The 69,170-nt window shown below is 49.9% G+C and overlaps 5 protein-coding genes across 5 annotated transcripts in view; 4 read left to right on the top strand and 1 right to left on the bottom strand.

The window, feature by feature from the left end:
• The window catches only part of PTGES3L (prostaglandin E synthase 3 like), an 8,284-nt gene extending 209 nt beyond the window's left edge, over positions 1-8,075 (bottom strand). The window contains exons 1-6 of the mRNA XM_056864718.1: positions 8,068-8,075; positions 7,812-7,925; positions 7,563-7,629; positions 5,717-5,815; positions 5,032-5,121; positions 1,955-2,012 (exon numbers count right to left, since the gene is read on the bottom strand). Of these exons, the coding sequence (XP_056720696.1) occupies positions 1,955-2,012; positions 5,032-5,121; positions 5,717-5,815; positions 7,563-7,629; positions 7,812-7,925; positions 8,068-8,075 (436 nt within the window). The remainder of the gene's footprint in view (positions 1-1,954; positions 2,013-5,031; positions 5,122-5,716; positions 5,816-7,562; positions 7,630-7,811; positions 7,926-8,067) is intronic.
• Positions 8,074-8,646, top strand: LOC130490914 (translation initiation factor IF-2-like). The gene has a single exon (XM_056864716.1). It carries the CDS (start codon positions 8,074-8,076, stop codon positions 8,644-8,646), a length of 573 nt encoding a protein of 190 aa, XP_056720694.1.
• Positions 8,647-16,675: 8,029 nt separating this feature from the next.
• Positions 16,676-25,423, top strand: RUNDC1 (RUN domain containing 1). The gene is given in 8 exon segments (XM_056864715.1): positions 16,676-16,930; positions 17,023-17,313; positions 17,316-17,556; positions 19,620-19,648; positions 21,633-21,791; positions 21,906-22,104; positions 23,267-23,380; positions 24,537-25,423. Coding segments are annotated over 8 exon segments (2,154 nt in total). The 3' UTR covers positions 25,403-25,423.
• Positions 25,424-37,232: 11,809 nt separating this feature from the next.
• RPL27 (ribosomal protein L27) lies at positions 37,233-42,922 on the top strand. Its single transcript, XM_056863387.1, has 4 exons — positions 37,233-37,319; positions 40,138-40,307; positions 42,043-42,153; positions 42,848-42,922. The coding sequence occupies exons 1-4, from the start codon at positions 37,239-37,241 to the stop codon at positions 42,894-42,896; spliced, it is 411 nt and encodes a 136-aa protein (XP_056719365.1). The 5' UTR covers positions 37,233-37,238; the 3' UTR covers positions 42,897-42,922.
• A 9,444-nt stretch (positions 42,923-52,366) lies between these two features.
• IFI35 (interferon induced protein 35) lies at positions 52,367-62,624 on the top strand. The gene is made up of 8 exons (XM_056864714.1): positions 52,367-52,413; positions 52,637-52,789; positions 54,287-54,388; positions 54,865-55,018; positions 55,464-55,573; positions 56,413-56,602; positions 58,158-58,264; positions 62,397-62,624. The coding sequence occupies exons 1-8, from the start codon at positions 52,372-52,374 to the stop codon at positions 62,622-62,624; spliced, it is 1,086 nt and encodes a 361-aa protein (XP_056720692.1). The 5' UTR covers positions 52,367-52,371.
• Positions 62,625-69,170: the final 6,546 nt, after the last annotated feature.

Below are 69,170 nucleotides of genomic sequence, written 5' to 3'. Positions count from 1 at the left end.
GGCTACTACTCTGGCTTCTGGAGAAGCCTGGAAGTCACTTCTAAGCTAGAGAACATACCCCTTTGCACTGAACTGCTCTCTTTAGTCAGTGAGCACAGCACAGTCAAGCAATGAAAGCCAGTGTGCGGGATAGACAGGCAGAGTCGCCTGGTGTAGTAGTTAAGAGCGGTGGTTTGGAGCAGTGGACTCTAATCTAGAGAAACAGATTCGATTCCCCACTCCTCCACATGAGCGGTGGACGCTAATCTGGTGAACCGGGTTGGTTTCCCCATTCCTCCACATGAAGCCAGCTGGGTGACCTTGGGCCAGTCACACTCTGTCAGCCCCACCTACCTCACAGGGTGTCTGTTGTTGGGAGGGGGAGGGAAGGTGATTGTAAACTGGTTTGATTCTTCTTTAAGTGGAAGAGGAAGTCGGTATATAAAAAACCAACTCTTCTTCTTTCCCTCCCACCTTCCAATGGGCTCCATTTTCTATATTTCCCGAGCCCTTCCCTGCCTCCTCCTCCCCAGTGCTGCTTCTACTCACCCATAGCAATCATCTCCTCTGTCCTGCCCCAAACTTTCTCCCACTCCCAGCTGTGGCTCCAGCAATCTCTTCTCCCACCACATTTTTCTTTTCCTCCACTCCTGCCCTTCTCGTTTGTAGTGTGTCGCTTTAGTGATCCCTTGTTTTCTGCCTCCTTAATCTACCCACCTCCATATATTTGGGGTGCCCTTTGCATGGGGGCTGTCCAGAGCCTTTTCATCTGAATGGAGAGAGGTGTCCAGTGGGGTGCTACAGGGTTCGGTACTTTTCAATATTTTTATAAATGTTCTGGATTAGGGTATGGAGGGACTACTCAGTAAATCTGCAGATGACACCAAATTGGGAGGAGCAGCAAACACACCAGAAGACAGAGATAGAATTCAATGAGATCTGGACACACTGGAAAAGTGGGTGGATGAGCACAAGATGCAATTCAACAAGGATAAGTGCCGAGTTGTACATCTGGGTAACAAAAATGAGGGACTTGCATACTGGATGGGGGATACACTTCTGGGTAGCTGTGTGTGTGAACAAGATCTTGGTGTGTGGGTGGACTGCAAGTTAAATATGAGCAGCCAGTGTGATGCAGTGACAAAAAGGCTAATGCGATCTTGGGGTGCATCAACAGAGGCATAACATCCAAATCACAAGATGTCATAGTTCTGCTGTACACTGCATTCATCAGGCCGCACCTGGAGTATTATGTGCAATTCTGGAGGCCTCAATTCAAAAAAGATGTGGACAGAATCAAGTGGTTGCAGAGGAGAGGGACGAGGATGATCAGGGGCCTGGAGACCAAGCCCTGTGAGGAAAGGCTGAGGGAGTTGGGAATGTTTAGTATGGAGAAGAGGAGGCTGAGGGGGGACATGATTGCTCTTTTTAAGTAGCTGAAGGGCTGTCACTTAGATGAGGGCAGGGAGCTATTCCTGTTGACAGCAGAGGACTGGACTCGCAATAATGGGTTTAAATTGAGGGCGGAAAGGTACCAGCTGGATACTAAAACAATTTTTTTTTACAGTAAGAGTTGTTCGACAGTGGAGTCAGCTACCTAGAGAGGTGGTGAGCTCCCCCTCACTGGCAGTCCTTAAGCAGAGGCTGGACAGACACTTGTCAGGAATGCTCTAGATTGATCCTGCATTGAGGAAGGGGTTGGACTAGATGGCCTGTATGGCCCCTTCCAACTCTATGATTCTAGAACAGCAAGCACCTGCTGGGCTGGTTCCACTTTGGTATTTTTGCAGGGAACAATTTTTTGCTTGTGCCGCATTTATTTATGCCTTCGTAGCCCATATAATGGAATATCTGGAATTGCCTCCTCTCTGCTTTTTTGTGATTTTACTTCATGCTTGTGTGTAGCCGAGTTAGTCATGCACTTGCAAAGGCCACGCATGTGTGTCCCTCATTATCCCATGAAAAAAGGTGGTACTTACATCAAGGTCATCCATGGCCGGGGGCGCTGTCTTTGTGCTGACTTTCTGCATGAGCTAGAGGGGGACAGAAAGACTCTCGGTGAGGATTCCAGCATGGCTTCTCAGAAGAAGGCCCTCTTCCCCTTCCTCTAGATGGGAGGGGGCTAGCTTGGCATTCTGCTTCTGGCTTGCTGCCTTTGTGCACTGGAACAGACACCATGGGGCTGGTGGGCACACTCATGCTCTGCCCTGGCCCTCTCCTTTTTGGCATCTCCTGCCCTGTCTCAGACCTTGAGCTAGAGGAAGAAATCCACATTTTGCAGTCTAGTACGATTGTCACAGCCTGGGGGAGCAACCTCAGTCATGCTCACCACTTCCTGCTTCCTGCTTCCCATGCATAGCTTCAGCGCCACAGACTGATTTGCCATTATCAGATCGTCATCCACACCTGGCAACATGAGCGGGGGGGGGGGTTGCCTCTGCTTCCCCTCCCTCCTGTGTAACGGACTGGGCCAGGGAAGGAAGGCTGACCCCAAGCAGCTGCTGCTCCAGCTGCAGAGGCGGCCAAGGGCAACTGTGTGTGTGTGTGTGTGTGTGTGTACGCGCACACACTGAAGCATGTGGATAATGGAGATCTCAACTCCCCGCCTTTCCTGGCATGATGCTGTATAAGGCCAGGTCAGTTACTGGAAATTATTTCTGTCTATGACCTCCTCCTAGAAATGGCTGCAGAGCTGGCAGGATGAGTGGCTGTTATTGTGTGAAGTGGAATTTTGGGGAGAGGGTGGGGGTTGCCAAAATGCTCCATGAGTCTTTCTATTTTCCCAGGCTCCCAGTACCACCAAGAACCAGTTCTGATGGTACGAACCTGGCGCTTCTCATCAAGGACAGGCTGGGGGTCCCTGCCGGTTACGCATTGCTTGGTCCAGCTGGCCTTGGGCTGGCTGGGCCGATCTTGTGCCTGGGGTGGGGGACTCTGCCAGGGTGTTGGTCGTGGGGCAGCCATGTCCAGCCAAGCGGGGAACTTCCCAGCTGCTAGGGCACCTGCAAAGACTGACCCAGGCTATCGTAGGCCCCTTGGTTTGCTAGTGGAGTTGAATATCAAAAGGACTTGTGGACTGGGGGCACTCATGCCAAGGAGGACAAAGGGTGCCAACAAGGTGATGGCGAAAGTGGCACAGAAGGCTCTCCAGCACTACGATTATCTCAGCTGATTCACACTATTTATGATGACTGGGGATTTCAGTGTCTTTCAGGTGCCCGGCAGACCATTCTGTCTTATTAAGGCACCTAGACTGCGCCTGGGCATGGCCACTGAGTGGTTTCAGTCTCTCAGCAGACTGCACACAGGTGACTATATTAGCCACTCTGAATCTGCAATATAGGGCTTCTTTTGTAGGGTCCCACAAGGATTGGTGTTATCCTGCAATACTTATGTCCAGCCACAAAAGGGGATCTGTTCCAGCAAGCCCACAGAGGCCACCCTCTCTGTCCTGGGCCATCACCTGGAGGTTGTGATTAAGGGGCAACCAGCCAACAGACAAGACAGAAGCCCCGTGCAGGCAGGCCACACATTTGTGCCATGCAGATGATTTGACGGTGGTGTGGAGGCAGGAGGGGAGGGCCAGCATGCTTGTGCCAACTCTCCTTCCCCGTGCAATGAGTAATCAGCATGGGGCTAGAGGTGACGCTGGTTGGGAACGTTGGCTATTTTAAGTGAAGTCAGTCAGGCATTGCTTGACTTGGTTAAGAGCCCTTGGGTGCTTCTTGATCCCACATTACTGCTGGAGAAACAGGTTAGTACAACAGCAGAAAGTGCCTTTTTTCAACTGTATGAGGCATGAAAATTATCTTTCTTTCTAGACTCAGCTGACTAACCACTCAGCTGACTTAGTGGTTGTGCTCAACAATTGGCGCAAAAAAGGGCAGCTTATCCTTTGCCAAGATCTTGCCATTTTGAACCCAAAACATCTGTTTGCATCCCATTTCTTTCCACAGGAAGGTGCCAGAGCTTCATTTTAAAGCTCTTCACAGCCTGAGGCTTGCAGACTTGAACGACCCACCCATGCCCGTATCAGCCTCCAGGATCACAAGATTCTGGCCAACAGTCCCTGAATGCAGGGCAGCGACGGGCATCTTGGCTAGGTCTTGGCCGCGCTCTGTCCTGGCCCCTTCCCCGTGGAACAGCCTCCCAAAAAAGGTCAGAAGATCCACCTCCCTTCTGAATTTCAGGAGAAAGTGAGAGATGGAGCTTTTTAGGTAGGGTTTTGATGTAGTTACTAGACTTTTCAATGATCTTACACTTTGTACCGCTGGATCTTGTGAGCTGCCTCAAGCCCCCTTGTGGGGATAAGTGTGGGATGTGAATACTTAAATACATAAAACAAAATCATGCAACGTAGCTCACACTCTGTGGGCTAGTTAATAAGGGGCTGAGTTTCACTATGGGAAATTCAGGCTCAGACTGTGCACTTAGCTATAAAGACTACTGGACGGCCTTGGATTTCTGGCAGGGTTATGTACACAGAAGAGGAGCCTTGCGAACCAGCGCAGAATTTAGCCTTCGGACTCTGTGGTCATCACAAAATGCGCAGCCCCCATGACAAAATACGTAGGTGCATATTTGCATAATACGCACTAGTCACAGAAAATCAGCTTTTCTTGCCACAGATTATAGATTTAATTTTTGACAAGCCTTTTTAAATTCTAGTTTGCCTCAAGGGGATTAATGCAAGTGTAAATGAATGTTGCTAAGCACTTTGCACACTGAAAAGAATATATAAATCAGGCAATTGCAAGCAAGCATAATCCCCAGACAATCTTGCCTTCTGGCAGAAGAGGTATAATTCTCTAACTATTGCTTCAGCTTAACGCAATTGCCCGTCACATGAACTGGGCTTTGCCAACCACGCACCGGCCTGGAGGAGAGCCTCGCTATTCCCACTGCCTCTAAAGAATTGCTCAAGGAAGCTGGAGATGCTGTCATCTAGAGGCACGGCAGGGACCAAGGCTGCTCCCCAAGAACGTGGGCAGTGCGGATTCTGACAGGAAGGGAGCTCAGAGGCTTGGCCTAGCCTGGCTCTGTAGGACTCACCTCTGCGTACTGCTCAACCATGGCAGCCTCCACCTCCTCGTCTCCTTCCCAGTCCCTCCAGTTATCAAAGTCCACAGAGAGCCAAGCCGGCTGCAAGGAAGACCAACCGTTACACCACCACACGGCTCCCTCTGCACTGGCAAAGCCCAGCTGCCAAACATGAATGGGCCATCCTGATTGCCCACACACACAGGAGGACAGCGCTGACCTCTGCAGGAGTCAACTTTGCCCTTCCCCCCCACCAGATTTCCTCCCACCCCCCCCAAGCAAGCATTCTGGTCTATTTGGCCCCTTCCCATCAGCACCACTGCCTAGAGCTCCTTGAGGGCTCACTGCAGCCAAATGGCAACCTCCCCTTGGACCAGTGTGGCCTAGTGGTTAGAGGATCAGACTAGGACCAGAGAGAGCCAGGCTCACATCTCTCCTCTGCCATGAAGCTCACTGGGTGACCTGGGGCCAGTCACTCTCTCTCTCCCAGCCTAATCTATCTCACAGGGTTGTTGTGAGGATAAAATGGAGATTGGGAGAATGAGGTGCATCACCCAGTCCCAGTCTTCTTTTTGGTTTGGCATTCAAGTCCAACTCAGCACAACGGATTCCCCCTTTCCCCCAGCATTTCTGTCAACCAAAGCTCCGTTGCACAGGTGCAGCGGGAGGGACAGAGGCGGGAGCCCCCCCCCCCCACCTTCGACTCTTCCTTGGTGAGCCGGGGCCAGGCAACTTTGTCCTTCCACTTGCGCACAAAGAGAGTGATCGATCGGCCCGAGCGCTTGTTCTGGGAATCCTGCAAGAGAGTGTTTTGGAGAGAAAGAGCAGGCTGACGGCAATCACAACAAACAGCTCCTTCAAGGCCCTCGTTTTTGATAAGGTGTGGTGGCTCAAGCTACTTCACAATGAAAAGCTGCATCAGGGGAAAGGTGGGCTATAGAAATACCCTAAGTAAGTAAATTGTGTTGCCTTGTTTCTAATCACGTTTATTTAAGAAATGCACATCCCATTCTTTGAAATACTTTCATGGCATCTGGCAGCCAAAATAAGCAACACAAATGAATCACAATCTACTGAAAGCCAAACAATCATCATTCTGACATGCAAGAACCAAGAGGGAGGCGCCTGTGAATTCAGTTCCAAACACAGGACCTGGCAGCACACATCTGACTGCCAAGACCTGGATAGGAGTGTAGATATGTGTAGTTAGGCTCTAAGAAAGAATCTGGGGGAGGGGATGTTTTAGGATGGGCATTTTCAAACTGTTGCCCCTGCCCCAGTTCTTTGCAGGCTCCCAGATGGTATGCTTTGACAGTAAAGTGCCTGAACCCCATGTGGTGAAAGGGAAAAGCCAGAAACCAGGAATGCAATCCATGTAACACCTTCTGTTCACCAGGGGGCATCTTCCCCACTGCCTGGTCCATAGAAACAGATTACCTTTGCCACTGACCCTTCCAAGAGTCATCCCCAAACTCAGGAGAAAGAGGACAGAGTGCAGAGAGCGCCCTCCTGCTGCCCCGGAATGGGCGACAGGAGAGAAATACCCAGGGCTTTCTCTTACACTGAAGGGAGGCAAGCAGCCAGTTTTCTCTCAGCTGAAGAGGGGAACCGCCTGGGCTCCTCAGCCACATGTGGAGGTGGATCTCCTGGGTCCAGGGCTGAGCCCTGGCATCCCCACCTCCCACTTGCCCTCCTCCACCCCAGGTATTCTCAAATGGAAAATCTCTTCTGGCCCAGAGGAAGCAGGGCACAGACTCCTGCACGGATCGGTGTTCAAGCCAGCAGTCGCAGCAGCGGCAGCCCCAGCCTGTCTCTTTCCAAACAGAAGCCATTTCTGTCCTCCTGTCACCCTCCAGGTGGACCAACACATGGAGTGCAAGACCAGGTGCCATCCTCAGTGATCGGGGACACAAAAATCCCTACAGGGGTTCAATTAACGATGGCCATTTTGCTAGCTGAAACAACTTTTATTGCCCCCCCCATTCCCAATGTGGCGCCTGTGGGTGCCATGGCATGCGCTAACACCTTTTCTGGCGCCCACCAAGTATTTGTAGGGCTTGCCCAGCAAGGCTTCCGACTGGCCTTTGGAGGGGCCGTGGCTCAGCGGCAGAGCCTCTGCTGGGCACGCAGAAGGTCCCCGGTTCAATCCCCGGTGGCATCTCCAGTTAAGGGACTAGGCTGGCAGGGGATGGGAAAGACCCCAGCCGGAGACCCCGGAGAGCCGCTGCCGTCTGAGTAGACGAGGCTCGCTGGGACGGAGCGATGTCTGGATTCCGGAGGAGGCAGCTTCGCGCGGTCATGCGAGATTGCATTGGCTGGGCAGTTCTGCAAATGTTGCTTCGGCGGCAGCTGCCCCAAGTGACCAAGGCGAAGCTGTGGCTGGCGCCCCCCCTCCCCCCGCTCCCAAAGGCCGGGGACCCCCGGACGGCACCGGGCCGCAACTGGGCGGGCTCCCCGTGCGCCGAGCGGGGAGGGGAAAGGGCGCCCGAGGAAAGAGGCGTCGGGGCAGAAGCGGGAGAGGCCCTTGGCTCGCCGCCGCTCACCTTGGCGATCACCCGCGCGTAGAACTCGAGGTCGTTGCACAGCTCCAGCCCGTCGGCGTTCTTGCAGCTGCGGAGAGACGGACGGACGGGCAGGCGGGCAGGCGGGCGGGCGGGCTGCAGCCGGGGCGCCGCGCCAGCAGCCCGCCGCTCCCCGAGGAGGGAGGGCTGCCGGCGGCACGGGGGGAGGGGGCCCCGCCGCCCGCCCGCCCCCCACCACCCACCCGCCCCGTCCCGAGCCGCGGGCCCCACCTGAAGCGCAGGCGGTGGTCGCCGAGGTCGACGCGCACGTCGCTGCTGTCCTCCACGCAGAACTCCACGAAGACGTAGCGCGGCCGGTCGTACCAGACGGCCTTGGCGGCCGGGCTGCGGCGGGGCGAGAGCGGGCGGGCGGGCGGGCGGGCCGGTCAGGGCAGCGCAGGGCAGGGCAGGGCGGTCCCCCCCCCCGCCGATGGCCCGACGCCCCCTCCCCTCAGGCGGGCAGACCCTCGACCCCCGCGGCGCTCACCGGGCCATGGCCCCTCCGTCCCGTCCCGTCGCGTCGCGTCCCCTCCGACCGACCGACCGGGCGGCGCCCAGCCCAGAGCCCCCTGCCTCCGTCCCCTCCCTCCCTCCGTCCCTCCCTCGGCCGGCTGCCGCTGCCAGTCACTGCCCGGCCGGCCGTCGAGACCCCCCGGGGAGGGGGGGAGAGGAGGGGCTGTCGGTGGCCCCGCGCCCGCCTTCTGGGTGGGGGCCGAGGGCGGCTCAGCTCCAGGGCGGGCGGGGGGCCCGTCGGAGCCGGAGGGCTTTCCGCGGAGCGACTGTTCACGTTGCAGCAAAGGACCGGCCCCGCGGGGCTGCGCGCCCATCCGGCCCCTTCGCCTGCGGGCAGCGCCACCGAAGCCCCCCCGGCCAGCGCTTCGTGGCGCGGAACCCGGACCGGTCCGAAGCGCCGCGCCTCCGGCAAAAGCGCCTCTCGGGTCCAGAGCCACGGATTCCACCACAAGCGGCACAGGTCCACTGCTCTGTGGCCAACACCACGGCGCAAAAAGGGAGGACAAATCCTCATGGATTTCATGGATGTGTTATTTCATTGCAGAGATTGTAATGAGACGGACCCAGCAGTTTCTTTGGAAAGAAGAATGCTGAAATTGCTGCCCCCAAAAGACCGTTTAGACCCTGCCATAGCAAAGAGGCTGAAGAACTATTTGCCCGCCTGACCAAGGGGTGGGGAATCTGCAGTTCAGTTCATCCATTTTAATTATTTACATTTTCGGAAGTGAAGGACCAGAAAATGGGTTGGGGACTGACAAACACAAGGAAGAAAATTGAACAATCTCTCCTGTTTTGTTAATATTTATGTCTATTATCTAAAGTTTTATTATTTATAGTGAGCATTATTAAAAACCATATCTGAAATACAACCTTCTTTTTGTTATCCTTCGAAGTAGTGTCTAGTAGATGGTACCTTCCATCAAACTCAGGTGTCAAAAATTGCAGGGCCCTTCCCCCCCAGAGCCCCTCCCCCTCGAGTGTGTGTGTGTGTGTGTATGTGTGTGCAGTGTGACTATGAGTAGGTGGGACCACGTGTTCCAGCTGTTGGCAGGCAGTGTGTGTGTGTGTGGCCAAGCCCTTACCTTTATGAACCAGAGGACGAGTTCATTCTAGCGTTTTTGTCTGAGGGGTGCATTACCGAGTCTGGCCTGCGAGGTCAGCGTGCTAGAGAAGAGGCTGCCCCCCCCCCCCCCGTTTGAGAGCAAGGCTCTAAGGAGCCATTAAAAAAAAAAACCTATTTAATATAGAGTGGAACAGAAGACAGTGTTTTTCCTATTCCCCCTTTGATTGTGAGGTGGTAATCAGAGGTCAGCGGGGTAGAGAAGGAGACATCCTTATAGTGTGTGTGGAGGCTTTAAAAGAGCCCTTTTTCCTGGTAACCACCTCCAGCCAGGAGATTCCCAAACAAGTGGGTTTTTTTATGACTAGGAGTGAGCCAGGAGTTTTTTGGGTTTTTTTGGCCTGAGGGTGCTTATGCAGACGTCTTTTTATGAGGGGTGAAAGCTATTCCCCCTCCCCACATCAGAAAAAAAGAACTGTTTTTTAGCCCAGGAGAGAAGCCCCACCACTTTAGATTTTTAAAAAGCAGACTGCCTTCCATGCAAAAGAGGGTTGCTATTTCCAGGCAAGACAGAGAAAGAGGTCTTGAGAGAGGCAGGCAGGCAGGCTGGCAGGCCAAAACCCAAACGTTTTCCCCCTCCTCACGTAAGCTCCTACAGCTCCCCCCTCCCCCCCAGCTGTAAATCCTTCAGCCGAAAAAGAGCTGCTTATCTCAAAGACAGACGAGTTACTTTTAATGAGCGCCTTCCTGTTTTTAGCAGCAAGCTGGGCAAAACTATACCAGCTGTCAGTTCCCCCCTCCCTTCCCCCCCCAAACAAGCCCTGCTCTTTTTAAAGTTGTTTTTTCTTCCCCGCTTTTACAGCCAAGACGGCTCAAAATATGCAGCCCCTCCTTGCAAAAAACAAAACTGAAGCGATAGGCAGAGGGTGGGGGCTGGCTGCAAAAGGTTTTTTTTAAAAAAAAAAAAAAAAGAAGGGAGGTGATTCCTAGTCCCACTCATCCCGTTCCTCAACAGACAGAAGAAAACAGTCTAAATCAGCCCTCCAAACGCAAGTTCCTTTCAGGGAACGTTTTGAGAAAAGCAGATTTTTAGCCCCCACTAACTTCTACACCTCCAAAAGCCAGCTAGCTGTTTTATCAGGCTGACCCCCCCCCCAGTTGATTAGTGCTCTTGTGTTCAACACACATCTTACCCCCAGCAGAGACGTCCAGTGAAAAGAAAAGAAAGGCTGAGTTGGGTCTTTGGAAAAGGCTCCGTTTTTCCCTGTCAGCTGATTCGGCTGTAAGAATTTTGATAGTGTAAGGCTTTCCAGCCTCCCTGGGCAGTTTCCATAAAATCACTTGCTCAGACGACCATTCAGAAACAGGTAAGTTTATTGGAAAGGGTAAGATTACAAACAATTCTATACAGCAGATGTCAGTTACATGTTTTGAGAACAATGAGATAACAGTGTCAGACTATGCCTCCCACATGAACATCAAAAGTTCCCAAGAAGCTCGTTAATGCAATCTACCGAAGCCAAGGTCAGGGGAAGCAGGAGGAATAGGAGGTGGGGAGGGAATGGGAGTCAGCGTGACATTCCAGCTTGGGGCCTGCTTAGGGTTTACAACACCAACAGCCTGAACCAAAGTTAGCAAAGGTCTGCTTTGCTGCTTATACGAGCAAAAACAGAAACACACAGAAATGGAGCATTACAGTTCCTCACAGATAGGCTACTTCCAGGGGAAAGGGAGGGGGTGGGCTTCTCTCCTTATCTTTTTTACCAGCGAAAGAAGAACAGGGCTATGGAACTTCTCTAGCCAGCGTGCAAGGGGTGTGTGTGTGTGTGTGTGTGAAATCTTTGGCTCAGGGACAGCAACGGGGCCCCACAGGACAGAGACTTTATTTCATTCTGCCGACTCACAGTGAGAGTGACAAGCCCCCCCCCTATCAACGCAAGCCACGCTGTCCTTGCAGAGTGGTTTTAGGGGGGACAGCCCCTGACTGGCAGATGCCTTAGCTTTTTTTCTAAACGCCTCTGTGCTTGTGTGTGTGTGTGAAAACTTTGCCTCAGAGACAGCAACAGGGCCCCACAGGACAGAGAGTTTGATTTCTCTCAAGCCACCCAGCCCCTGAGAGAGACTGTTTTTTTAGCCCCTTAATGCCAAGCCTGCGGGGCTGACTTTCTAGATCAACACACAGTGTTAAAATCAGGACATTTCCTAAAGGAGAAAACTTCCAGTTTCTAAATGGCTGAACAAGGCCAGCCTCGCAAGGAGGTCTAAAGGGGCTGAATGAGGAGGGCTCGGGGCTCAGACTCCTGCTTGCTTAGCTGCCCCCCCCCCCCGGAAAATAAAACACAAAGGAAAGTTTTCCTTTTTCTTAAACTCTTCTGTGGAAAAGAGAGGCAGGATGGCTCCTACACGTGAACAAAACACACAGCTGCAACCCCCCATTTTTGCCTGCACGGGTGGTTTTATAAAACACAACGACAGCCCTGTCAGACGGGCCACCCCCAACAGCTCGCGGAGAGAGCGGGCCAGAACGCCGATCTTCGCCACACAGGTCAGGGCCGGCGAGCCTGGGCCCCCCACCGATTTTCGTGACGTTCCAAGCTGGTTTACCCAACGACCACTGGGGGCGCTCTTCCCGCACATGTGTCAGCGTGACCTCTCCCCGCGTGCGTCCGGGCGAGGGGATGAAGGGACCGCGATCCCCACGGGTCTGCGGGGTGGCAGGGAGGAAGTGGCGATCAAAAACAAAACACATGAGATTCTGACACGGGGTGGGAGGCGCGCCTCAAGGACAGAGGGCCTCCGAAGCTCGCTGGGGGCAGAGCCGGGTGCGGCCCGAGCCGCGGAGGGGGGCCCCAGGGGGGAAAAAGCCAGAGGCGGGGTGGGAGGCCCCGGCGAGCGGGCTTAAAAAGGACGGTTCGGGTGGCCTTCTTTCCACGGCATGCTTCTTCTCCCATTCGGCCTGAGCCTTGGCCACCGCCACGTCCACTGCTCGCAACTGTTCCTCAGCCTTCTTTTGGTCGGTGAGTGCCTGGGCAGTTTCGAGCTTCAAGGCGGCGGCCGTGGTGACGATCGGAAGGGCTTCTTGCTCTAGAAGAGCGAGGAGTGGGGCAGAGTCCCCACCAAGCAGAGGTTGCACTTGGACAGCTAGTGCGGCTGCACCATCCCCAAACGTCGGGGTTAACAGTTGTGTTAGATCGGCCACCGTGGTTGTGGTCGGGGGCAGTCCCACAAATAATAACGCCGTTTGGACAGCGACCTGTCGTGTCTCCGCTTGACACACAGCAGGATCAGGTACTAGTGACAGTGGGGATCCCCCCGCCGGTGTTCCCGCCATGGCCCGGGGCTAGTCGGGGCAGATAGGGGCCGCTGTCGAGGTCTGTTGAGTCTCTTGCAAAGTCAATCTCGCCAACAAGCGAGTTAAGGTTACTAAGTCCTCCTGTGTGGCACGCACTTCATCCAATAGTTCGTCCAGGACCAAGAGTTCGTGATAGGCGTCCCGATCCAAGTCCTCGGACGTCCAAGGCTTCGCGTCGGCAAAGCAGCGCCACTGAACCCGAACAAGTTCCACTAGGCAGTTGATTTCCACATCAGTTTGTACAGCTTCAAGGAGCACATCACGCAGCAGAGTAGGGTCATCAGGGCAGGCCGACGTTCCCAACAGCAGGGCCCAGTGGTCCAAGTCCTCCAGGATTCCACACAAGGAACTTGAAGCTGAGACGTAGGCAAACCCCCCAGGGCTCTAGCCAGGCAGGTAAAAGAAGAGAGTGATTCCTGCCTTAATGTAAGCATTTGTTCCCGATGCACTCCCACAAGCAACACTCGCAGACCGGTAATCCAAATAAGAGTTGACTTTAATGGAGATCATACAGGTATTCAGAGCTTGCAAAAGTAAAAAGGCAGGAATGGGGCAAAAGGGACATACAGCAGACTAAATGGAGAAACAGGTCATATCAAGATAGCACAGGTTCGCATGGTAACCCCTCAGTCCAACGGGCCGGGCTCTCACGAGCTTCAAAGCCAGAGAGGAATGCAGTCGTTAGGAAAACAGTCCTTGAGCAAAGCAGAGTATCTGTGAGAAACCAACACTATCCCTAAACGCAGAGAGCAGGCCTGACATTGCCAAAAAAACAAACAAATCAGTGGGTTATAGATCAAATCAAGCCTGCACTGACCCTAGAAGCTAAAATGACTAAACTGAGGCTGTCGTATTTTGGTCATGTCATGAGACAACAAGAGTCACTGGAAAAGACAGTCATGCTAGGAAAAGTTGAGGGCAGCAGGAAAAGAGGAAGACCAAACAAGAGATGAAGTGACTCAATAAAGGAAGCCACAGCCTTCAATTTGCAAGATCTGAGCAAGGCTGTCAAAGATAGGACATTTTGGAGGACTTTCATTCATAGGGTCGCCATGAGTCGGAAGCGACTTGACGGCACTTAACACACACAAATTAGTGAACCACTAGGGCAGCTTTCTGTTGCAGCAGCTGGCTTCTTTCTTTCCTTCCCCACTCTAGCTCTTCCTGTGGAGAAAGAGAAGGTGTGAAAAGAGATGGGGGGCTGCTGGAGCAGACAGCTAGCAGACCCTCCTTCTCACAGGTCCCAGGAGTCTCTTCACTGATGTGCCACAGTCAAGCTACAGGCAGACCTCCCCTGCCCCCCCCCCCCGCTATCCTAACAGGCGAGTCACTGCTAGAGGTCCTCTATGCTCTGCCCGAGCATGCCAACCGCCCCAGGGCCCATCCAGGAAACCTAAGAAGGAACAAAAAAGAAAGAAAGATGAGCAGATTTGGGAAGCAGGGCCCCAAAAAATCCTTGTTGGACTGGCTTATAAATTTCAACTGCTAAGCAATCAAAGGGGCTCTTCATGGCCTGAGTTCTCCCATTGCTGAGCCTTGCTTACATTTGCCAAAAAATCTGCTGCTCAGCAGGGGAGCGCGCATTCTCCAATTTCGCAGTACGGTACTCAGTGGTGCAAATGTTTTTATTTTTAAAGTTTCTAGCCTTTGAGATGCAAAGAGAAATGCACAGGCAATGCTTGAGGCAATCTCCTGGTATACCCCCCAAAGAGCATTATGATCATTCAACAATAATCTGCTGGTGGTCCCCAGCCCTAAGAGTGTGCGGCCATCCTCGACGAGAGCCAGGGCTTTTTCGACCCTGGCCCCAGCCTGGTGGAATGCTCTGTCTGGTGCCATCAGGGCCCTGCGAGACCTCAAAGAGTTCTGCAGTGCCTGCAAGACAGAGCTTTTCAGCCAGGCCTATAGTTGAGGGCAGGCCTCCCTCCCCTCTTCCTTGCCTATGCATATATGGTATCAGTCTGAAGGAGTAATCTGCCTGTTTTGTTGTGGTTAATACAATTAGAATCTGAGTGTTATCTTGGGATTTTATGTGGTTTTAATAAGGTTCCGCAGCAGGAAAAGAGGGAGACCCAACAAGAGATGGATGGACTCAATAAAGGAAGCCACAGCCTTCAATTTGCAAGATCTGAGCAAGGCTGTCAAAGATAGGACATTTTGGAGGACTTTCATTCGTAGGGTCACCATGAGTCGGAAGCGACTTGACGGCACTTAACACACACAAATTAGTGAACCACACAGTTGAAGGGGCCCACCTCTAGCACCCCCCCTGCTGCCCCCTTGCCTCTTACTGCCCCCTAGGTAATCCCACTGCCCCGCAGGGGGTGGTAATGCCCACTTTGGGAACCACTGATCTATAGTAAAGTTTTTGTGTTGTTTCTATTAAATACACTGCAATTAAAAACACACCCTGACTTGGATGGCCCAGGCTAGCCTGATCTCGTCAGACCTCAGAAGCTAAGCAGGGTCAGCCCTGCTTAGTATTTGGATGAGAGACCACCAAGGAATACCAGGGTTGCTGTGCAGAGGAAGGCACTGGCAAACCACCTCTGTTAGTCTCTTGCCATGAAAACCCCAAAAAGGGGTCGCCATAAGTCAGCTGCGACTTGAAGGCACTTCACACACACAATTAAAAACACACCTCTGAAATATAAAAACCTTAACAGAATGGATGAGAGCCAGTGTGATGTAATGGTTAAGAATGGTGTTCTCTAATCTGGAGAACCAGTTTTGATTCCCCTGTCCTCCACATGAGTGATGGACTCTGATCTGGAGAACAGAATTCGATTCCTCACTCCTCCACATGAAGCCTGCTGGGTGACCTTGGGCCAGTCACAGTTCTCTCCGAACTCTCTCAGTCCACATGGAGGCAGGCAACGGCACCTCCAAATGTCTCTTGCCTTGAAAACTCTATTGGGTTGCCATAAATCAGCTGTGACTTTACAGCACTTTCCACCACCAACAGAATGGAAGCTCAGCTTGGGTTTGATCAAAAATCTGCGATCATGTTTCTGTCTGTGGAAGGAACAGTAATTGTCTAATAAAAATGTTCCTGACTACTAATCAACAGTAGTACTCCCTTCGTATCTGACAAAGGGAGATTTTATTCTCCAAAGCTCATACCCCCCCAAATTTTGTTGTGTTGTAGACCAACACGGCTGACCTCTAAAACTACAGTAGCATATGGAAGGACATAATTTCAAAAGCTAGCCATGTTAAGTCTATTGAAACAGACATTTATTTATTTGAAATGCTGAAAAGTTTCCATGCCTCCCAATGGCTTGGACTGAATGGAGCATTTCTGTAGCAGAACAATTTCTGCATGTGAAGTGAGATTTTCTGGCCTCCTGCCACCTTCTCCAGCTCAAAATGCCCCCTGAAAGGCCACTTTGGAGGGCCAAGGACATGTAAGCAGATAAGAGAAGCATGTGAAGCTGCTCTAAAAGCCAGTTCTGGCCAAATGCTCCCTCTCTCATACATCATTTATGCATTAAAATTAGGGTTCCCAGATCCCCCACCCCGAGACTCATGGGGCAAGGTCCAGTACTTCATATACCACAAGGAACTGTACCACACAATATCAGAGTGTGCATAGTTGCAGTCATGTAGCTTTGAAGAAGGGGGCTGTGCACCAGTTTTTTTATTTGAAGATGGAAATCAGCTACATGTTAAAAATAAAAGGTGAAAGGTTTAATGATCTAAAGAAACTGCAGAGTTTATATATTAAAAATAAAACATTAGTACCAAATTATCCGATCCAATTTAGATGTGTTGTAATAGTCATTGTTGCTGTTGTTAGTATAGCTCACCTACTGCAGGAGCCTTCCTTACCTAACTCTGGCAGGACTTTCCACAAGGTGGGGGCCATCACATCGAGAATGTCTGCGAGCGGGCAGATGCCATTCTTACCCGTGTAAAGGGAGGAACCTTGTCCGCCCGTGCTCTTTAACCTCTACATGAAACCACTGGGCGAGGTCATCCAGGGATTTGGGCTGGGTTGTCCCCAATATGTGGATGATATATCCCCTTATATCATCTCCCTTGCACGTCCAACTGATCCCAGCGAGGCTGTAGAAATCATGAAGTGGTGCCTGGAAACAGTTTTGGAGTGGATGTGGGCTAATAAAGCTTAATCCCAACAACAAGAGCAAAGTGCTACTGGTGGGCGGAATGTCTGGCCCAGGATTGAAGCCGCCGCCGCATGTTTGGGGTGAGGCTGCACTCCCCTCGGAGGAAGAGATCCACAGTCTGGGGGTGCTCCTGGAGCGCTACTGGATGAACAAATGGCAGCTGCAGCCAGGCGTGTCTGAACACCTGCGACTGGCCAGACAAGGTCTGGCAACTGTGAGGCGTGCCCTGGTGACATCTGGACTGCTGCAGTGCGCTCCGCATGGGACTGCCCTTGAGAAGCGTTCAGGGGCCTCTGTCGGTGGCGGATGCTGCAGCCGGGATGCTGGGGGGGTTGGGGGGCCCGGGCCACTCCCCCCCAGCGTGGGCCCCTCCACACGGGCTCCCAGCCGGTTCCCAGGCTCAATGCAGGCGCTGGCCGCGACCTTCCGAGCCCCACGTGGTTTGGGACCAACCCACCGGAAGGACCGCCTCGGTCCCCTAGGAACCCCTATTCCCAACCGGGGCAGTCGTCTTCAGAGGGGCCGGAAGTGACGTCCCAGCGTCGCGACTCTCTTCCGCCGCGTCCTGGCGGCGACTTCCGGCCGCGGTGGCGATGGAGACGGCGGCGGCGGCGGCGTCGGGGGAGCCGGGCGAGCGGTGGGCGCCGGTGGGGGCGGTGGCGGAGGAGGAGGAGGGGGCGGCGGCGGCGGGGGCGGCCTGCTCCTCCTCGTCCTCCCCGCCGCCCTCGTCGCCGTCCTCCCCGCGGTGGCTGCGGGCGGAGCGGCGGCGTCTGCACGCGGCGCTGCTGGCCCTGGCCTCGCACTTCGCGCAGGTGCAGTTCCGGCTGCGGCAGGTGTCCCGCGCGGGGCCGGCCCAGCAGCAGCGCCTCCTGCGCGAGCTCGAGGAGTTCGCCTTCCGCGGCTGCCCCGGCTCCGGCCTGGGCTGCGGCCTCTCGGCGGGCGGCCCCGAGGTGAGAGTCGGCCGGCAGCGCCGACCCACCTGGCAGGGCTGGCGGGCGGGGCGCAGTGGGACCCTTTGGACTCCTCGAAGCGCCGGCGAATGCCGCGGGGGGCGGGGAGGAGATGGGGGGGCGTTGCCAGTCACGCCCGGTGGGCGCCCTTGCTGTGGCACGAGGCGGTGTCCTGCCGGAAGGGTTCCAAGAGGCCTTTGGAAGGACACCGCGGATGCTTTTAGATTAGGCCTTGCATTCGTCAGAGCACAGGAGACACGTGTGTGTGTGTGTGCGCGTGCAAAGTGCCCTCAAGTTGCAGCCGACTTATGGAAACCCCGGAGGGTTTTCAAGGCAAGTGGCGCTCCGAGGTGGCTGGGCCATCGCCTGCCTCTGCACAGGGACCCTGGGCTTCCTTAGGGGTCTCCCGTCCAAGCACCAGCCAGGGCCATAAGAACATGCAAAAAGCACTGCTGGGTCAGGTGGGCGTGGTTCATCTTTCCAAGCACCCCCTTTCACACAGCAGCCAACCAGCAGGGGCTGCCTCCCAGCATCCCTGTTCAGAGGTTTGCTGTCTCTTGCCTTAGTAGCCGTTGATGGATTTCTTCATAAACCTGTCTGACTAATAGCAGGAGAGCTGCCAGTCAAAGGGAGGGCTAGGGCTTTTTCCTGGGGTGTGGAGGTAAGAGTGGGAAAAGGTGATCCCAGCAGCACAGATGGAAGCGAATGCGCCAGTACTTATTAAGTGCCTCTGATAAGGCTGACATTTGTCAGGTGTTGTTTCTGTGAGTCACCTGGAGCTACGTGTAGCCCACTATTATGTTTTCTGTTTCTTTCTCCTGAGAGTTGCGTATGTAGATTTATTTGTTTTGTGTGTGTTATGTGTGTGTTAAGTGCCGTCAAGTCGCTTCCGACTCATGGCGGCCCTATGAATGAAAGTCCTCCAAAATGTCCTATCTTTGACAGCCTTGCTCAGATCTTGCACATTGAAGGCTGTGGCTTCCTTTATTGAGTCAGTCCATCTCTTGTTGGGTCTTCCTCTTTTCCTGCTGCCCTCAACTTTTCCTATCATGACGGTCTTTTCCAGTGACTCTTGTCGTCTCATGACGTGACCAAAATACAACAGCCTCAGTTTAGTCATTTTAGCTTCTAGGGTCAGTTCAGGCTTGATTTGATCTATAACCCACTGATTTGTTTTTTTTGGCAGTCCACGGAATCCGTAACACTCTCCTCCAACACCACATTTCAAAGGAATCTATTTTCTTCCTATCAGCTTTCTTCATTGTCCAGCTTTCACACCCATACATAGTAATAGGGAATATGATGGCATGAATTAATCTAGTCTTGGTGGCCAGAGTCACATCCTTACACTTCAGAATCTTTTCTAGCTCCTTCATGGCTGCCCTTCCCAGTCTCAATCTCCTTCTGATTTCTTGGCTGCAGTCTCCCTTTTGGTTGATGGTGGAGCCAAGGAATAGAAAGTCTTGTTCTATTCTGTCTCTTGAGATCCTGCTTGAGGTGCTTTACAATGCAGAGCATAAGAATGTAAACATTATCAAAGTTGTAGCAGTTAATAAGCTGTTAAATGCCTACTATGTGCATAAAACCTTTGCTTCAGACATCTATATCTTTACCATGAGTCTCAGAAAACCGTTCTTAGACTGGAAGCAGACTAAAAAATGAATTTAAAAGATCAACTCCTTAATAAAAAGGCTGGGTTTTAGCCTGGCACTTAGAGGATAACAGGGCCTGCTCCAGGTCTCAAGGGGAAGGGCATTGTGCAGGCACCTGGCCACCACTGATAGCCTTCTGTGATGGCCATCCTCCTTGCCTCTGAAGGCAGCGACACAGTAGGGTTTTGGGGAAAATGCTTTTCTCCCTCTCCCCTCTCCCTCTTTCCCTCCCTCACAAGGATCCTGTTATGTAGTTTGTCAGGGAAGACAGAGCCAGTCTATACAGTTAGTAGGTCATTGACATTACCTTGCTGGGAAAGCTGCGGTTGTGTAAGCAGAATTTGAATGTTTCGTGTGAAGGCTTCGATTTCAACTCATTTAGCTGTTTCTTCCATGGGCTCAGGGAATAGAGTGTGTTGCAGTCATTTGAACCTTGGGCTGCCTTGACCATGTATTCCTTGATAGGAACTGATAACACACACACATGTATTGTGGGGGGGGGGGCATTAGAAGAAACAGTGGCAGGGCAAATCTCAAATTTGAGACACTTGCATGTCAGGTTTTCCTAGGGCTTAGAACCTGTCTAAAAATTGTCCCCCATGCAATGCATAATTTCCCCGGCCTAGAAAATATACCAGCCATGTAAAAAAAAAAAATGGATAGTTAATCTTAAAAATATTTTCTAGCCCTTAATTAACATGTGGAAATAATTAGAAGGAAAGACAGGATGTCAATTTGCTTGAGGCCATGAAATCCAGAAACGTGCCTTCCGCAATCAGGAATGGTATACATTCTGCCTAGGGAGTGTGACCAGAAAGTAGACACTGCTATTATGCCTTGCTTGTGAGCTTGCTATCAGGAAACTGATTTTGGATTGGACTTTATAACAAAAATAAAGCTGATTTATTCTGCAGTCTGTTATCTTGAAGGGGTATCCAGAGGGAGTCTCCACCTGAAATCCTGCAGCATGCTGAAATCCCCTTGCTTGCAGGTTGAGGTCAGAGTGTGCCCATCAATGGATTTCTCGGTGCCCACCAAGGATTTTTAGAAAGGGGGCAAGTCCAGGCAGGACTTCTGCCTCACCAGGCTTCTAATTGGCCGTTAGAAATCTGATTGGTTTAGCAGATTTTTGAGAAGTTGCTGTGGCAGCAGCTTCCCACCACAGCACAAGGCTCTTCACCGTATGACAGAAGATTAGCTGTGTGTATGCAAGAAAATATTTTTAAACAATATGTTCATTTTAAAAGGCATCTTGGTAACTAGAGCTTCTGTCTGAACTGTTAAAGAGTTGTTATTAGAGTTATGCATGACCTCGCTCCCTGAGATTTTGTGGCTGGCTCCACCGCTTGTGGCCAACTGTTTTGTGGGTGCACCCCACCCGTCCAGTGTCAGAATCTCCAAGGTGCCTACAGGCTCAAAAGGGTTGGGGCCCTTGGTCTAGGCTGTGCTTTATGTTAGTTCCATCCTCCCCAATAGGCTCAGAGTATATAGTAAAGGATGCGGTTGGGATGTCTGGAACATTTACCAGCCTGTGCAGAAGCTAGGCTTGTCTGGCCCTCATGGTGCTGTCCAGGTGGACTTCAGCTTCCAGGAAACAGTTTTCTCCCAACCCAGAGGAAAACTATTTACTTTCAACTCACACTGGACATTCTCTTTTTATTATCCATGCTTTACATTTGGAGGGGTTGGTAAGTTCTCTTAACTGCCTTTTGATGGATAACCACAAGAATGCCTTTAATTGGCTTTTGTGATAATTTAGGACATTAGCTGGAAAATGGCCCTCAAAAGCTCCTGCTGACTAAGGGACCAGGGAAGTGTGGAAGTCGCAGGAGTGGGTTTGTGTTTTGATTCCGTGGGGTTAGCAAAGCTTGCATATTTTGAGTGGATTTGCACACCTAAGCAATACATGCTTACTTTGTTTTCTTCATATATCACTTTTCTTCCTAATGGAGACCCAAGGTGGCTGACAACAATCTCCCTTTTTCCATTTTATGCTCTCAGAAATCCCTGAGAGGTAGGTTAGGCCAAGAGTGTGTGACTGGCCCAAGGTCACTCAGCAAGCTTCCAGATCCTAATCTGACGCTCCAGCTACAACACCACACTGGCTCTAGTGTGTACATTTCTGAACACTGCTCCTGTGGAGACTTCAGAGCCTTGGCTTTCTGAGCTGATGAGCAAGGCATGATGTGACTGGGGTAGTAACTTATGAGATGGTGGTCAACAGAAATGTTGGCGTTTTGATGCATGGCTGAGTGCAGGTGTGCAAGTTGCTCATGAAGCCATTATTTTTTCAGCTGTTTTGCTGTCTGCGGGGGTTAATGAAAATGTCTCATTGGAGCCTTGTTCTCACTTCCAGAGAAGGGTAATAATATGAGATGCTCTCTCCTTTTTTCAGAGTGAGCACGAGAAGCAGGAACAGCTAGAAGCTCGGAAGGAGAAGCAGCGAGAGCTCATCTTGGAACTGAAGGCCCAGCTGGATGACCTGGAAACGTTTGCCTACCAGGAGGGCAGTTATGACGCGTTGCCCCAGTCGATGGTCGTGGAGAGGCAGCAGGTGAGGCTCGCAGGCGCACAGCCAGACCTCCCACCTTGCCTGTGGATGTCGCTTTCTAGCTGAGGGAGCTGGCAGGAGTGACTTTCCCAACTTGTTTCTTGTGTGGCTTTGCAGGTGATCATAGAGGAGCTGATCAAGAAGCTGGACATGAACTTGAGCGAGGACATCGCCTCTCTGTCCCCGGAAGAGCTGCGTCAGCAGGTGGATGTCGCTGTGGCGCAGATTGTCAACCCAGCACGTGTGAAAGAGCAGCTTGTGGAGCAGCTGAAGACCCAGATCCGGGACCTGGAAATGTTTATCAATTTCATCCAAGGTCAGTAGAGGCACATCTTCTGCATGCTGGCAGCAGGGCATCAAGGAAGAGGAGAAGGCCCGGACAGTGGGCATTTGGAGGGCACAGGGACACCAGGCTTACAACCTGAGCTCTCTAGAGGGCTGATGGTGGGGCAGTGAGACCCAGTTCACAAACGTTATTTCAGTAACATGTTAAGACTTTTGCTCTTGCTTTCTGGGAGAGGAGGAAAGGGTAAGTTTTGTGTCCTTTTCAAGAAGGGCACTCCCCCAGCCTTGGCATATCCTAACACCATTGCAAGGGTCCCTTTGGACACCTGACTCAGCTGCATGGCTTCTGCTTCTTTCTCCTCCCCCTCCTCCCAGCATGAGCTGGCTGAGACCATGTGAGCCACTGTCCCCTCTGCCCCTTCCTTTCAGCACCAGTCAGTGCAACATCATGCAAGGCACCCCTTCCAGTGCATCTCAGCCTTTTCTAGCCAAGCAGGTCAGAGTACGGCACCAGGAAGTGCTGAGAAAGGAAGCTACAGATCACCTCTTCCGGAGTGCTGGTGCTGGCAAGCTAAGAGTTGGGAATGGAGAAGGTGGCTCTGGCCAAAGAGATAGCCACGTGAGGAACAGGAGGGATCTTCTGTGTGGTATACTTGGAAGAGTGTTTCTCAAGCACAGTGTGACACAGGCGATCTGCTGCTCTGCCCCTAAGCTTGGAGCTGGAGAAGGAGACAGTGGATCGTCCCTAAGTTTATGCTGCACCTCAGATGCCCGTCTCCAAAGTTCAGCATGACATCAGCTGTAGGGTCCCGCTCCACTGGGCTAAGGTCATCTTGGGCCAGCAGTTAAGGCCAGCCGCTGATGCTTCTGGGTTTCTTTCATACAGCTGTTACCACCATGTAGGCCTTCTCAGCATGCCTGAAGTGTCCAACTGCTTATCATAATGCATCTGTAGCAATCAGGTGAGAGCAGAACTTTGCAACATCTTCTCATGTTTCACTGAATGTGGAGATGCTTTTGTGTGAGAGAACAGCAAGGTATGTCTTTACTTAGCACAGATATCTTGACCCATGTAAAGAGTGTCCGTTTACAGCTTAATAGGGAGTGTCTTTGCCAAGATGGAGCTGGGGATGCGAGTGGTGACTTCCCTTCATTTTGTGACTCTTGGTCTCCTCCTTGTACTGGCTTTGCAGAAGAAGGCAGCAGCCCAGGGAAACCAGAAGGTGGGCATTGTGAGTGTTCCAGTGGAAAGGCTGGAAGAGACACCTGCAAGCCAAAGACTTGGGAGCCTCGCAGGAACAACAAAGGTAAATAGCTGGGTGGGGCTCTCTTGTTCTTTCCTTCCAGCAGTTACCTTATTGTGAGCTTGTTTTGGTTTAGCAGCGCTTGAAATTCAGTTCTTCTAATCACCAGCAGCATCTGTTTGAAGACGACATGAAGTTCTTTGGAATCAGGGCAACAAAGCACTTTGCGTCTTCCCCATTTTGACCTTGGCTGCAAATACTTCTGGCAGGAGATGTTGCTGTTGAGTGTTAAACCCCAAGTTTGCAAACTGTGGGGTGAGAGTCTGTGGTTATTTAGGTTTGTGTTGTTGTTGTTTTTAAAAAAAAACACCTTACATGCTACCTTTACCTTCAGACATGGGAAGAGGGATGAAGGAGCTGCCTGGGTCCTTGCCTTCAGTTCAGTGCTGAGACTTCATCCTTCTCGTCTTCTCATTCCTGCTTGGCTGGCTGGGATGGGACGAGCCCTTCAGATTCCCATCACCCTGTACCAGTCACTGCAGTGATATTCTTCTTTCCATTTCCCTCTACCAGTCGTCCACACAGGGTGAAGTCAGAATGGGTTCCGTTTGCCTACCTTATTACTGCACTCAGAACAATGTTCTCTTGCTGCTCTGTCAATTTACTCCCGCCTGCATGAGTGATGTTGGCCCCTCCCTCCCAAAAAAAGAGAAGCCACAGGAACGCAGCCACCACCTCTTCTCTGGCAGGAGAGACAAGAAGAAACTTCAGAAACTTCCCTTCCCTCGCTGTTCTATTTAAAGGGCCTCCATGGACTGGAAGTGCCGGGGTCTTGGCATTCTCCTTGTGCATCCAGTGGATGACTGAAAGTGATTGAGGAGGAACATTCCAGTAAATTCCTTTTCATAACCCTTGGGACTAATCTGCAGCTTTTTGTATGCTGCTACACATAGGGACCTCCACTGTACGTTTGGTCAGCACTGATTGGAATGGGCTGAAATTGAGCCTATTTAGAAGGAGGTCCCAAGTTGGAGCAATGTCAGAGTGGTATCCTGTCCGTGCCAGTGGGGGCTGACCTGTTTTCCAGCTGGAGTGAATGCAGTGTGACGGCCAGTCAGCCCATACCGCCGTGTGTGTTCTGTAATGGAGTGAGTGTGGATGGCCTTGTTTCGGTGCGTCTGCTCTTTTAAGGAATGTTCTTTTCTGCCTCTTTATACAGTGAACCCAGAAGACGCTCACAGGATGCGAGAGACAGGACTGCATCTCATGCGACGCATGCTTGCCGTGCTGCAGATCTTTGCTGTGAGCCAGTTTGGCTGTGGGGCTGGGCAGATCCCTCGCCATCTGTGGCAGAAGCATCAAGCGGACATGGAATATTCACCCTTGGTGAAGAAGCTGGAGGTGGCCGTGGCCCACGTGAGGCAGCTGGCCCAGAAGTCCCAACTAGGAGAGCTGGAGCACGTCATCAACTTCTCGGGGTTGCAAAACGTGGGCAAGTGGGATGAGCTGACGATGGCTGTGCGCAAGGAGCTGACGATTGCTGTGCGGGACCTGCTAGCCCACGGCCTCTATGCCCCGTCCCCTGGGATGAGCCTGGTCCTGGCCCCCATTGCCTGTCTCCTGCCGGTGCTGAACTCTTCCCCTCAGGCCATGCATCCCTGGGAGCTCTTTGTGAAGTATTACCAGTCCAAGAATGGCCGTGCCTTTGTGGAGTCCCCAGCTCGTAAACTCTCTCAGTCCTTTGCTCTGCCGGTAATGGGCGGGGGGCCCGTCACCCCGAAGCAGAGCCTCCTGTCAGCCATCCACACAGTCCTGTCGGAGCACGACCCGTTCAAGCGCAGTGCGGACTCGGAGCTGAAAGCCCTCGTGTGCCTGGCTCTCAACGAGCAGCGCCTGGTTTCCTGGCTCAATCTTATCTGCAAGTCCGGGGCCCTGATCCAGGCCCACTACCAGCCCTGGAGCTACATGGCCCAGACAGGGTTTGAAGGAGCCCTCAACCTCCTCAGCCGCCTCAGCAGCCTGCGCTTCAGCCTCCCCGTGGACTTGGCAGTGCGGCAGCTGAAGAACATAAAGGACGCCTTTTGAGTGGCTGAAGCCCCACCTCGGCTCCTGTGGGGGCAGCACTTCTGGCTCCGTCCAGGAAGGCCACCTCTGTGTACTCACATGCACTAGCAGCAGCTGCCTCCATGGCATTCACTAAGCCGCCCGCGTGCCTCCTCTTAACAGTCTGCAGACTGTTGAGAGGCCTGTGGGCAGAATCCTTGGCCTCTGGTCACCCTTTGTGGTGTTAGTAAACCTTAGCAGTAGAGCAGAAGGCCCTGTCTCCTGGTGGGTGTTTTCTGAACGGCCCTGAAGAAGCTGTTTCTGCCCTTGATCTCATGGAATCAGCTTGGACAAGATGTTTTCATGAGGGAGGGAAGGCATCTTCCTTTTGCAGTGTTGGTAGCAGGCCTGTATTAAAACCTCACTGCCTGGAGGGGCTTCCAGTGCAAACAGCCTTAAACTGTTGGACTCCGATGGTGCAGACGGAGCCTGTGAGGGAAATAGAGCTTTGCCAGACAAACGGCTGTTTTTAATGCGTCTGCTTGAGGTGGCAAAGAATGCATCTGCTGACAGGTGGCAAAGAATTAGGGGCAAAGGGGCTTCACGGCAGAATCAGGTCCAGAATCACAGTGTAGGAGAGAGGGAGGGTGTCAGGTGATGAGAGAAAAATAGGTAGAGCAGGGAATGCCCTTCTGGCAGAGAGCGAGCTCTGGAATCTAGTGAGAGACTCATGGATGGAGGTCCAACTTTATCCCCATTGCAGAAAAGAAGTAGCTGGAACAGCGTTTGTCATAACCGCTATCTCCCAAGCACTCCCTTTGCGGGTGGCTGGGTGCCTTAGATGTGCTGTTGGGGGAGAGGAGCTACATGACTGTGAGCCAGGGTATGGCTTGTGTTCATCCTTATGGCATCTGCTGAGGAAGTAGTTAAGCTGGGCAGGACCACCCTTTGATCTAATTTTCATCTTCTATGGGCCAGACGGGGTTGTTACTATGAAAAAACAAACTCCGAAACACTTGCATATTTCCTCTGTGAGGATGTGGTACATTGAAGGTTCTGAGACCAAGATTCGTTCTCCTTTTTGAACTTAGGACAGTGCCCTGCCAGCGCCATATGAAGAGTCAGGGCAATTCTGCTCTATAGATTTGTGGTTCCAGGAAGGCTACTTCTAGAACTCTACACTGCTTTAGGTTTCTCTGAGGCTCAAGGGGACAGTGAGATCAAACTGCGAAATCTCCAGACCATAACCCGACACCCCAGCTTGGGCGCTGTGCAAAGTTCTAAGCCGGGCTCTCGTGTGTGGAATGAAGTTTGTGTCTCTGCCAATAAGTTGTCCTGGGACGTTTCTGAGACCCGTCCTTCTCAAATCCCTCTGTTTCACGTACGAGCTCTCCTGCTGTTGCTTTATTTTGGTTTACACGTTGCATTCAGGAAACTGTGTTGTGCTCCCTAAGGGATCTTTGCTTTTAATATCATTTTGATTGTTCTAGTGCCAGGTCAGTGCAAAGGGAAAAAATGTGTCCATTTACAGTTGTGTATCTTGCTGGTAATAAATTATTTCTGGTACTTCTTTTTTCTGTTAGATAAATGAACTTTCTTCCTGCAGTCTTTTGTTCTGGGTCTGAAGCTTCTCTCAAGATGCAATTAACCTACCGAACTTTTTGTTTTCCCTATGGGGTATTGCAGAGCTACCCAGAACTGGCTAGCAAAACTGTTAGTCTATGGCTAGGAATTTTTTCACTTGGCTAAGAGCCTTATCAGAAGCATTCTTTCTGGAGGGGGCTTCTTCTGTATCCCCGTTTTGCTGTACTTGCCCATAAGCTCTTGCCTCAGACAACAGAGTTCCAAAGTTGCCAAACCAGAATTGTCCACCCACAGACCAGCCTACAAAGTTGGGTACTAAAGCTGTAGCCTTTTGCAGGAGCTGTAGAGCCATGACCTGAAAAAGAGGGTTTCAGAAAACTAAATTTCCATGATTATACTGTTATTCTAGCTTGGAAAATATTGTTTTTCTGTCTCTTTCCATTAACTTCTTTTCTTTTCTCCCCCCCTTTTAAATAAAATTTATTAGAGAACAACAATAACAAAAAACAATAAACAATAACTAAGAAGCAGAAAAAATGACAACCTTCATGATTTAAAATACAATATATCGATTTACATAATAAGATAACAACAGGATTCCTATTCTACAGCTTATTTCTTTATCTTCATATTCATTGTCCCATCCTGACTGAGCACAATGTATTCCCCTTTCTCACCTTTATAGATAAAATTCTCTATTGTATTTATAGTTTGTGACCATAACTCATCTAAACTTATTGTATCTCTATTTTTCTGATATGCTGTTAGCTTAAATTAACTTATTTTCTTAATGAACTGTCTTCATTTGTTTTTTATCTCTTCTAATCAGACACTCTTCTTGTTGTGCTGAATTAATGTGCAAGTAGAATTCTTCCTTTGCCTGTTCCAATTTCATGACAGTCTAGTAAGAGGGAAGCTCTAAAAGTGGCGTGGGTCATGGATATCAAGGTAGTTCTCCATCATATATGAATATACCCCAACCTCCAACTGCTTCTTACACCTAACTTTACATTTGTGTAGTGCGAAGTCCTTTGCCCGAAGCCAATTTGTTGCACTAGAGGCCAACAGAGGTGCCGGTGGGGACAATTATGCCCCTCTGGGAGGCCAGCGGAACTTATCAAGTGGCTAAATTGTTAAATACCCCTGAACTCATGGAGGTGGGCTTAGAGCTGTCTCAGCCTCCCGTCGGTAATATGAGAATCAGACACACACACACCACACACACACACACCCCACACACACACACACTGCGGGCAGGGCCGGCTCTAGCCGGGCGCTGGGCGGAGCAGCTGTCCCAGCGGGGGCCGCAGCGGCAGTAACAGAGCTTTGGCTGCCAACGGGGTGGTCGGGGTGCCCCGGGGCTGCTCGCGGGCAGGGGGAGCGCCGTGCTGGGGCTGCTCTCATGGTGTGGAGACAGTTTTTAGAAGGTTCTAAAGTCCCTTTTGAAGTTTGGAGCGATCATAAGAACTAGGAGGCATTAACAGGGGCTCGCAAACTGTCCACGAAACAGGTACGATGGGCGGACTTCTTTGCTCAATTCCACTTCGTATTAAAACATGTGCCAGGGAAGCAGAACTTACTGGCCGATGCTTTGTCTAGACTACCCCAATACCCTACCAAGATCGAGCGCCCCACAGACTCTCTATTCACTCCTGTTCAGAGAGGTTTACTGCCCACCCTGGCAGTCCAAACCCGGTCGCAGACCCGGCTCCCAACGCCGCCACCTTCTTAAGGGGGGGAAGCCCACAGCCCGACCACGTCGGTCGGCCCGTCTACTCCGCTCCCTTCGCCTCCCTCACCGGCACAGACTCCTCCACCCATGCCGTCTACCAGTGCAAGTCCCGAGGGGCAGGGACCCGTCCGCCAGGTCGAACCGGCCACCCTGCCCCCCTCAATGGCGCCGGCTCCTTCTCCTTCTGAGATGCCTGCCAGCACAGTTCCCAAAATGCCAGATGTGGAGGGGCTTACCGATTCCTTCAAGGAAACTCTCTGTCGCAGTTGCCAAGCAGAACTCTCCGCCCAAACCCTCCCGGCTTCTCTGAGTGAATGCGGAGGTTATTGGTACAAAGATTTGAAGTTGTATGTTCCTAAAGTGCTGCGGGGGAAGTTTTGGGTTTAGTTCATGGAGCTAAGACCGCAGGACACTTTGGGTTTCTCAAAACATTGCACTTGCTGAGACAATTTTGGTGGGCGGGCATGCGATCAGCTGTAGATTCATTCGTCCGCAGTTGCCCAGTGTGCGCTACTGCCAAGAGACCCCAAGGCAAGCCTCCTGGACTATTGCAACCTTTGGAAACCCCCCCACTAGACCCTGGGAGGTAATCACAATGGATTTTATGACTGATCTACCCCTCAGTGAGGGAAAAACTGTACTTTGGGTAATCACAGATCTGTTCTTGAAACAGGTGCATCTTGTACCTTGCACAGGTATCCCGCCCCAAAGCTGGCCCGCCTCTTTGTGTCACATGTCTTCCGATTACAGTTTTCCGCGCAAGGTGGTCAGCGACCGCGGGAGCACATATGTGGCTAAATTCTGGAAAGCTTTCTTTAAGTTAGTTGGGGTGGAACAAGGACTGTCAAGCGCTTTCCATCCCCAAACAGACGATCAAACGGAACAAGTAAATGCTGTGCTAGAGTGCTACTTACGCTGTTATGTTAATTACCATCAAGATGATTGGGTAGGACTGTTGCCCTCTCCTGAATATGCTTACAATAATGCTGTGCACCAGTCCACTGGGTTTAGCCCTTTCCGAGCTGTATATGGACAAGACTTTGGCCCCATCAGCCATGTTGGTATTTCAGGGGAGGAGGGAGGTGGCGATGTGGCTGACTGGGTGCACACAATTCAGACAACCTGGCCGTGGCTGATAAAAAAGCTAGAGCGAGCCAAACATAAATATAAAGCTCAAGCTGACAAACACCGTTCGCCGGGTAAAGAGTACGGGGTGGGAGATTTAGTTTATTTGTCCACCAGGAATCTACGATCAACCCGCCCGTGCGGCAAACTCAGTGCCAAGTATGTGGGTCCGTTCCCCATTTCCCGGATCATCAACCCGGTGACTGTAGAACTCTTACTCCCCAAATCACTGAGGCGGATTCATCCCATGTCTCATGTCAGTCTATTGAAACCGCATGTCCCCTCCCCGGAGTGGCATCCTGAACCACCGCCTGAGGCGCCTGTGATGGTGGGGGGGGGAGCATTTTGAAATCGCAAAAATCCTGAACTTGCGTATCCATCATGGTTCTCTCCAATATCTGGAAGCACTTCAGTTCCGCTCAGGATGAGTGGGTGCGTTCACGCAATGTCTCCGCCCCTCGCCTGGTCCGCGAATTCCATGCCGCCTACCCGCACAGACCAGCTCCCAGAAACTGAAGGGGGGGCCTTTGGGGGGGCAGAATGTCAGGCATGGCCTGAGAAAGGAATGTTGTGGTTTTCTCCAGCTGCTGGCCAAGGCCAGCTCTAGCCCTGCAAACAACTTGTTTAGACTGAACTCTGTGGGAATGCCGGTAGAATTCTACCTCCCTGACAGCTCCTGGGAGGGGAGTTGCCATGGCATCCAGATCTACCCCAATTTGCCCTATGCTTCCATATATGCCCTGTACTGTGCTTGTAGTTTTCATTAGTGTCCATTTGATTCTTAGCTTCTGTTAACCTGTGGATTTTCCAATAAATCAACTTTCTTTGGACTATTCGTCTGTGGATGTCTGCTTATGGGATTATCATGGGACTAGAGCTTACAGCTACCTTGAGTTGTGAAGATATTTAAAATTAAAAGGTTCCACACCTTCTCATACCACTACCCAGTAGAAGGCATCTTAGTTTTTCTCCAGTATGAGGCAATCAGAAATTTTGCTGCCAGAAGCAGTATCGAAATCAGTTCCCTTTTTTCGGTAGAGAGTTGTTGTAAATCAAATGTTTCTAGTAAAACAATTAAGGCATCCTGAAGGACTTCGTATTGCGTGATTAATTCTATCTCTCGCAAGATCTTGTCCCAAAATAAACTAACTTTTGGGCATGTCCACCAGCAGTACAGAAAATTAGCTGGGTCATAAGCCCGTTCTAATAACGCTGTGACTTGACAGCTCTTTTCCCCACCAATAAGTGTCGAGTTCTTAATGAGATGGTTTGGCTGAAAGCTAGGGTTGAAGGGAACAGTTGTGTGTGTGTGTGCGCGTTAAGTGCTGTCAAGTCACTTCCAACTCATGGTGACCCGATGAATCCATGTCCTCCAAAATATCCTATCATTAACAGCCTTGCTCAGGTCTGGTAAACTGAAGGCCATGGCTCTCTTTATAGAGGGAACAGTTACTGATAAAGGAAACATTGCATCTTTTCAACTGGTGTACAGTTCTGAGCCCAGTATTGGGGAAACATGAAGCCTTTATCCTCTCTGAGTGAATCAAGATTAAATGTCTTCTTCAGAAACAAGCCATGTCTCAACCTACACTAACCTGCTAAGCATAATTTATCAAATTCAAGGAACCCTCAAAGGCGCTGACTGTTAAAAAAACATACACACAAAAACAATCTGCTGTATTTTCACACTACCGCTCTTTTCTACAAATGTTGTGTGTTAAGTGCCGTTAAGTCACTTCCAACTCATGGTGACCCTATGAATGAAAGTCCTCCAATCTTTGACAGCCCTACTCAGATCCTGCAAATTGAAGGCCGTGGCTTCCTTTATTGAGTCAATCCATCTCTTGTTGGGTCTTCCTCTTTTCCTGCTGCCCTCTTTTCCTAGCATGACTGCCTTTTCTACAAATACAGCACCTTAATAAACCAGAAAGGGGCACAAAAATTATCCCGGCATTTAGGCATTTATTCCAGTCCAGTCCTCAGAGAAGCAACATTTATGTTTTCTGAGACTTTCCAGAGGGAAACTGCAGAGGACACAATGGTCAGTCTTAAGAAACGGTTGGAATGTGGGAAGACGGCGGCCCTTATAAGCTTCAGAAAGGGAACAGCTGGGAGTCCCCTTCGCTCACTTAGCACCACCTCACCAATGCCTTTGCTAAGTTACGGGCTACAGGAAGGCAGGCGTGTGGCTCATCACAGTCTCCTTTGTGGGGAAAGAGAAAAACCATCACTCCCCCCTCACTCCCCCCCTGGCAATGCTCCATGGTACAGCCACATGGACATGGCGGGGAATGTTATTGACCTGTCCATCATGACCATCTTGGGTTCCTGCCCCAGGGCTGAGGTGGACTTGGAACTGTTCAAAACCTTCTCCAGCAGCCCATCCCTGAGGCTGTGTGACTTCTCTTATTGCAACCAGGTGGGGCTGGTGGTGGGTTCTAACAGAGCTGAAGAGGTTTGGAACTGAAGATTCTGGATTTGGTTTCGGGGAAAAGGGAGATAACTTTCTGCCCTAATTAGGAGGGCAACACAAATTTTTATTGAAAAGATGGGGTGTGTAAGCAGGTTAGCCCTGGAGGGGGGCAGAAAATGTTCCCCCAAGCTGTTCTGACACACACAGTGGCTCCAGAAGATGGGGACTACCTACCTGTTGCAATTCAGAGCCTGGCTGTGTGGATCCCAGTCATGGCATCTCTCCAACTGAAGGACTACCTTTTTTTGGTTTCACCCAGCTTGGCTCGCTATAGTTCTCTAGAACTTCTGTAACCACAAAGGAATAGAACACAGGAGCCAGGGGCTGAAAGACTAGAATATGCAAAGAGCCAGAACTCTTGGGAATTCAGGGAAGGAAGGAAATGTGCAGTCAGGTTGGAATTGGCAAGGGCAGGAGCCAGGAGTCCTGGATATGTGAGATGTTGGTGGCATAAATTAAGGGGAAGGGGATGGAGATTGAGAAATAGGGCTCATTTCCCACCCTCTGACAACACCCCCACCCCGCTGGCAAGTCCTGAGAGGTGGGTCAGAGGAAACAACAGTCCAGAAAATGCTGAGCACATATCACCGTTCCCCTGGTGGAGGGGGGGGGGAGAAGAAACGACAAGCTATCACTTTATTTATACCCCACTTTTCTCCCAAGAGGGGACCCAAAGTGGCTTACAATGTTCTCTCCTCCCCCTGTAGGTTTTGTCCCATGCACCCCAGCATAGCCGTTTTGGTGGGCAAAAAAAGACCCCCCCTCCCTTTTTCACCAGTGGATAACTCTAAAACTTAAAAAAAATAGTAGGTGTACTGACCAGCAAGCAGCTGGTTTGTTTTTCCCCCTTCTCGACAGAGGCTGTAAACAATAGTCTTTCCTGTAAAAAAAAGCTCAGCTCCCCCTTCACTGCCTTTTGGAGATATAGTAGGGTGCAACTGTTGAATTTCTGTCTGCTGCATAAGTCACTGTAAAATAAAGCGGAAGTCCAGCAGCACCTTAAAGACTTACAGAACTAATTCCAGCCTAAGCTCGTGTGAGGCAGAGCTCGCTTCATCAGATGCTTTGGAAGGTTCATTCGTCACAGTTATTTATATTTGGGATTAAAAGCAACCAAGCTGCTTTGGATGGATGTTCCTGAGTATATGATGAAGCGAGTTCTGACTCATGGAAGCATATGCTGGAACCAATTTTGTTTGCCTTTAAGGTCCCATGGCGCTCCCATGGAGTCAAATGTTACTGCTACAGACTAACATGGCTACCCCTCTGGAATTACAGCCCGTTGGGTAACTGGGGCTGCTAACATTCTTGCTCCCTCCTCCTCCTTAGGGTTGCCAGCTCTGGGATGGGAAATACCTGGATATTTTGGGGGTGGAGCCTGAGGAGAGCACGGTTTGGGGAGGGACTTCAATGCCATAGAGTCCGATTGCCAAAGCGCCCATTTTTCTCAGGGGAACTGATCTCTGTTTCCTGGAGATCAGTTGTAATAACAATAATGGTTTTTATATGCTGACTTACTCTACCACTTAAGGAAGAATCAACCGGTTTACAATTACCTTCCCTTCCCCTCCCCACAACAGACACCCTGTGAGGTAGGTGGGGCTGACAGCTCTTAAGAGAACTGTGACGAGCCCAAGGTCACCCAGCTGGCTCGATGTGGAGAAGTGGGGAATGGAACCCGGTTCTCCAGATTGGAGTCCACCGCTCCAAACTACTGCTCTTAACCACTGCACCATGCTGGTGAGAAATCTCCAGCCACCACCTGGAGGTTGGCAACCCTAGTTCTCCCCACCTGCTATTCTTGTTCTCCTTTTAAAAAGGTAAAGGTCCCTTGTGCAAGCACCGGGTCATTCCTGACCCATGGGGTGATGTCACATCCCGACGTTTCCTAGGCAGACTTTTGTTTACGGGGTGGTTTGCAAGTGCCTTCCCCAGTCATCTTCCCTTTACCCCCAGCAAGCTGGGTACTCATTTGATCAGAAGGATGGAAGGCTGAGTCAACCTTGAGCCGGTTACCTGAAACCAACTTCCGTAAGGATCAAACTCAGGTCATGAGCAGAGCTTTTGACTGCAGTACTGCAGCTTAACACTCTGCCCCACGGGGCTCCTCCTTTACCTGACTGTAAATTCTTTGGGGAGAAACCGGTCTCCCCCTCCCCCAAATCCTACAAAGATGTAGGAACACTGGAGAAGTTTAACCCTCAGAGGGAGGGGTCCCGGACTTAAACGAATCCTGTGCACCCCTTCTCCCCTAATTTCCTTTCCCCCCTTGTGAGCCAAACTACAGCCATGTCCATGGTAGCCTAAACCATCTTCCACCTTTGGTGAGGGGAAGACCAAACTAAACAGTAGCTTGTGCTTTTAAAAATCTTAGACCCACCTCTCATTCTGCTCAGTCACATGGAGGCAGTGGGGAACTAATTTCCCAAGCAATGCAGTGGCCTGATTCAGATAAGGTTGCAGGAGGTGGGGAGACTGTTTATGGTAAATAATGCCCACAGGGGCTGTTTCAGTTTGAGAAAATGGTATGGGAGGGGGAGTATGATGCAGCAGCAAAGAAGGCTAATGCGATCTTGGGGTGTGTCAACAGAGCCATAACATCCAAATCGCAAGATGTCATAGTCCCACTGTACACAGCATTGGTCAGACAGCACCTGGAATCCTGTGTGCAGTTCTAGAGGCCTCACTTCAGAAAGGATGCAGACAGAATGGAGCGGGTGCAGAGGAGAGCGACGAGGATGACCAGGGGTCTGGAGACAGAGCCCTGCGAGGAAAGGCTGAGGGAGCTGGGAATGTTCAGACTGGAGAGGAGGAGGTTGACGGGGGACATGACTGATCTCTTTAAACATTTGAAAGGCTGTCACTTAAGAGGAGGGCAGGGAGCTGTTGCTGTTGGCAGCAGAGGAGAGGATTTGCAATAATGGGTTTGAATCACAGGCAGAAAGGTACCATCTGGATATTAGGGGGGGATTTACAGTGTGAGTAGTTTGGCAGTGGAATCGGCTACCGAGGGAGGTGGAGCCCCCTTGCTGGCTGTCTTCAAGCAGCGGCTGGACAAACGCTTGTCAGGGAGGCTCTAGGCCCGTGTTGGCGAACCTGTGGCACGTGTGCCTGACTCGGCACGCGTAGCCCTCTCTGCCGGCACGCATGAGGGACAGGGCGAGGAACCGGCAAGCCGACAGCCAGGAGAAGACGGGGCACAAAGATGCAGCGCTGTGCCGCCGCACCGCAGCTGAAGCCCCCAGCCAAGAGTCAGCCCGGAGAGGGCCAGGCTCGCATTCCCTGCCGCCCCCCCTCTCCCGGGCACAGTCAGACTGCCGCTTTCTTCCCCCCCCCCCATGCAGGCCAGGTCTACTCATTGGTTTCTATGCGCATAGAAACCAATGGGTAGACCTGGTCTCCGTGTGGGGGGGTCTCAGTCAGGAGGCCAGCTCTACTGCCATGCAAACCAATGGGTAGACCTGGCCTCCGTGGGAGGAAAAGACCCATCTCCATCTGAAGGCCAGGTCTACCCATTGGTTTGCATGGCAGTAGACCTGGCCTCCTGACTGAGACCCATGGAGGCCAAGTCTACCCATTGGTTTCTATAAACCAATGGGTAGACCTGGCCTCCGTGACGTGGGAAGCTTCCCAATGGGGACTCCCCTCACCTGGACAGCCCGGAGCAGTTCAAAGCCCCCCCCTTCCCTAGACTGCCCGCTGCCCAGCTGTTGGCACTTTGCGATAAATAAGTGGGTTTTGGGTTGCAGTTTGGGCACTCGGTCTCTAAAAGGTTCGCCATCACCGCTCTAGGCTAATCCTGCATTAAGGAGGGCGTTGGACCAGATGGCCTGTGTGGCCCCTTCCAACTCTGTGATTCCTGTTGCCCTTTCAGGACGCACAGAGCCAGTTGCTCTGCTGAATGCAGAGGTGCGCCATTCACTTGCAGACTAGAACCATGTTGAAAAAGAGACCTTGAGCAAAGCAGAAAAGGGCAAGAGTCCAGTAGCACCTTAAAGACTAACAAAAATATTTTCTGGTAGGGCATGAGCAAAGCAGGAACCAAAAGGGCTTTAGTCTTCTCACTGTGTCGTGTGACTGAGTTTGTGGCCAGCTGTGTATGAAAAAGTCTAGAGTGCCAGATAACCTTGATGGTGAAAATAAAAATGAAAAGCAGCCATTAGCCACACTGGTCTGGAGGTCGAATAGTGAGGGCAGCTATTTTTCCTGTCTGTGTAGCGATTATTCTAAGCGGCGCAGAGTAGATCGGTCCAGCACGTGATAGTCATATGAATGGTCGTATGGAAAGCTGCGTCCAGCAAAACAAACAGGTGTGTGTGTGTGCGGGGGGGGGTTTCTTTCCAATCCACCAGCTTAGTTTCCGGCCGGAAGTGTAGAGGCGGGCTGAGCCGGAGTCGTCACCTTTCTCGTTCCGTTGCTGAGCAACGCGACACAGTGTGCGCATGCGTACAGCCCTCACGAAGCGCCATGCACCGCGCTGCCCCCCAGGACGCATGCGCATAGCCGTTTGCCGGGCTGCCTGAAACGTTGGCGGAAGACGTCCCTTCTTCCTCTTCCGGGCCGGGCGCCATCGCTCTCGTGGAGGCGGTACGGTTGAGGCTGGGGGGCGATCCGTCGCCATCCGCGCCGGTTGAGGGGGTGTCCGGGTGGGTGGAAGGGCGGCGGGGCCCTCGGGGTGGCGGGGGACGGGAAGGTGGCGTCTAGGAAGGCCCGACGGGGCGGCAGGAGGGGACAAGCGCCCTTCTCTTCTGTTCCGCCTGCCGGCCAGGCCGCCTGCGCTGGGAAGTAGCATGTCGGGTTCCTTTTCACGTGATAAAGGAGCGTCTCGTGTGCCATCTCCTTTCTCACTTTAGCCTCCTTTCCGTGGGCGTGGGGGGGGTCCTTGGCCGGGCCCCCTGAGATGGGCAGGGCAGCCCCCCCTCCGCAAGTGCGCTTCACTCTCGCATTTTCTTTTCTCCCTAGAGATGGGCAAATTTATGAAACCCGGGAAGGTGGTTCTGGTCCTGGCCGGGCGTTATTCAGGCCGGAAAGCTGTCATCGTCAAGGTGAGCCGGGGGGGGGGCAGTTTAGGCACCCTGAAACTCTTGTTGGTCTCGAAGGTGCTGCTGGACTCGAATCTAGCTGCATCCGAACCTGGTGGAGGATGTTTTCTGTGAGGCTGTTGGTGCATCTCCTGCTGGTTCGGTTTTGGTTTTGAGCAGGCTTATTGAATGTGCAGCATAACAACGTGAATGGGTTGGCAGGAATGTTGAATTTTGGTGCGGGGCCAAACCACAAAGGTAACTTACAAAGTGGCCGTTTGCAGCACTGAGCTTTGCCTTTGCAAAAAAAAAGCCTTGCTCATGAGCAGCCAGTAAAATGATTTTTTAAAAATGATTGTTTTTGTTGATGTTTGTAATTTGACTGTTGGAGTAAGTTTTGGGGTTGAGGGGATGCACTAAAACGAATGACAAGATTGCCCATTGGCGACAGTGGGAAATGATGGAATGCCCATTGGATATAATGGAAGCCAGGAACGCTGATTGTCTTGAATGGGTTCCATTGGAATGCATTACAGCACACAAAAATTGCAATGAAAATGCAGAGCAGATTTAGAATGAGGGTCTCTGAGCCCAGATTGACTGCTCTGGGACTGAAACGACAACCCCCACAGTTGAATGATGTTTCTTGGAAATAGATAAACTGCTCTGGGCATTTGAGACCTAGAGCAGTTTATCTCATTCCAGGGGCTGTCATTCCACTCTGGGGCCTGTCATTCTCATCCCAGAATACTTTTGCTACTCTTAGGGATTGTCCTTCCACTCTAGGTGCTGTTGTTCCTGTCCCAAAGCAGTTTATCTGGTTCCAGGGACTGTCGTTCCAGTTCTAGAGCACTTACGCTCCTCCCGGGGGGTTGTAATTTCCTTTCCTTTATCCCTTAGAAGCTACTTGGTCCGTTGATCTTGAGCAGCATAAATCTAATGTTTGAGGGAGTTAAGGACTGAAATAAATCTTGCCACTGACAATGTAGCCTTGGGATCCCTGTCACTTAATATAAAAGGCATTATGTCAGAGACAGAGGCATTAGATTTATGTTAAAAGGGGAGAGATATAATGTGATCCAAGTTCCTCATAAAAGCAGCATTCCAAGAGGGCATGAGCTAATGGATCGATAGAGCCAGAAGAGGAAGGACAGGTTCTGTCTGGGTATGGTATATTCAAAATTCTGCCCTGCATAACCATAGAGGGGTTAGCATTCAGTCTAGCTAAACAGAAGGCTCTAGAAAGACGAGTTGTCAGATAGTAAGTATAAGCGGGCAAACCGCGTGGTGGTGGTATTCCAAAAAACATGAACAAACGCGGTGAGCACGAAAAGTAGTGCTGTTATAATCAAGCTCTTTAATGCTTCAGAGAAACAAGGAGCCCCTCAGTGCTAAAGTGCACTTTAAGTTGTAACAAAGACGGCCAACCATGCCCTGGCTTCGAGTGCCATTTGGCTAAACTTGGAGCGAAGGGTAACACCAGCAACACATCGAGGGGGGGTTGTCATTTCAGTCCCAGAGCACTCTGTCTGGGCCCAGAGACTCTCACTTTTGTGTGCTGTAATGTATTTCAATGGAGTCCATACAAGTCTATTGGCATTACTGGCCCACATTATATCCAGTGGGCATTGAAGCATCTCCCATTGCTCCCAGTGGGCAGTTCTGCTATTCGTGGTTGGGACATGTGCTGCTCATCCTCAGATAGTGGGATTGCTATGGCAAGGACCTCTTGTGGGGATGGCGTATGGGGGTTTGACTGAACCTGCTGCATTTCCTGAGCCATCTCTAAACAGATTGCCCTAATAAATGGGCTTGGTTTGCCTGTTAATGTGAACCTGACGAGCCACCATGATCTCTTTCGAACGCTGTGGTTCCAAATGATTGAAAGTGAATAAATTGAAACTGAACCCAGATAAGGCATAAATGATCTTGAAAGAAAGTCTTGAAGGGCCATGGGATTTCCCACTTTGGATGGGGTTTAGCTGACCCTTGCTGGCTCAGTTAAGAGCCTAGGTGTTATACTGCACCTAACATTACTGCTGGATAAGTAACCTAATACAACTGGAAAAAAACACATTTTCTTCCAACTCAGTTAGCCGGGAAGATTGCTTTTTACCTTGACACAGCTGTTCTCACCACCTGGATCCGTGTCATAGTAACACTGAATCTAGATTCCTGGAATGCATTCTGCATAGGTCTCCCCTCAGGTAATAAGGAGACTCCACTGGGTATAGACCACCACACTTCAGTTTATATCAGGAACCAGGCAGAGCATGCATATTACTCCCTTGGCTACCTATCATTTTCCAGACTAAGTTCAAGATATTGGCTGTAGCCCTTCAAGGCCTTGGCTCCTCATGCCTGTGGGAGTGCCTCTCCCCTTATGATCCACCATGACAGCTTCGCTCATCTGAGCAGGGCCTTCTGCAGGGGCTACTCTGCAAATGGGCAAGATCAACAACTGCTTGTAAAAGTACTTTCTCTGTTGTGGCCCTTGCCTTATGGAATGGCCTGCCTGAGGAGTTTCTGAAAACTAAGGGATAGGGACTGTGGAGTATGCATACTACTGTTTTCTCTGGTGCTATTAGTTGTGCTCCTACTATGAAATTTCTGCATCTCTTAATGTGTCATATTTAAATGCTTATGCTTTGTTTCAGCTCTGTTCCAGTTCTTTCAGATTTATGCTTGTTTTTAGATTTCTGCAAGCCAAAACCTGTTGCACTGTTTATTCGATGTCCCATCTTGTTGACTGTATTTGGCTTATGTTGTATAATCCAACTTGAGTCTCAGTGAAAAAGTAGGATTACAAATGCTGTAAATAAACGAAACCCTCTCCTTGCAGAACATTGACGATGGTACATCAGACCGGCCTTACAGCCATGCTCTGGTGGCTGGAATTGACCGCTACCCACGCAAAGTGACAGCCAGCATGGGCAAGAAGAAGATTGCCAAACGTTCCAAGATCAAGTCCTTTGTGAAAGTCTATAATTACAACCACCTGATGCCCACTAGGTGAGTGAGATCCCTTGAACAGGGAGGAAGGAGAACAGAAGGTTCCTCTTTCTGAAACAGAGAAGAGCGTCTGTGCTGGACCCTTGCTTCCTTCACAGCTGCTGCCACGTAGGGTGGCCAGGCCAGCAGAGCACAATCAGGATAAACATAATCTAGCCAATTACCGCCCAGTATTAGATTTTCCTTTTCTGGGGAAGGTCTGAGAGAGCTGTTGCTGATTAACTCCAGACCTTCCTGGATGAAACATCTGCACTTGATCCATTCCGGTCCAGCTTCCGGCTGGGCTTTGGGACCAAGATGGCGCTTGTAGCTCTTGTGGACAACCTCCAGAGCCATCTTGATAAGGGCGGGTCAGCGTTGCTGCTTTTATTGGATCTGTTACCAGCGTTTGATACTGTTGACCATTCCATTCTGGTCAGCCGCCTGGCCTCCCTGGGGGTTTGTGGCAGTGCCTTTGCGTGGTTTGCCGCCTTCCTCCAGGGATGCAGTCAGAGGGTAGCCATCAAAGATGAGCATTCGATCAGGCAACCCATGGGTTGTGGGGCTCCTCAGGGATCTGTTCTGCCCCGATGTTATTTAATAACTATATGTGCTCTCTTGCGGAGTGCATCAGGTTTGAAGTTGGGTGCCACCAATATGCTGACGACACTCTTCCTCCTACTTAATGAATAGCCTGAGGAGGATCTCTCGGCCCTATCCCAGTGTCTGGATGCTGTGGTTGGGTGGTTGAGACAGAGCTGGTTGAAGTTACATCCAGCAGAACCTGAAGTTATGTGGCTGGGGAGGGCTAGGTCGTTGGGGGGGATTTTGACTCCCAGCTCTTGATGGGGTCCAGCTATTGCTGGTGGATTCCGTGAAGAGCCTGGGCATTTGGATGGATGCCTCTCTCGCTCTGGAGAAACAGGTGTCTTCAATGGCGAGGCTGGCATTTTTCTATCTCTGCCGGGCTCATCAGCCACCCCCCTTTCTTTCTCAGTTGGACCTGGCCACCATGACACATGCCACAGTCCCCTCCAGGTTGGACTATTGCAACTCGCGCTATGCAGGGCTGCCCTTGAGGTTGCTTCTGAAATGTCAGGTTATACAAAATGCAGCTGCTAGGTGTTGACAAATACATTGATCATCTCATATTCAGCCTGTGCTTAAGCAGCTGCACTGGCTGCCTGTTGGGTTCCAAGTCAAGTCTGAGGTGCTGGTTCTTACCTTTAAAGCCCTGAATGGTCTGGGACCTTCATGCTTACAGGAATGCCTCTCTATACGTCCCCCCAAGAATGCTTTGTTCTTTACCACATGGTCTTCTGGTGGTGCCCGTTCTGCAGTTGTCTTGACTGTCCTCAACAAGGGCAAGAGCTTTCGGCAGTGGCCCCTACCTAGTAGAACTCTGCCAGATGACAAATGGGCCCAGTGGGATCTTTCTGGATTCCATAGGGCCTGTAAGATGGATTTGTTCTGTTGAGGACGGTCAAGCCCAGTTTTTACCACCTATTAGCAGTGCTGCCTGTTTTTGACAGCACTCTGGGATGTTGGTTGTTGGGTGCCAAATGGTCAAGTTTTATTCGGATGACTGAGCTAGGATACTATTTTACGGATTTTCTACCTTCTCTTTATCTATCTATTGTTTACTGAATATTGTGAGCTGTCCTGACCTAGGAGAGGGGTGGGGTATAAGTCTAAAATAAGCAAAATAAAAATCCAGGGGTGTAACTTTCTCTTCCTCCCTTGTGTCCTTGTGCAGGTATTCTGTTGATATTCCCCTGGACAAAACTGTTGTCAACAAGGATGTATTTAGGGACCCTGCACTGAAACGCAAAGCACGGCGAGAGGCGAAAGTGAAATTTGAAGAGAGGTGAGAGACATTTCGACTGCTACTGATTCTGGATTGTGTCCTCTGTTTTTTTAAATTTCTTTTTGTGAGACAGTGATTTTTCCCAAGTAATTTTTCCATTGAGTGAGAGCCTTAGAACTAGTTTTGTTGAACTTGGTAAAGGACTTCAGCCATGTAGAGTTTGCATGCACTTTTGAAAGCAGGCAAACTGGCTACCAGCGGGAGAAGAGCCAGTTGCAGTATTGGGAATCTTCGTGGCTGGTGCTTCCCTACAATTGAAGCAACAGTTTGTGATCGAGCACAAACACCGGGGAAAACTGGCTCCCTGGTTTAGGAAAGAGGTGGTTTGGTTGAGGTTTTTAAAGAAAGGAGAAGCGTTTGCTCTCTGTTCCGCTATAGGGAGAGATTGCCAAGCCCAAAGACATCAGAAGGTGTGTTGTGGCCAAACTACAGCCAGCCAGCCGTGATAATGTGCCCTAGAGGAGCTCAGCTAGTCAGTCTTCTGATAAGAAGCATCCTGAAGTTCCCTGTTTGTTCTGTTTTGCTCAAGACCCTTGGGGGTAAGATGCCAGCGCTGAGAAACACATTCCACCCTGGGGAGGTCACTATTTTAGATGGTTACTCTTATGCCGGGGCATGCAGTGACTATTGGGCTGGTGTTTGCATATGTGTGGTGCTGATGGTACTGTAACAGGCTCTCTCCTCTTTCTTACAGATACAAGACAGGGAAGAACAAGTGGTTTTTCCAGAAGCTCAGATTCTAAATTGCTTGTAGCTGCAAAATAAATGCTTTTGAAAGACCCTTTCTCCCTGGCTTGCACATTTTCTCCCTCTTCTGGATTATTTTGAGTGTGTGAGTACAGCACAGAAAAAGGTCAGACAATATTCTATAGCAGAAAACATCATCCTAGACAATGCTGCCCAGGAGAGGGATTTTTGGGAGCGTAGGTGAAAGTGTGGGATTTCCTTCGTTGGGGGAATGGTCTGACAGAGCCCGTTCTCCGGGTTTCGCTGGATCTCACACCTTATTTCCTTAACACAGTACCTGCAGTTGGCTCCCTCATCGTTGTGAAAAGCTTCCCTCTTGGTTGATGTGACTTCATTGCCCTCCTGAATCTTATCAGTTTCTATTTCAAGAATTCAGCACTGGCAGGGACCTGTGATTAAGAAAATGGAGGGTTATTCCAGGGGGTGTGAGGTTTGCATTGGCAGTTTTCATTAATAAATTACCCTCCTGCTATTTTCTACATTGTGTTTTGCTCAAATAAGTTTACAGCATAGCAAGCAGGATTACATCCAACCAGAACTTTGACACATTAAAACGTGTCACCATTCAAACCAAGGCACTAAGGCCCACAAACCATACGGCCTTGTGCTGCCATCTGAATTGGACGAGAGAAGAGGCAGGCCTCATTTTATTTATTGAAAACATTTTTACGCTGCTTTTCCATCCAGTTACCACCCAAGGTGGTAAACAAAAACATTGGAAGGCACATGCAATGAGAATCTGAGCAAATGATAGACATAACAAACACCTCTTCACCTGCTGGCGGAAGACTGATAGAAGGGACAGACAGATCTCCTTGGGGAAGGAGTTCCATGATATTGATGCCACAACCAAGAAGGCCCTTTTCCATTTACCAGTCCAGCCTCAGAGAGTAGGGCACCCTGGAAAGGAAGGCCTTTAAAGATTACCATAGTGATTGGGTAGGTCCTTTCATAAGGATGAGGCTGTCAGGAAAACATTTTTGCCCTGGAAGGCAGTCACAGACCTTTGAGGAGGGAAAGGAAAGCAGGCGCGAGGATCTAATGGTTGGTTTGGGCTCCTGTAGGGAAGGGCTTGCATTGAGTTGGGAAGCAAGCAGGGGGCCAGTGCAGCTGCTGCAGTACTGCCATTATACACCCATCAGTCGATGGGTTGCTGCACGCTGGACTGGCTGCAGCTTCCAAGTCCCCTTCAGGGACACCCTGTGGAGAGTGCGTGTCAGTGATCCAGGTGGTTTCCATGCAGAGATAGTGCTTTGTCACCCAATGCAGCGCAGGGACAATGGGGTTCCCCATCGCTGTTTCTCTGCCCCGGCGGTGGCCAGTGCCAGCCTCTCCGTCACCAGGGCTTTTTCAGCTTTGATGAAAAAACAGCAAAAGAATATCTGAACAATCTACCATTTTCTGTGAATTATCAGCTTTTACATAAATAAAATACATAAAACAGTACATAAAACCAACCTTTAAAATCACTGTTTAGTGCTGCTTTAATCAAATGCAGTCCTAAAATAAAACCACCTTCAGGTGCCTCCTAAAGACAGCAGTTTAGGGGGCCAAACACCTCCGTAATTGTGTGGCTGCCATCAAAAAGGCCCTTTAATGGGGCAGTCAAGAGAGCAGCTCCCTGTGATCATAATTACCAGGCAGGAACAGATGGAAAGAGAGGGTCCCTTCAGTTATCCTGGTCCCAAGCCTTGGCTGCAAAGGTGAAAAGCAGTCCCTTGGATTGGGCCCGGGAGCAGATCAGTAGCCAGAATTATTGCTGTGGTATTGGGGTTACGTGCTCTGGACAGCTGGCCCGACTAGCAATCTAGCTGCAGCTTCCAAATGCTTCAAGGGTAGCCCCTAGTCAAGTGCATTGCAATAGTCCAGTCTGTATGTAACTTAAGGCTTGAACCATTGCGGCTAGATCTCACTGATCCAAGAACGGGATGCACCAGCTGAAGCTGGGCAGAAGCACTCCTAGCCTCTGCAGCCTCCTGACCTTTTTTTTTAAAGCGGTTCACTGTGTCAAGCAGCACTTCCAAGTGCAAACCTGACTTTCCAAGGGGAGTGTAACCCCATCCAAGAAAGGGGGGATCTCAAGTCCCCGGTCTGCCTTTCTACTAACCCAGAGAGCCTCTGCCTTGTCCCGATTAAGTTTCAGCTTGTTGCCTCTCATCCAGCCCATTATAGAGTCCAAGCACTGGCTCAGAACATCAACAACTTCCTTGGAATTAGATGGAAAAGGAAGGTAGAGCTGGGTACCATCTGTGTAGAGATTTACCTGTAATGTCAGAGTGTATTAGAAAAAACACCGGCTGGAATCCAAAGCACAGTTTGTGAGATTCTGCTGTTCATAACAAAGGCAAGAAAAAAATCCCACTGGGCATTTATTTAGTTACTTGTGATATTTATATCCCACCTTTCTGCCCTTATAAGGGTCACCCAGGTGGCCAACAAATTAAAACATACATGATAGAATCACATTTTAAAACCATTAAAATCAACCATCCAACACAATCATTAAAATAAATTACAAACGGAGCTAAAAATACATACAAAGACATAAAAACACAATTTTAAACATTGGGCAGGAAGGAGGGAATGCCAAATGAAAAAGGTCTTTACTCACTGGCTGAAGATGGCAGCACAGGGGGACAGATGGCTCTAATCTCCTTGGGGAGACAGTTCCAGAGCTTTGGTGCCACCACCGAGAAGGCCCGTCCTGGGTTGCCAGCCGCCTAAGGCGGGGCACCTCCTTCGCCACTTTGCAGCTAGTTGCCCAGAAGGCAGAGAAACCAGGACACTGCCCCAAAGGACGCCCTGAAGCCCGATGGAAAGAGTCCGGTGGCGCTGCCAGGCAAGAAGGGTCAGCTGGGAGGCCGGGCCTCTGCTCCCCTATCTTGAAGCCAGAAGGAAAAGCGTCTGAGATTGGGTTGGGAACTACCTGGAGATTTTGGGGGGTGGGGCCGGAGAAGGACGGGTTTGGGGAGGGGAGGGACGTCAATGCCGTAGAGTCCAATTGCCAAAGCGGCCATTTGCTCCAGGGGAAACATCTCCATCGGCTAGAGATCTGTTGTAATAGCGGGGGATCTCCAGCCACCACCTGGAGGTTTACAACTTGCAAGTAAACTTGGATTGCAATAAGAAGCTATTCAACCAAAGGGCAATCACTATGGCAGAGTTTACAAAATAACAAAAACCAATGATATTAAAGCAAATTGTATTGTTTTGATCCTTCACAAACACTGTTATTTAAACCACAAGTATATTACAGGACCAACAAACACAAATCAAGACAGAATTTAGCTGACCCCATGGCTACGCCTTTTGTTTGTTTATACAACTGTTCTTTAAATCTAAAGTAATTATTTTCAAATAAAAGATCCAAAAGACTCATGAGAAAATGAGTAGGGGGAGACTTGGTAGTTCAAGATCTTAATTTATCCTCTATAATTGTCCTAACCTCAGGGAGTGGAATGTTAGTATACAAAGATACTACATCAAAAGTAGCTAAGACAGTATGACCTGGACATATAGTACCCTCAATTTTCTTTATAAAATCACCGGTGTCTAATATATAAGATGGAGTATCAATAGCATACGGGTGTAGATGGTGTTCAAGATATTTGGAAATTGGATCCAATGCTCCATTGACACCCAAAATAATAGGTCTCCCTGGTGGTTGTTTTAAGGTCTTATGAATTTTTGGCAGCACATAAAAAACTGGCATTCTTGGATGTTTATTATAAAGAAAATCAGCCTCCTTTTTAGTAATGTGATCCAAAGATAAAGCATCATAGATCACAGTTTTAATAGTATTCAGTACACTTCTGGTAGGATCACGTTGTATTTCTTCATAAAACTCAGATTGGGCAAGCTGTCTTAAGCACTCATTTTCACAGTCCTGCGCCCGAAGAATCACAGTAGCTCCGCCCTTATCAGTGGGTTTAACAACAATCGAACGGTCCTGGGCTAATCCATCTAGAGCATTTCTTTCCTCCAAACTAAGGTTATTGTAACTGAAACGTTTCCTCTTTTCCAATAATTGGATGTCCCGCAAAACACAATGGTAAAAAGAATCAATGAGGGAGTTTTGGGTCGGTGGGATAAATGAAGACTTAATCTTAAAGACTGTGCGTTCCATTTCACGCCCTTTAAAAAAATCTTTTAGGCGGATAAGTCTAATCAACTTAAAGAGATCAATACGCATCTGAACGCTCGAATATTTAGGGTGTTGCACGTACCCCAAACTAGGGCTGTTGAATTTAAAAAAATTCAGTATAGTTCGGATTCGGCTGAATTCGGCCCGTTTAGATTCGGGATATGCCGAAGTCCGAATTCCCCCACTTCGGATCTGTGTAATTCGGCGGGAATTCAAAGTTCGGGGGGAAAATTCGGCCGAATAAAGCCATTAAAAACACAACCGCGCCTTTCGCGGCCCCGGGGGGGCATTTTTGGGGGTAGAGGTCCCAAACTTTCAGAGGAGCTTCAAAGGACCCTTCTTGCCAGACCCCCCAAGTTTTGTAAAGATTGGGTCAGGGGTGGCTGAGATATGGGCCCCGAAAGGGGTCCCCCCACCCTTAATGTGTATCTCTGAGCAGAGCTTGCCGCCATGCACAAAGCTCCCAGCCCCGACAAACAGCTGATGAGAGCAAGGGCGGGGCAGCTGCTAAGAACTTTGCAAAGCAACACAACTGCAAAGCAACACCTTTGCAAACATGCAAAGGGCGGGGCAGGTGTGAAGAATTTTGCAAAACAATACAACTGCAAAGCAACACAAGCACGCAATGCAACACCTTTGCAACAGTGCAAAGCAACACCTGACACCTGGGAGTTTGCAAACCATGGAAAGGGACAGAGGCAGCTAGCTATGCATAATGAGCAGGAGGGGGTGGAATTTCTCCTTTTGCATTGGACTTGGGACCAGGCAGATGCATTCTTTAAGTCACCATTTGAAAACCAGTTTTGAGCAAGCATCAAAATAACCTAACTGATCTTATGAATGAGGGAAAACCTGAAGACATAAAAATGAAGCCCCCCCTCAAACCAGGGAGAGAGAGACTGGAGGGGCAACGCGCACCCCAGGCAGAACCGGCAAAAGCCCCCTTTGGCTTCCCCCCACCCACCCACAGAAACTGCTCCCTCCCCACACACACACAGACTCTGCTTTCCCCCCACACACACACACACCGAAAAGAAAAATTATAGATTAAAGCCCCCAAAGGGGTCTTACTGTGGCTGTCTTCTGTTCCATCAGGAGAGGCTGGGTAATCCAATATGATTCCATTTGTATCCAATATGAGATCCATATGTATGCATCTCTCGAGGGTGATCCATTCATCCCAATAGGGAAAAGGGGAAAGCCCATATCTCGGGGGGCCCTGACCCAATGTTTACAAAACTTGGGTGGTCTCTTAAAAAGCCTTGTCTGAATATCCCCTGAAAGTTTGGGGTCGGCACACCCAAAAATGCGCCCCCTGCAGCCACGGAAAGAGAAAAGGGGGGGAGCCGATATTTCTGCCCCCACAGAACCCATCTTTACAAAACTTGGGTGGTCTCTTAAGAAGGATTGTCTGAAGGTATGATAAAAGTTTGGGGGCCGCACCCCCAAAAAAGCACCCCCTGCAGCCACGGAAATGAAAAGGGGGGGAGAGGAAAAAGGGGTGGAGCCCATATCTCAGGACCCCCTGACCCAATGTTTACAAAACTCGGGGGGTCTCTTAAGAAGCTTTGTCTGATGCTCCGCTGAAAGTTTGGGGTCGGCACACCCAAAAATGCGCCCCCTGCAGCCATGGAAAGAAAAAGGGGGGAGCCCATATCTCGGGACCCCCTGACCCAATGTTTACAAAACTTGGGTGGTCTCTTAAAAAGGCTTGTCTGAATATCCCCTGAAGGTTTTGTGTCTGTACCCCAAAAAATACGCCCCCTGCAGCCACGGAAAGGAGCAAATGTGCACAAGCACCCCCGCACACACACACACCAGGATTTCCCTCTCTCTCTCTTTCCCCGGCCGAGCCGCACATCAGCTGATTCCTCCAGTACTCAATCCTGACTGATTGGCCAGAAGAAGACCCAGCTTGGCCACCGATTGGCCGGGAGAGGAGAATGCTGCTTACTGACGGTTATGCTGCTTACTGACGGCCGAATTTGCCGAATTTATTCTCGAACTCCCGAACTCGCTGAATTCGGCTCCCCCGGTTGCCCGCCAGTTTTGAGTTCGGTTCCTCCCGAACTAAAAACCACCGAATCAGGGGAAATTCGGCTGATTTTCAGTTCGGGCCGAACCGAATCAACAGCCCTACCCCAAACCTAAATTCAACACCTTTTGCTCAGCATTAGTCAGCAATCTATCAGACAAGTTGACCACTAGGTCTTCATGTTTCTCCTTCTCCGCCTGGGAAAATAGCCTCCTTGCATGTAATAGCTTTGATAATTTCTAGGTCTCAAAGAGCAATCCCTACTAGAAGCCCTGCTGGATAAGCTAGAGGACTCAGCATTATCATAATAAGAATCCTCATCCCCACCCCTGGTAGGGCGTTGTTCATCTGATCGGCTCCTAAAATTAAGCCAAGTATATACAGCTTTAAAATATTACCGAAGGCTTTCACGGTCAGAGTTCATTGGTTCTTGTAGGTTATCCAGGCTGTGTGACCGTGGCCTTGGTATTTTCTTTCCTGACGTTTCGCCAGCAGCTGTGGCAGGCATCTTCAGAGGAGGAACACGGAAGGACAGTGTCTCTCAGTGTCAAGTGTGTAGGAAGAGTAATATATAGTCAGAAAGGGGTTGGGTTTGAGGTGAATCATTGTCCTGCAAAAAGTATCAAAGGTAATGTGCTAACCATTGTCCTGTAAGTATCCAGATAATGTGCTAAAGAGGGTGTGGGATGTTAATATGGAACCATGGTATCCTGTTAATGTGATCTGTTAATGTGTGAAATCCAAAGCTAATCCGCATGGCTATTGTGACTACAGAGACTACACTCCACAATAGCCATCTCTGCCGGGGCGGGGCCAGCCGCCGCCGCCGGGAAGCGAAAGCGAAAGCAGCGCCCGAGCCGGCGGCCGCAGAGCTGCGGTCAGTGTGCGGAGCTCGAGGGGGCGGCGAGGGGAAGAAGCGGCCCCAACCCTTGGCGGGAGGGGCTCGGGACTCTGCAGAAACACACGACCCCACCCCACCCCACCCAGCCACCCACCCACCCCCCGGCAGACGAAGCGGCCCCGGCTGCTGCGGGCGCGGGTTCCGAGCGCGCGCCGTCGGGGCTCCGGCGCACCGCCGCCTCCCGCTTTCCCTTTGCAGGGACGCCGTGATGGAGCCAGCTGCGGTGAGTCGGGGGCCGGGGGGCGCGGAGCCTCGCCCTGCTCGGAGCAGGTGCCCCCCCCCGGTGCCGTCTCGCCTGGGGCGGGGGGGGGGAAGCGCAGAAGGGCCGAGACGGGGGGCTTCTTCGGAGCAGCCGCGGGGGCCTCGGCTTGGGACTGAGGGCGGCGGGGGGGTGTGTCTCTCCGGTTCTGCTTTGCCAGTGAAAGCGGCCCCCCAAGCTGCTCCTAGTTATACGGTGGACTGTATACCCCCCGACACACACACGCACACACACACTTGGGGGGGTCTTTAAAGCTGAAAACGTGGTTGGCGGATGTGGTTGCAGACCGGGCCCCCTCCAGCCTGGCCGGTGTCACCTGTGGCATGAAGAGCCTTTGCGGGGGGGGGGGGTGGGCAGCTTCAAAAACACGGTCTGCCCAGGAGCACCGAGCCTACCTGCGCCTTAGGGTGCTCACTTCACTTCTACCTTATACCGCCCCTTTCTCCCCAGTGGGTACCAACAACAAAGGGGGGGGGAACTTGACCCTAAAAACAACAGATTGAAGTACCCGAAGGTCAAAAAAGAAATCAGCACCCAAGGCCAAAGGTTATACAATATAAAGGTTATGTCAATACAGAATATGTATATATTTATTACAGGCTAAAATCAATAACATATAAAACCCTGCAGTAGCCTACCAAACCGACAGGCTCATGTAAACGTGCAATCCCCGAATTAGACTTTGACCAAACACGTATCAAGCAAATAGTCTTCAGGGGTCGAAACAATCACCGTTCCAGACTACAAACATTTCTAAAAATCCTTATGATTGTAGGTGCGTTTTGTTTGCAGAATAACAATATATATAACTGCAAGACTTTCTCGTCAGTTTTAGGCTTCTGTACAAATGGGCAATTGATCCCCATGTGTGTTTCTCTCTTAAATGAGGATATATTTCAGCCATAAATAAAATTGTCAAAATCTCATAGTCATGAAGATGACTCAGAGTTGAAAGGGGAAGCCTGATTAGGGGGAAGGAATTTCTTCAGCAATTCTCACCCATTCTAGAAATTCTGTGGTGTTCCCCCTTAAAAAATAAATAAATAAATAAATAAATAAATAAATATATATAATATATATAATCAAACAGGAAAATATTGGATCATGCTACATGATGAAATGCAAGCAATATTAAATATTAAGCTTGACTTCGATCCAAAAAATATGTTATCAAATATCTTGGGGGAGGGGCTGTGGCTCAGTGGTAGAGCATCTGCTTAGCGTGCAGAAGGCTCCAGGTTCAATCCCCGGCATCTCCAGCTAAAGGGACCAGGCAAGCAGGTGATGTGAAAGACCCCTGCCTGAGACCCTGGAGAGCCGCTGCCGGTCTGAGTAGACAATACTGACTTGGATGGACCAAGGGGGGTCTGATTCAGTATAAGGCAGCTTCATGTGTTCATATCCCAAAAGCACATAAACTATTTAAGTACATGGTGATGGCAGCAAGGGTGATGTAGCACAGAAAGCAGAGAAATACCCAGATTTGATTGAATGGATGAATAAACTCAAAGACTCCGCAACTATGGCAAAACTAACATCTCTTATATCTAATAGATCAATTTCAGAACTCCAGGAATAATGGAATGGTTTTTTAAATTACATAAGTAAAAGAATTTAAATTAAAACAGAAAAAGACTGATTTAGGTAATATATGTTTAATAATAAATTCGTTATCAGATATGAAAATATATTGAGAACAGAGAGTAATGTAGTTCAAAGAAGGTAATAATTGAAAAGTAATTTTAAATAGTAAGCTCCACAAATATTGTAATATGATTGTTTATGTTTAAAAATACTATTTTATTTAAAAAGTGATCAACTTGGATAAAATGCGAGCTGGCTAATCTTATAAACAGACCAGTCTGCGAGTGATCGATCCCTTCCCCAAGAGCCTCCCCAAAGGGGTATGGCTGGCACCGATCCCTTTTGGGCAGCTCCCCTTCACTCTCCTTATTTGAAGGCCTTCTATCCCACCTCATCTCCTTAGGCTGAAGGCAGCTCGCAGAGCAACAAGAGACAGGGATTCACTTTGCTAGCTGCGATGCGAGGCCTGAGCTGTGGCCTTTTTTTCTGTTCAGGAGGCTGCATCCTCTGTCCCCCATGAGAACATCTCAGCAAGTGAGCCTTGGGTGATGATTCCGGAACAGATGTCGTGGGAAATTCAGAAATGCCAGGTACGCCTCCTTGGGACATCTGCAGTCTCAAAATTAAAGGCTCTTTCCTTGTGCGCTGTACATGCAGGGGCTGCCTTTGTACTTTGCACAAGTTCAGAGACAAATTGTTGATTCCTTCTGTTCAAACTGGTTTTTCTGCATCTCATTAAGGAGCCCTGGCTCCAGTCAAGGCTTGGGACAGAATGCCTCATGGGCCTGGGGTTCTTTTGCTCCTCCTCTCCAGGAGATCTGTACAGCTTTGGAGGCTGACCGGTTGTCTCTGGAGGAGGGCAGGCGGGAAAGTGAGCGGGAGGCATCCAGACTGCAGGCAGAGGCTGCGCTGCTCCGTGAACGGCTCCAGCAACTGAAAGGGGAGGCCCAGCCCAGGGCTTTCCAGGTAGGGTAGCTTTTAAACCAGGGCTTTGTGGATTTGTCTTTGAATTCATTCCCTCTCCCCACCCCCCAATCAAATTATGCATTAAGCCCACTCCGATTATTCACTGAGAAGCTGAATTCTGCAACCTGTATAAATGGCCCCAATCCAACAAAATGATGCCCGTCTGCTTACACTGTTTCGTTTATTTTGCTTTTGTTAGTTGGTGACTTATGCTGGCCATGAAAATCCTGGCCCTCTGACACCTAGTGGATCTCTTTAATGCTCTGCCCCTGCCCACCCTGGTTTGTTTATTTGTTTATTTTGTGATTTCTAGCCCGCCCTCCCCGACCAAAGCCAGGCTCAGGGTGGGTAACATCATTTAAAATATACATCCCAAATGCGAAAAACAATAACAATTATCTATAAATCCTATATCATAACCTCATTGTGTGTGTGTGTGTGTAAAGTGCCGTCAAGTCGCTTCCGACTCATGGCGACCCTATGAATGAAAGTCCTCCAAAATGTCCTATCTTTGACAGCCTTGCTCAGATCTGGCAAACTGAAGGCTGTGGCTTCCTTTATTGAGTCCATCCATCTCTTGTTGGGTCTCCCTCTTTTCCTGCTGCGGAACCTTATTAAAACCACATAAAATCCCAAGATAACACTCAGATTCTAATTGTATTAACCACGACAAAACAGGCAGATTACTCCTTCAGACTGATACCATATATGCATAGGCAAGGAAGAGGGGAGGGAGGCCTGCCCTCAACTATAGGCCTGGCTGAAAAGCTCTGTCTTGCAGGCACTGCAGAACTCTTTGAGGTCTCGCAGGGACCTGATGGCACCAGACAGAGCATTCCACCAGGCTGGGGCCAGGGTCGAAAAAGCCCTGGCTCTCGTCGAGGATGGCCGCACACTCTTAGGACTGGGGACCACCAGCAGATTATTGTTGAATGATCATAATGCTCTTTGGGGGGTATACCAGGAGATTGCCTCAAGCATTGCCCGTGCATTTCTCTTTGCATCTCAAAGGCTAGAAACTTTAAAAATAAAAACATTTGCACCACTGAGTACCGTACTGCGAAATTGGAGAATGCGCGCTCCCCTGCTGAGCAGCAGATTTTTTGGCAAATGTAAGCAAGGCTCAGCAATGGGAGAACTCAGGCCATGAAGAGCCCCTTTGATTGCTTAGCAGTTGAAATTTATAAGCCAGTCCAACAAGGATTTTTTGGGGCCCTGCTTCCCAAATCTGCTCACCTTTCTCTTTCTTTTTTGTTCCTTCTTCTGAGGTTTCCTGGATGGGCCCTGGGGCGGTTGGCATTCTCGGGCAGAGCATAGGGGACCTCTAGCAGTGGCTCGCCTATTAGGATAGCGGGGGGGGGGGGCAGGGAAGGTCTGCCTGTACCTTGACTGTGGCACATCAGTGAAGAGACTCCTGGGACCTGTGAGAAGGAGGGTCTGCTAGCTGTCTGCTCCAGCAGCCCCCCTCCTCTTTTCACACCTTCTCTTTCTCCACAGGAAGAGCTAGAGTGGGGAAGGAAAGAAAGAAGCCAGCTGCTGCAACAGAAAGCTGCCCTAGAGAGTGAACTGGAGCAGCTGGACAGGCTGCAGATTGACCAGGTACCAAAGGGGAATCTGTGATCTGGTCTCCACCCCCCAGCCATTGCAGGGAGAGGGCTGTTGAGTGTCAGAATCCTCCTGCAGAGAGCCGGGGAAGCTTCACCCAAGGGGGATGGGAAGGAGTCCCTGGGCTCTCCAGGATGCATCTTGGACCAGGCCTCATGTGTTGGCCTGTTCAGTCATGGGGGGAGGCATCCTCCCAGTGGCTGCAGAGCTTCAGTCTCACAGTAGAACTCTGCTCCTGCAGTTCGGCCCCGTGCCCTTTCAACCTCCTGTTTTTGAGGTCAAACTCGGGGCTGCTGGGAGGCAGAGTTCCTCATCTCAGAAGCACCATCACAGGACAGGTGAAAGCCCTCTGACTTCCTTGTGCACCATGCTGAACCCTGGCCTTAAAAGCAAGTTAAATTGGACAGGAGTTCTAGGTGCTCACAAGACCTGCAGGAGCCACCCACTTTCTCTTTCGTTTGCTGTCGCAGGTGCCGCCAGTCCCTCCTGAGAGGGTTGTGGTGTTTAAAGGTCACACAGAGGAGAAGGTGGAGAGATCATTTCTTGACATGCTGTCAGTCAAGCCCCGGATCCACTACCCCTTGGCCGGGGGGACGGCCCTGATCACTTTCGAAAGGCCTGAGGGTGAGAGCAGAGCCAGTTCTGATCTTGCCCTGCAATGTTCCTGCCTGGTGGGCACTCTGACGGTGGTCCGTGGCTGGGGGGGGGGCGCAGTTGAAGGCAGAAGATCAGGATGGGTGGGGATTGTAGAGCCCTTGGCTGGCATGTTGGGAACCATGTGGTTCAATGTGTAGAGCTGACCTCGGATCCATGAGAGATGGATTCAGCCACCCCTGCCCTACTCTTTCCTTTGGGCAAGATACACTCTTGGCTTCAGTTCCTCAGTCTGTTCAATAATCCTAACAGAGGCCTACTTTACTGGATAGATGTGAGGACCAAACCCAGTAAAGATTACAAACCACACGCAAGTGAGGCATGCGCTAGAAGGAAGCAGGACTGATGGGTTTGGGGGGTCTGAAATTAAGCAGGAAACAGGGGCTGACTCAATCTCTCCCCCTCCCCATATAAGTTGCCCAGAGGATCATCGCCCTGCGGGAGCACCGGGTTCAACTGGACGAGAGCAGCTCCATGCGGGTGAAGGCGGAGCCAGTGGAGCTGCTGATGCCGGTTTCCTTGGAGGTTGGTTCTGCTGCCTTTGATGGGTTTTTTTTGCGAGGAGGGGGGTCACATTGCTGGCAGCTGCAGATTTCTTTCCCACTCTGAAAAAGAAAGCCCAGGTTCTGTATGAGGAGGGGCCAGCATCCATTGCCTTGATTTCTTTTGCCTGTTCAGTACAAATCCAGCCCTCCCCTCTGCCTTCTCTCTGGTTGCCCATTTATACAGTTGGAACAAATAATTTTAAATTGCTTTTGAGTGACACAATTCAGGGGGGAGGAGCAGTGCTGGTGCTTGTGGAACTCCCTGCTGTATCCTTGTTTCTTTTTTGGGGGGTAGGCTTGTGAGAAAATGCCCCTATTCCAAGGTCAGTTTTCGCACTGCAGATTTCCATTTCTTGGCACTAAATGTTTGGACACTTCCTTCGAACAGTCTTGGTTTCCCCACTTTCATGGTAAAGTAGAAAAGCCATCCTTTGAAGAGTGGGTCTCCTGGTGTCTCTTGAAGAGTTGTATGGAGGAAGGAATTTGGGCAGGCTCTTCTGGGCTGGTGGCAGCGTTGCAGGGGTTTGTGAAGCGGCACCTCTCAACATTCCCTCCTTCTGGTTACAAAAGGAAATTCTGTGACCTGGATAAATTCTGCAATTTAGCAACTTTCCTCTTGTGTGGACAAGAAGCTTGCTGAACCCCACATTCCACTGCAGAGTCACAGCTGACAGGTGACCCTGAAAGTCTGAGAGCCCAAATGTAGAAAGGCCAGCCGTTGCTAGGCTGGAGTGTTGGGTTCAGGAGCGGGGTTTCCTTCTCAACCACCTTGAGAGTTGCCCGTTTGGTGCCCTCCGGCCTCTTCTCTTCCCCACCCAGGTTATCATGGAGCGGAGTCCCCGGCAAGTCCTGCTGTCCGGGTTGCGGTTCCCGTCCCTCTCTGAGGATCAGCTGCTGGACAAGCTGGCACTGTTTTTCAGCAAGCGGCAGAATCAGGGCGGCGAGGTGGAGGTCATTCAGCGGCTTAGTGGCCCTGGCCACGTGGCACTGACCTTTGTGGAAGATGGAGGTATGGTGGTGGGGGGTGGGGGGAGCTGTTCCCCGTGTGCTGGGAGGGGAGGGCTACTCCTTTGCTCCATTGGGGTAGCCTAAAAGGGTCCCTGGAAGATGGGGGGAGGGGGCTTCCTAACCTATGTGTTGTTAAAACATAATGGCTGGGTGGGGATGGGTTCAGATTTGGACTATGGCAAGATGAGGATATTGTATTATTCTTTCCCCCAGCCTAGTTTCCTTGATAGACCCCCCCACTCTGTTAGTAGCCATGGGAGGGGGAAGAGACAAGGACAATCGAGGGGGTTTTCACTCCATTTCCCCTGCTGCAAAGGATAAAAGCAGCTAGATGAAGTGTTATCCCCCCCCAAGCCTAAATCACAGGAGAGGGGATCAGCTGCCTTCTAACATTAAAACAAATGCTGGAAGATCCAACTGTAGATTCCCAGAGCATTCCATAAGCCATCCAAGGAAATGCATAGAAGCAGCGGCCAGTTTGAAGTTTCTTCCCGCTTTCTTATTCACCAATCCTGCTACAAATAGTGCTGCTTAAAATGTTCTGCACCCAGCATACGCTTTACAGCGCCACAGCTCATATGCCCCCCATACTCAGGGAACTCTGCCCCTCAAGGGGACCTATGCTTGGGTTTGCAACCTCCAGGTAGTAGCTGGAGATCTCCCACTATTACAACTGATCTCCAGCTAATAGAGATCAGTTCACCTGGAGAAAATGGCCGCTTTGGCCATTGGACTCTATGGCATTGAAGTCCCTCCCCAAACCCTGCCCTCCTCAGGCTCCACCCCAGAATTCTCCAGGTATTTCCCAACCTGGAGCTGGTAACCTTAACCTATGCTGGTCCCTGGCTCAAAGCCCACCTTTGGCACCAAGAGCTCCCAAGTGGGTTGCTCCCAGGAATCCCACAGGATTCGGTGCTAAGGTGCAATGAATCAGGGATTCCGCTTCCTCAGATATTTATAAGATTATATATAGTCTGTAGTATTAAGCCTAAACTCTGAGTTCCTGGAGCTTGTTGTGTACAGTGTAGAAAAAGTATAAAATTTTCCTGACTTGGCTGCCTTTCAATTCCGAGGAGGTCCTCCTCCAAGGATTAATTTCCCCCCATTCGCATTCTCTCTGTGTTAGTCATGATTTTAAAAACTTCTTTTAGAAGACCCCCAAGCTATCCAGGGGGTGTCCATTCAGACAAGCAGCCCATTTAGTAAGCATGCACCATGTTCCCTTCTGTATTAAAGGGTTTTTTCCCCTGCCTACTAGTATATCCCCCAAGATGTGGGATAAGGGAGAGGGGGCAAAGACACTGAAATAAAGTGAAGTGGTAATGGGTGCGGTACAGAACATACAAGTCACACAATCCCTCCCTCTGATTCGTGGTATTTACATTCCTCCAACTTGACTTTTGAGGGGAGCAGACTGTATTGCAGAGGCCCCCAAAGCAGTCAGAGAGCAAATTCCTACCTGCCTGCTCCCAGGGAGCGTTCACTAGACTCCTTGTGTGTCTTGGTCACAGATCTTGAACATGGTCCTCCCCCCTCCTCCTCCCTTTTCCCCCTAGTTGCTGAGCAGCTGATCCAGAGAGGCCAGTTCCAGGTGTCCATTGGGAAGGAGACAAGCAAAGTCAAGGTTTCGCCCTACCTAGACGGGAAAATATCAGACCTACCGGTGAGGACTACTTAAATTAAAACCATGGTCCTACCTAAGCTTGATTTGTTGTGTTGTAATATGCATGCATCAACATCAGGGCACTGAAAGAATGGCAAAGAATGTTAAATAGATGTATCTGAACGGGAGAAAGGCCAAGGGGTAATTTATCTCTGGTGCAAGTCTGACAGAAGCGTGGTGGCTGCGGAGTCTGTTGTTTTGCCAAAAGGCTGGTGTGGATTGCTGAATGGGTAAAACAGTGCAGATGGTGGGTATTTGTTTCTCATGATGCCTTCAAATAAGAGAACTCCTTATGGTGATATTTTTGGGCAGAGTAATGATAGAACATCAGTTTTTCAGTATTATCAAATGAAAAACTTCTTGACCCAGATAAGGAAGAAAATACGGTTGAGAGAATTGTCCATTTTAAAAATGTGATTATATCTGTTAGAAAATATATCTTCTCTAAATTGTATTATTTGATATTACTGGTTAGATTGCGTTATCTTCTAACTGCATGTTTAAAAATGGCAGATCTGAGCTGTGAGATTAATTTGGATGTATAGGAATTTCTGTATTTCACTGTTTTGTGTCAAATTGTTTTAAGATGCTTTCTTGGTGACACCCTTTGCACCATGGAAATTAGCAAAGATTTGTCGAGATTGCTAGGCATTGCTTCAGTCCAAAGGAAAAAGCAGCCTGATCTGGAGAACCGGGTTTGATTCCCCACTCCTCCACATGAGCGGCGGAGGCTAATCTGGTGAACTGGATTTGTTTCCCCCCTCCTCCACACGAAGCCAGCTGGATGACCTTGGGCAAGTTACAGTTCTATTAAAGAGCTCTTCCAGCCTCACTTACCTCACAGGGTGTCTGTTTTGGGGAGGTGATTGTAAGCCGGTTTGAGTCTCCCTTAAGTGGTGGAGAAAGTCAGCATATAAAAACCAACTCTTCTTCTATCATATGTAGATCTGTAGTACAAGCACAGGAGTTATGGGACATGGTTACAAATGCTGTCTCAGAAATGCTAAAGACTGACCTTAGGTACCTACCAGAAGTGTTTTTACATAGCCATGTAGTAATGGTTGCATCAGGAAGTAATGCTGAATTATACCCATTACCAATATATAAAGAAGGGAGTGGTACCTGAATAGAAACCGAATAGAAACCAATACCACTATACAAATATGTATATAAAACAGACTCATTCATTAATGGTTAATTCCATTACATTTTTCTGAGGAAGCAACAGTGAAACAAGGAAAAATTCCAAAACCCTTGTCAAAGCTTATGTATTTGGTACAATATTTGTATAAAAGCTCATATATGTAATTGAATTAACCATTAATGAATGTATATAAAATAGTCTCATATTTGTATAGTGGTATTGGTTTCTATTAGAATGATACCGATTGGCAGCAAGCCGTGTGTTTTGCAGCACTGGAAAGAACAGAGTACTCGGAAGGAAACAGACTGGATGGTTAAAGTATGAGAATTAATGAGTTAAGTTTTTTTTAATATAATAATTTTATTGGTTTTTATAATACAAATTTTCCATGATAGTAAACAACAATAAAAGCAATATGAAATTCAAAATCAAAATTCTAACTCTATGTTGTTATAATTTCTTGAATTCATAACAAAAAAAAAACAAATTAGAGGAAAATTTATGACTTCCCCATCACCTCTCTCCGCCTCTTAATAAAATATTCATCCCATCGTAATTGGTCTGATCTTAACTGTTATAAATTCATTTAACTTTCATAAAACATTTTCTATTAATCTAAATGATTATAACTCTTACTATTAATTGTATCTTCTAGATCAGATTAATAAGTATTCTTCCATTTTCCCCAGTTTTAATTCATATTCACAGTATTTCATCCAATCCTCCCATTCCCCTAAGAATCGAACTTTGTCTTTTTCATTTAAAATGGCTGTAAGTTTTGCCATTTCCACCAATTCGAACATTTTCCCAATCCAGTCTTTTTTCTCGGGAATTTCTGCCCCCTTCCATTTTGCTGCATAAAGCAGTCTCGCAGCTGTTGTAGCATAAATCAAAAAAGTTCTTTGTATTAGCAAGTCGTCAGGTATCATACTTAATAGCATCATTTCTGGTGTTTTGGGTATATTTTTTTGTACTATTAGTCTCAGTTCATTGTATATCATATCCCAAAAGTCTTTAGCTTTATCACAAGTCCACCACATATGGTGAAAGGAACCAATTTCCTTATTGCATTTCCAACATTTGGGGGATGTCACTTTATATATCTTTGCCATCTTCTTAGGTGTTAAATGCCATCTATACATCATTTTATAAATGTTTTCTCGAATTGATTGCGCATTTATTCCTTTCAAGTCTTTTGACCAAAGTCTTTCCCAATTGTTTAAAGGAATATCATGTCCAATATTTTGAGCCCAATCAATCATAGTTGGTTTAATTGTCTCCTGCTCACAATATAATGTTAAGAGTAGATTGTACATTTTAGAGATCAATTTCAGATTGTTCTCTAGTAACATCTTGTGGAAAGGACTTTTCTTTAGAAAATCCATTTTTCATATCTTGTACAAAAACTGATTTAATCTGACAATATTGCAACCATTGTAAATCCTCTTTGAGAAATTGAAATTCCGTTAATGAACATTTTTTCCCCTCCGAATTAATTAATTCCTGGTAGATTATGAATTTGTCCGGTCTAAGTGGTCGAAGTGTTAACATTTCTTGCGGTGAAATCCACATCGGAGTTGTTGGTTCCAAAATATGTTTGTATTTCATCCAGATGCGCAGTAGAGAGGACCTGATTATATGATTCCTAAATGATGCTTGTATCTTAATTTTATCATACCATAAATAGCCATGCCATCCACTAATATTATTAAAGCCTTCAAGCTCCAGTAAACGTGTATTTGATAAGGTTATCCAGTCTTTTAGCCATGTTAAGGCTACCGCTTCAGCGTAAAATTGAAAGTTTGGTAGTGCTAAGCCTCCTCTAACTTTAAGGTCCACCAGATATCTATAAGCAATCCTCGGTTTTTTCCCTTGCCAGATGAAATTTAAAATGTCTTTCCTCCAAGTATCAAAGTATTTAACATGTGATATTATAGGCAAGTTTTGGAATAAGAAGAGCATCCTTGGTAACACATTCATTTGAATTGTTGAAATACGTCCCAATAGTGACAACTTTTTATTTGACCAAATAATCATATCAGTTTTTATTTTACCCCATAATTTAAGATAGTTGTTGGTTAACAATTCTTTGTTCTTCGCTGAGATCCAGATTCCCAAGTATTTAACTTTATTGGCCTTCTCCCAACCTGTAAACGTACTGAATTCCTGTTGTTCTATTTCTGATAAATTTTTGAATATTGTCTTTGTTTTTTCTTGATTGACTTTAAATCCCGATATTTCCCCAAAGTCGTCCAGAGTCTCTTATAGTAACTTCATTGATTGTGTTGGGTTTTCCAGAATTAACAGGTCATCCGCGAATGCTCTCAATTTAAATTCATGTTTTTTAATTTTTAGACCACGAATGTCCTCCATACTCCTTAGTTTACAACATAGTGTTTCCAACACCAACAAAAATAATAACGGAGACAAAGGACAGCCTTGTCTAGTTCCTTTCTTAATTTGACAATTTTCCGACATTGATTCATTCACCAAAATTTTCGCATGTTGGGATGTATAATTAATGAGTTAAGTTGACAGTGTTTCACAGATCTAAATATGCGAGGGAGCTGAATAGATGCTGCTTGCTTGTACTGCTGTATGTAGAAGCTGAAACTGGATAACCATTCAAAAATCCTAGAATAGGCGATACATTTTGCATTAATATGAGCATTCTGTATTTAACTGAGATTGCTGAGCTCTTTTCTGGTTGAAGAAATATAATATGATTTGTTTTCTTACAATCTGTAGGGTATTTGAGTTAGGAAAGGCTCTCTTCCACCCCACATGCAAACACAAGCTCCACAAACTAAATCAAGCAACAACAAAGGAATGCTTCAGATCTGCCTCAAACCAGCTGGGGCAGGTGCTCATGTCGGGGGATCTTGGATCTGGCCACTGTCTGGATCTGCTACTTGGGCTTGCATTCATCAGTGGCTGCTGCGGGTCTCTGGCTGCTCACGTCATTCACCGTTTTTTGTTTCCCCCCAGCTCCGTCCTTTGGTCTGTCCTCGGACTGTCCTGCTGTCAGGGATCCCAGACGTCTTGGATGAGGAGTCGATGTCTGATGCCCTGGAGATCCACTTCCAGAAGCCCAGCAAGGGTGGGGGGGAGGTGGAGGCCATTGCCTACGTCCCAGTGGGCCAGTGTGCGGTCACTGTCTTTGAAAGAGAGGAGGGCGGAGCGGTCAGCCTTTCCAGCGCTGGGCCACTGTCTTGATCCAGGCCTGGCTGGTTGTTCAGATACACCTGGGAAGGAGGATTGAGAGTAACTCAATCCTTGTCCAGAGTTCTGGAAAAAGAGGGGAAGTCTGAGTATTTTGAATCATCTGTCAGGGCAGGGAAGTAGATATTGATGGAAATGGAAGAGATTTTCTTTTGCCCCTCCCAGGTGGTCATGATCAGCCAAGGGGGGGGGGGTGGAGCCTCTGGTGCTGAAGAGGAGGGAGGTTTCTGGGATGTGGTGGCCAGCTCTGCTGTGCTTTTGTTCCCATTTTTTCTCTCTCTACTGTGAAAATGTTTTTGCATTTCCGTTTTGGTAGTCCCTAATGTTAGTTTGTTTATCCAGTAACGGCAATAAATAAAATCTCAAAATGAATCCATTCATGGTGGTCTGTCAGAGAAAAAGTTGGGTGGCTGCAGTTCCATAAAGCAAAATGGTGCCCTTAATCCCTGCAAGCGAGAGGGCTGGAGGCCTGATTCTTCCATGGGGTGGGGTGGGGGGTCTGGTATGATTTCAGGGTCTACTCACTGCAAGCATTTGCCAGTGGTGTGTGGTGGCTTCAGGGCCACCACAGCTGCTGCAGCTCACGGACCAGCCCTTAGCAGGGGTGTGTGTGTGGGGGGGGGGATTGTTCGATGGGGCCCCCACTCTCTGTTCCTGCCCTGAGTAGCCCAATGAGGCCCAAGAGCAGGCTCAGACGTTGCAGGGACCGCCTGGCCACTTGGACTAAACGGGGGCCCTGGCTGAGTCGTGGTGCCCCCAGCCGCCCCTGCCGGAGTGGAGGTCTCCCACCCCCCGAGGGGAAGGTGGGGGGAGGTCTGCATGTGTGTGAAGCAGCGGGATCTGGGCTGGACATTCATGGGGCTGCTGGGTCCCTCCCGGCCACCGGCGGGAGGTTGTTGGGGCGGAGCCTGAGGAGGGCGGGGTTTGGGGAGGGGAGGGACTTCAGTGCCGTAGAGTCCAATTGCATTGCAGCCCCGTTGTGAAGGGGAGCATACATTAAAGAAAATCTATTTAAAAATAGCAAACGTTATATGGAAATTAAGTAGGCTTACTAACCACCTAACTGAACCCGCAACCTTCCCTAGCATGTTGGACGAGTTCCACGGGGAGTTTCCTTGTCTCTTATATGTTTGAGGCTGATGAAGCTTTCATGGTGAAAACGCCAAAAACATCCGGAAAAGCGTTGCCTTGTTGCTTTTCATCTGCATTGCTGTTGTGGCAATGCCCTTCGTTTGGAAGGGTCTTTGCCTCGCCTGACGAAGTGGATTCGGCTTCACGTCTGCCTTAAGAAACAGCCGGTGCGCCTGTCTGTCAAAGAACTGAGCCAATGCGCCTATTTGTTTAAGCGCTTGTATATGTTGCCCAGCCCTGTAGGAAATGATACGGCAAACGGGGGTTCGTGGGGGGAGAGAGAGACCTGAGATCATTATTCAAGAAAACAGTTTATTCTGGCAGCTGCGACCCAGAGCACTCTACCGAGTAAAAATCTCTGAGCCCCGATCATACTGAGGAAGGGATATTTATCCAAATTCAAGCTATGACAACCCATCAACATTCAGGGTAGGCTGATAGCACTCCAGACATCGAGGCGGCAGTGGAGTAATAGTTTCACCCAGTTCTTGTTATGGTTTACTGTAACCCTCCATGACTCTTACCCCAGTTACTAGCTCACAGATATACAGAGATATTCTGCCCAGCAACAAGCTATTCCCTGGTTGCCCTAATACATTTGACAGAAAGGAAAAGAGATTATTACAGATTGCGAAATCAGTGGATCTTCCATAGTCAGGGGAAGTCTACCTGCTGTCACAATATCTATTTTGCCCACACTGTACTGTTTGTTGATGTTGTGCACTTGCTGTGGCCATTAATACTCGTTCGCTATTCGTGTAGTTGTGAGCCGGCCCAGTTTGGTTCTTCCAACACCGCCTGGGGGTTGGCAGCCCTCGACAGTCACTTTTCCAGTGTGTGTGTGTGTGTGTGCTGGGGGGGGGGGACCTCGTGTCTTTCCAGCAAGGGCGCGCACAAAACACTCGTAGCCCCCAAGCACGGACCGCCCCCCCCCAGGGCGGAGGAGGAGGGGGGGAGTCAGGCCGGCCCCGCTGGGACCCCCCGCCCCCGACCCGCCCCCCCCTCTTGGCGCTTTCGCTTTCGAGACTGTCGGCGCGATCCTCCTGTGGGCAGGTGGGTACAGAGGGGGGGGCCCGTCCCTCTCCCCCCTCCCCCCCTCCCCCCCCGCGTGCCCGACCGGCCGCCCCCCGGGGGGGTGTTCTAGGGTGGCCAACCTCCAGGTCATAGCTGGAGATCTCCTGCTATCACAACCGACGGAGGCCCCTTCCCGTGGAGGAAACGGCCACTCTGGCAACCGGACTCTATGGCACTGAAGCCCTTCCCCTCCCCAAACCCCGCCCTCCTCAGGCTCCGCCCCCAAGACCTCCCGCCGGCGGCCAAGAGGGGCCTGGCAACCCTATTGGGGGTTCTCTTCCGCCAGGGGAAGGCCCCGCCCCCTCACCCCCCACCCCCCGGTTGTCGCAAACTGCGGGTTGCGGGGGGGGGGGCTGCGTGGCCCCGAGCCCAGGGCAGCGCCTCCCCCCCCCCAGCCAGCCAGGCCCACCCCCCCACTCCCTTAGGGTCCCTCCGAAGGGTGGCCAAGCTCCAGGGGGCGGCTGGAGATCTCCCGCTAGGACAGGGGATCTCCAGCCGATAGAGATCAGTTCCCCTGGAGGAAATGGCCGCTTGGGCCATTAGACTCTATGGCACTGAGGCCCCTCCCCTGTTTAAACCCCGCCCTCCTCAGGCTCCGCCCCTAACATCTCCAGGTATTTCCACACTCGGAGCGGGCCGCCCTGGCTCTCCAGTCCGCAGATGGCAGCCGGGGCCGTGGGCCGGCCCCATCGATGGGCCTGGCAGTGTGCTGGCCCCCAGACCCGCCCCCCTCCCAGCCCTGTTTCATATAGGAAGCCGCCTTCTACTGAACCAGACCCCCCTCCGTCCATCGAGATCAGTATGGTCTGCTCTGGCCGGCAGCGGCTCTCCAGGGTTTCGGGCAGAAAAGGGTCTTTCGCCTCACCTACCTGCCCGGTCCCTTGAACTGGAGATGCCACTGGGGATTGAACCTGGGACCTTCTGCACGCCCAGCACAGGTTCTGCCGCTGAGCTCACAGCCCCCTCCCCATGGCTCTCCAGGGTCTCGGGCAGAAAAGGGTCTTTCGCATCACCTACTTGCCTGGTCCCTTGAACTGGACCCGCTGGTACCTCGGCTGCCAGGCCACTCACAGGGGATGCTGAGCGCCAGCTGATTCTGCACGCCTCCCGGTTTTTGCCCTGTGGCTGTAGGAGCCCCAGCGGCTTCCTCTTGAGCAGGCCCTGACACCCCTAGAACCAAGGTCACCTTTCCTAGGCATCCACCATAGGAACCCAGTTAGGAGCACCTGGAAGGCTAACAACATTCAGGCATGGTATGGAGAGAGTGGGCAGGGAGAAGCTTTTCTCCCTCTCTCTTGTAATACTAGAACTTGGGGTCATCTGCTGAAGCTGGAGGGGGCGAGATTCGCAACTGGTGAAGTATTTCTTCACACAACGCACAGTTAAATTGTGGAACTCCCTGCCCCAGGATGTGGTGATGGCTGACAACTTGGAAGGCTTTAAGAGGGGAGTGGACATGTTCATGGAGGAAAGGGGTATCCGTGGCTACCAGTCAAAATGGATACTAGTCATGATGCATACCTCTTTACTCAGAAGAGCATGCCTATTATTATGAGGTGCTGTGGAACACAGGCAGGACAATGCTGCCGCAGTCATGTTGCTTGTGGGCTATTTAGAGGCACCTGGTTGGCCACTGTGTGAACAGACTGCTGGACTTGATGGGCCTGGGTCTGATCCAGCATAGCTTTCTTATGTGATCTCTATATTAGCTTTTCTGAGGCACAGCTCACTTCTTCAGATATGTGGAGGGAGATCAAATCATTAGGAATCTTCCAAGTGTAAATTCTCAGTGTCAGCCCCTCTAAACAAATAAGCAAAGAAACTTTGCATATGTTTTTCCTACAAAGGGTGCAAACATCTGGTCAGAGGAAAAAGTGGAAGGGAGACCTTTTTCTTTGCAGCCCAAAGAGCAAAAAATCTAAATGTCATTCAATTGAAAATAAATTGCGCTGAGAAGCATGTGAACCTTTTCTCAACAGTGCGGTCTTCCAGCTTTCAGTGACTTTTTCATCTGTGCAGTGGTCTACAGGAGGTGCTACATCTGCAGCCAAAGTGGACAGGAGGCTAGGAGCTCTATGATCCCCCCCATTCCCTAGGCAAGTAAGAACACCAGCGGGTAGTTTGAACTCAGGGAAGTGGCATAGAGGTAAACCACCGTGGCCGGGTTCCAGACACCCCCCCCCCCAACATCCATCCATCATTTGCTGCTGTGGAACAAGAGATCTGCTGATCTCTCTTCTGGTTTGGCCCTGAGCTTGAAGGGTGGTTAGTCAAAGGACTGTTGCACATAGGTTGGTTTTCCCCAGATTGCCTGTTTCCTTTTCCAGTGGTGAAAGTGTTAGGAAAAGAGTCGCCGCGTACACCCCAAAGCTGCTTGTGCCAGGCTAGTTGGATGCTGTATTGGAAAGCAGGGATCCCTGCTCTCCTGGAAATGTAACCTAGTCTTGACTGGAGGGTGGCCCATCTCTGCCCCGCCCCAACAATGTGCCAAGAGCCTCCTCCTCCTGGCACACTCCTCCAGGGAGAAGGGCTAGGTCCCCAGCAATGTTGCAGGGAAAGTAGAGCCCTCCCCCATCGCACAGGCAGGGCCAGCACCCCTGTGTGGAGGTGGGGGATGTTCACTTGGGCAAGCATGAAGGGAACTCTCCATTCACACCCAGGTTTTCCTCTCCAGGCTGGACACCATGGCCACCGGCTGCACCGTGTGCGTCTGTGGATTCCCCACCGAATTGCCACCAGAACGGGTGGTCGACAAGCTGACTGTCTATTTTCTACGAGCACGCAATGGAGGGGGAGAAATTGCCAACATTGAATTCGCACCTGAGTCTCCAGACTGCGCCATGGTCACCTTTGAGGAGGCAGCAGGTTACTAGACAAGCAGCCATTTGGTTTTGGGTTGGGGGGGAGTAGATTGTGGTTCAAGAGGGTGGGTGGAAATATCAGAAGTATAATTTGGAGGCCGAAAGAAACACTAGACCCTTTCGGACAGCCCTTACAATCCCTTACAGTCTGGTGGCTAACGGAATTTTTGGTGTCATTTCAGACACAATGGTTTTGGCCCCTGGTTACTCACGGATTTTATTTACCTTGTCATACAAAGTGGGGCTGAGACGATTTTGATAATAAGCGGCTTCCTCCCGTTTTCAGCTCTTTGCACTCCTGAATCGCTGTAGTGAGCTGTTCAAAACATCTGCAGCACTTCTGAAAGGGTTGCTGCCCCCCTCATTTTTCACGGTGTGTTGTTTTTCTGTCTCCCCTCCCCCCCCGCCCTTGTTTGCCATTCTACAGGCACAGCTGAAGTTTGTATATAATTTGAGGATGATCAGGGGCCTGGAGACCAAGCCCTATGAGGAAAGGCTGAGGGAGTTGGGAATGTTCAGTCTGGAGAAGAGGAGGTTGAGGGTGGGGGGACATGATTGCTCTCTTTAAGTATTTGAAGGGCTGTCACTTAGAGGAAGGCAGGGAGCTGTACCTGTCAGCAAGAGAGGGTAGGGCTCGCAATAATGGTTTTTAATTGTGGGAGGAAAGATACTGGCTGGATATTAGGAAAACATTTTTTACAGTAAGAGTTGTTCGACAGTAGAATCAGCTACCTAGGGAGGTGGTGAGCTCCCCCTCGCTGGCAATCTTTAAGTAGAGGCTGGACAAACACTTGTCAGGGATGCTCTAGTCTAAGCTGATCCTACATTAAGCAGGGGTTGGACTAGATGGCCTATATGGCCCCTTCCAACTCTATGATTCTATAATTCTAATTTGACGCATAGGGCAGGTTTTGCAGCATAGGTTCCTATGAGCAAATTTTATATTGGAAAATTCGTGCAAGATTTTTTTTTTCTCCCTTCAGAATTGAATTTTTCTTATTGGCATATTATTGGAGGTTTTGGGAAAGTCCCATCCCACGTTATTTTATTTTCCTCACCAGAAACAAGGTGCTGAATACAGGGCATTGATATAGGGAATATTTGGTGTTGGATTACAAAGTTGATATTAATTTTAAAGTCAATTTATAGGAAACTTAAACTATTCAAGCCCTTTTTCTCCCACTGAAGCATTTATTATTTTCCTCTTATAAATAACACATTCACCAGCTAAAATCTCCTCCAGAGTTGGAAAATTGGTGCCAATTCAAAGATCACATTTTGCAGTGTGAATTTTGAACTGGGGATTTCAGCAAGCAGCACAGAATTCCTTCTGGCTCCAAAGAGGTGGGGCAGGGAAACAAAAAGCTTGGGGGGTGTTGCTATGGTCCCCTGGGCTTGGGTGGGGGCAGGTTGCTGTCGGCTCCCCCTGATTGCCCTTTTCCTCATTCAGTGGCTCAGCAGGTCCTGAAGATTG

Source organism: Euleptes europaea, chromosome 18 (assembly GCF_029931775.1).
Source record: "Euleptes europaea isolate rEulEur1 chromosome 18, rEulEur1.hap1, whole genome shotgun sequence".
Classification (NCBI taxonomy): domain Eukaryota; kingdom Metazoa; phylum Chordata; class Lepidosauria; order Squamata; family Sphaerodactylidae; genus Euleptes; species Euleptes europaea.
The sequence above is the reverse complement of the archived record's forward strand: the minus strand, read 5'-3'. Positions and strand labels throughout refer to the sequence as shown.

Excerpts from the sequence above, each read along its gene's own strand:
- LOC130490914 (XM_056864716.1), top strand. The coding sequence starts at position 8,074 with ATGGCCCCTCCGTCCCGTCCCGTCGCGTCGCGTCCCCTCCGACCGACC.
- IFI35 (XM_056864714.1), top strand. The coding sequence starts at position 52,372 with ATGATTCCGGAACAGATGTCGTGGGAAATTCAGAAATGCCAG. Across the intron at positions 52,790-54,286 it reads CCCAGCCCAGGGCTTTCCAG|GAAGAGCTAGAGTGGGGAAG; the intron begins GTAGGGTAGCTT and ends CTTTCTCCACAG. Across the intron at positions 55,574-56,412 it reads TGATGCCGGTTTCCTTGGAG|GTTATCATGGAGCGGAGTCC; the intron begins GTTGGTTCTGCT and ends TTCCCCACCCAG.
- RPL27 (XM_056863387.1), top strand. The coding sequence starts at position 37,239 with ATGGGCAAATTTATGAAACCCGGGAAGGTGGTTCTGGTCCTGGCCGGG. Across the intron at positions 37,320-40,137 it reads GGAAAGCTGTCATCGTCAAG|AACATTGACGATGGTACATC; the intron begins GTGAGCCGGGGG and ends CTCTCCTTGCAG. Across the intron at positions 40,308-42,042 it reads AACCACCTGATGCCCACTAG|GTATTCTGTTGATATTCCCC; the intron begins GTGAGTGAGATC and ends GTCCTTGTGCAG.